The 72089-nt window shown below is 40.6% G+C and overlaps 1 long non-coding RNA gene across 3 annotated transcripts; it reads left to right on the top strand.

The window, feature by feature from the left end:
* Positions 1–11431: 11431 nt before the first annotated feature.
* Positions 11432–52003, top strand: LOC139364136 (uncharacterized). 3 transcript variants are annotated; one of them, XR_011625435.1, is made up of 4 exons: positions 11432–11642; positions 12699–12772; positions 18876–19068; positions 51710–52003. It is a non-coding gene; the product is annotated as an uncharacterized lncRNA (long non-coding RNA). The 3 variants fall into 3 exon arrangements; XR_011625436.1 differs by having other exon boundaries at positions 12679–12772; XR_011625434.1 differs by lacking the exon at positions 11432–11642 and having other exon boundaries at positions 11666–12772.
* The last annotated feature ends 20086 nt before the right edge of the window (positions 52004–72089 follow it).

The raw sequence follows: 72089 nt of genomic DNA, 5'->3' as shown, positions 1-72089 counted from the left end.
GTCATTCCTGAAATGCTGAATCTGAAAGGTTAATAGCTTACCAAGTAGCGTACACCCTAAAATACGTATTTAGACAAATGTAGCAGTACCAATAAAATCACAAGAAGAAGAAAACACTCAAAAATGGTTTTAAAAAATAACACTTTTCATACTATTCAGGGAGACTCCTGTTACAATTTTTCACTGAATAGATTTTGTATATAACATTAAAACTTGGCTTAATAAAAATCTACAATCCAGAGTGGATGTATTAAGATTTTAGAACTTCCAGCCATATATTAATAAAGTAACCTTAGATTCTCCACCTTTGACCACACATATAAATTCTAGATGTAATAAGACTATGCATCTTAAATGAAAACTAAACAGCAATAAAATATTTCCTAACGTGTCCACGTGAAATCAGAAATATTTACATTTGTCCATAAAATTATTAATAACGTTTAAGCATACTAAAGAAAGACTACAAATAGTTAAATATTTGTAATGTATTTGCAGTTAAGGACCCAATATAATGCTAATAAAATATCATGACCTAAAATTAATAATAAAAGCAACCTAATTTTTAAAATAATGTATTAAGTGACATGAGCAGGCACTTTTCCAGAAAAACACATAAATAACACAATAAACCCTATGTATCCTCCAAAATTAAAATAAGCTAATTAGAGAAGCCACTTTAGCTTGACTGAGGAGAAACGAATTACTAATACTCAGGCTTGAGAATTGCCTATGGAATTTATTACATACACTCTTTTTTTGAGACACTGTCTCACTCTTAGAGTGCCCAGGCTGGAGTGCAGTGGCATGATGTCGGCTCACTGCAACCTCCGCCTCCCGAGTTCAAGTGATTCCCCTGCCTCAGCCTCCCGAGTAGCGGGATTAGGGGTGCCTGCCACAATGCCCAGCTAATTTTTGTATCTTTAGTAGAGACGGGGTTTCACCATGTTTAGGCCAGGTTGGTCATGAACTCCCAACCTCAGGTGAGCCACCCACCGTGGCTTCCCAAAGTGCTAGGATTACAAGCATGAGCCACGTGCCTGGCCTGTTACATACACATTTTAATGTAGGATATGTAATTTCTATATCCTTTTTTACTCATTGATTTTATCATTACTGAAGTGTAAGGTTCATCAGAATGCTTTCTGCAGCATTTTCTGCAAAATTTAAAAATAAAAATATAGTAAATTTTTATGAATGGGCCATAGACAAATTGAAGGGTATATATATTTTGGAATACAAAGTGCTAACAAAAATACTGCAGTGGATATCTAATAATATGGAAAGAGCACTATGACATACTACAAATAAGAGCCAATTTGGAAAATAAAATGTGACTATCACCTATATAGCTATATATTATATATATAGCTACATCAATGTATTATATATGGAAACATATACATTGGTAGATATAGATCTGGTTAAATGCCATTGAAAATATGAAAAATCTAATATCTATATTTATAGCTGTATCTACATCTAAATCACTATCTCTATGTAGGTAGACATATATAAGTTCATTTGGATACACTGGTAGACGTACTGGAAAATACGAACACGTAAACACAGTTAAAAATGGTATGCAGTCAAATGGAAAAAAGGATATTGTGTATATATCTTTTAATGTTTAATTTGTAATGTTCTGTACTTCTGAATATTCACAGTAAACTCTACGAATTGTATAATTTAAAAGGCAGTATAATTTGCTCTTCATTGAAGTCCATCAACAGTGGTTCCCTGGAATCGTTTCTGTCCAGGACTCTGAACTCTGTCTTCACAATCACCACCAGGATGTGCTGCAGCTGCTGGGAGCCTGGGTTCTTAGAATTTTAGTTTGTTCTCATTCTTCCATTTTTGGATGACAGATGGCGCTACAACATGGGTTTCTGATCATTGCATAAATTTCTAACACTGACAACTCACATACGCATGAAGTGGATTTTAACGTAAAAAAAATGGAGTTGTTCTCAGGGTTCACACATTTCCTTCCAGGAAGAGAGATTAATGTAACTTTTGACAGGAAGAGTTTAAGGGCTTTAGCAACTGGGGAATGCAGGGCACTATCCCTGTGCTAAGAAAAAGCTGCAAAACTCAAATGTCTAAGAGCAGTTTCTGTTATAAGTCTAATTTTTCTGGACACAGGATCGCTCCCCAACTCAAAAGTGACAGGAACATTAATATAATAAACAGTGAGCCTGGAGGAAAATATAATTGTGGTATATCTCGGTTGGAGTATGCAGAAAATGGATAGAAGAGGTAGTGGAAGAGGTGCTGGAAATTTGTGGGTGAGAACAAAAACAAAGGTATACATTTAAACTGAAAGAGTTTAATAGGGAAGATAGTCATTTCCCTCAAAATGTTGGAGCACAAGCGAATTTCCCAAGATTGGCAATTTTTAAGCTATGAGCAGAATCTTCCATTAGCCACATTGTTTTAGGATATTTCTAGGGGCTTATGGGCTTACAGAAGACCCTGCGCCTCATGATTTTACTAATGCATTTGTCACTAACGCATTAGCACAAAAAGTGCTAGCGAAAAACGGATAATAGAAAAATACTATGAAGCTGAATGTAGCCCGTGAGTATATAAGCTCATATATTATAAATAAGATACTTCAAATCAGAAAAGTAAGAACTGAATAATTTATTTTTGAAGGAAAACAATGTTCCAGTAAGAAAGTGCTGGGAAAAAAACATGTCCAAGTCTACAGAAGTCAGCCTGAAGGAGTCAGAATTCCAAATAATTTATACAGATAATCCCCCCTTGAGGAGGTAGAACATATCTTATGATTTAAGTGTGGGCTGCTCATAGTGACTTCTTTCTAAAGACTATACCATGGAAATGGAGAAAAATAAATACTTTTACAGTGGAGAACCCTGAGAATCATTGTCCAAACCAGGTGTTGAAGTTCAACATCAACAGTGATAATTCATGTTGACAGTATGTACCATTGATAGGATGTTATAAAACTGGCAGTTTATCTTGATGAACCTTCTCCCTCAATATCCATAGCCCCAGTCTAATAATGAGAAAATCATAACACAGCTCCCAATTGATGGATGTTTTACAAAATATTTAACCAGAGTTCTAAGAAGTGTCAAAGTTATCAAAAACAAGGAAAGTCTAAAAAAGCCATCACAGTCTAGAGGAGCCTAAGGCAACATGACGAGTAAATGTGGTTTGGAATTCAGACTGAGATCCTGGAAGAGACAAAGTACAGATTAGAAGGTCACCAGGGAAACTTGAAAAGTATGCATTTTAGTTAATAATACACTAGTATTGGTTCACTCGCTGTAATACATGTACCATACCTATGTAAAATGTCACTAAGGGAAAAACTGGGTGTCAGATACTCCGGACTATCTTTAGGAGGAACTCAGAGTAGCTACATAGGAAATTTCTTTACTACTTTCCCATCTTTTCTGTAAATTTAGAACTGTGTTATAAGAACTTTAATTTAAAAAAATAGATAAAAGGTAGTAAGGGATTTAACTGAATGATCAAAATGAGAATCATGAGTCCAAACCAATATAAATCAGTGAATGAATGAATGAATGAGAAAGAAAAACTCTTCCAGACATAGGATACCAACTAAAAACTAAAGGATAAATGATAAAGGAATTAGAAAGTCATGAATTTATGCTAAAATAATAAGTTAAAGTGTGATTATGTATCTTCCCACAAATTACCTTTATTAATTACAAAATGGAAATGTTAATTATGGAGAAATCTATCCTACTCAAGTGATCAAACTTAATATCACCAATATTGGTAAAAATCAACATCATCTGCCTCTTGAAAAGATGCTCTAAGAAGGACACAGCATCTCTTCAATAACATTCTCGCTAAAAATGCATAACATAAATTTAATCATGGAACAACATTAGACAAATAGAAATTGAGAAATAATTCACAAAACAAGTGACAACAGGCCTCAAAAACCTAAAAGTCATGATTCTCAAATAAATGCTGAAGAATTATTCCAGAGAAAAGGTGCTGAAAGAAAGAGTTAAATGCAACACATTATCCTTGATTGTAAACTAATGGCTGTAAAGGACATAATTGGGACAAGTGACAAAACTTGAATATAGACTATGAATTAGATAATAGCATTGAATCAATCCTAAATTTCCAGAACCATGGTTATGTAAGAGGATGTCAGTGTTACTGGAAATGTACTCCAAAATATTTAGGATTAAAAGAATATTCTTTATCTAATTTATTAACAAACAATTTGTAAAAAGTGTGTGTGGAGGATAGTGGGTATGACATGTTTATGCAAACCCATATATCAATCCATGTCTATAAAGACAAGGATAAAAATAATAAATCAACTGAAGCAAAAATGAAGCATTTTAAACAAAATATAAATGAGGAATCTAGGAAAAGAAAGTATAGGAGTTCCTTGTCCTATTCTTGCAACATTTTTTAAGCTTACGATCACAGAAACAAAGTTACAATAAATAATTTTGGGGATAATTTACTATTAATCTATAAAAAATATGTATCACTATATTCATAAAAGTGAGTTTAATAATACTGTGCATAATGGCTATGATAACTACTACTGCAATTCTGGAATCAAATAATGAAAGTGTACTATCATGTATTAGAAATAAATGATTCAGTTTCCATACTTCTATTTATTCTATATACATTTAAATGTTCCACTTTACAAAATCATAAACATTTGAAAGGAATGTTAGAAAAATGTTGGAAATAATGCCAGTGTGAATGATAAGTTATGACTGTTACTAACTAGTATGGCTGACTAATTACAGTTATTCCTGATGAAATATTTGTGAAATTAAAGACTACTCCAAATAATTAGAATGTTTTGGAGTGTTCTGAGAACAAGATATATTCCTGAATTTCAACTGAAAGAAGTAAATGAACAAGTTGTTCTGTTATTTATCATTTCCTCTTTGTCTTCAATACCTCAATCATTAATAAAACTGCAAAAAAAAAGCCTTGAAGTATCATCATATTCTTCATGGCTTTCCCACTCTAAACATAGATATCTACCTCAGGTGCTTGATGCTGAGGCCTTCAGCTGGACCCATCCATCTACCAACTGCATCACCAGGATTCTAGCCAGGACGGGAATAGAGCCTGGCATGTCTTTTTAAGCCATAGAAATATATTGGAGATTATCATGTGCTTTCTGACTGCCATGAATCAAGAATAGATGCTGTGATTATTTTTCATGTGGTTGAAATATCTGTAGTGATTTTGAGTTAGAATTTAAAAAAATCCTTGTCCCACACAGAAAAGTCTATGCATAATGAACAATAATGGGTTGCTCTACAGACACTACCTATTTGCCACTAAGTATTCATGCCTTTCTGGGTGTGTTTTCCCCTCACTCTATCGAAATAAATCTTTCAAACATCACTGTGAACCTTCGTGCTGTTCAATCTGGTGGACACATCTCAGTGCTTGTCTCATTTGGCTGCTCATGTGCATCCACATATTTCTGAGCCTCCCCTTTAAGTAGCCTCCTTTCTGTTTCTGAGGCTCCATTTTCCATGTTATTCACTGAACTCTCTGACTTGTCTAACTCAGTTTTGTTTATTGATTCTTCCTCCTCTGTTCATAATTCTAAAATGTTGGAACACTCAGTATGTTAATACCCCTACACGAATCCATTTCCATGCATGCAAATGTGACAGCAATAATTCCACTCCTTGTATCCAGTCCACTGGGTTGTTCTCTCCCACACTGACTCTGGGCCTGACTCATTGCTTTGGTCAGTTCATTGCTTAGGAGCAATAGCAAATGTGACCCATCCATAGATGTAGAAAAAAAAATACTTACACGTTTGGGCTTGCCTTCTCCTGCTACTTTTGAACTCTGAAGTTATATGAAGCAGACTGGGCAAGCCTGCTTAAGGATAACAGACATAATGCCAAATCATCCCTATTGCCTAAGCTGCCACTAAGCCAGGGTTCACAGATGTGAGGCCATTCTAGACAATCCAGGGCCAGATGAGATGGCCCAGATCAGAAGAACCACTAAGACGACCCGCGGGATCATTAGAAATGTAACTGTTGTTTTAAATCACTGATTTGGGGAGATAAATTGATATGCACCACACAGCTATGTGACAAATACATGGATACCTAGAAGTGGGGCACCACTGTAAACAAACAAACAAAAAAAATATATATATATATAAACGCTCGTGGCACTGGCTCTGAGATGCAGCAGCTGGTATAAAGGGAAAGCACAGTGAGGAATCTGCCAGGAAAAACTGGGAAAAGGTGAGCAAACCTCCTGTGGGCTGGAAAATGGAAAACTGGTAAAACTATCACCAGTTGAAGGATCTCCCTATGATTTTGTGGACCTTGGCAAGATTATTTTCAGGTACAATGTTTCAAGCATCAATTGACTTTAGTTAATCATAAGCTAAAACAACAAGAAATGATGAGCTAAAGAAATAGTTGCTCAGGACACAGGCAAAATATAGAGGCAACACAGAGGAACCAGAATGTGCTGGGGGAGAAATAAAACTATTTCTCATGTACAATCTCAAGTAAGCACAGAGAATTTAAATAATAAATTATTAATACTTTAAGCCACTAAGTTTGGGGATGGGGAAAACTAACACATACATCATGGCTTTAAATATTCAGGCATGTGACTGACTCCCATGTTTTTTATCTCTAGTACACACTTCTACGCTTCGCACGTACAAATCTTACAGCTAACTTGAAACCCACTTGAATTTTTACAGATTTCTTTCATGCATCAAAAGTCAGAAATGGAACTCCGATTCTTCCCTCTTGAAAGCTACTCCCACTCCTCCATTCTGCATCTCAATAAATGGCATTGCCTTTAGAATAAGCATCTTAGGTCCAACACCTAGCTTATTCTCCATACTTCTGAATAACCCACTCCCTCCACCTACTCTCCTATTTCAAATTCTATCTACCTTGAAAAGAATAACAAATCTATGTGCTTTTCATCCCTAAAGTAATTCAAGCAACTATCATCTCTTGCCCAGGTGACTGTAAAAACCTACCAAATGGTGTAGCAGGAACACACTTGGGGATATGACTTTATTTGGTTCCACCTCGTGTCTTTCTCTTCATTTCCCCCATTCAAGGACACAGTCACATCTCTGCTCATTAAATTACTCGGGACTTCAGTAAGGTTACATCTGTAATGTCCAGTAAGGACATTAAGGTTCAGTAAGGTTACATCTGTAATGTCCTTGAGTCTTCCCAGTTTCTGTTTTCGGAACCCACATCTTAGATGAGGGAAAAGACGTGATAATAAGGCAAAATGCCACAGTTAGAGCACGGAGGAAAGAGCAGAACAGAATGAGCAGTTAGTCAGAGGCCTTCAAAAATGCATCGCCTCTTCCTAATCTCCCTCAGAATCCTCACTTTTGATACAGCCGTGATGGACACAGAAGAGAGACTCCATAACACGGCACTAGCACACAGGCTTCACACAGGCAACTGTCCCTCTCCTGCCACTGCTGCCTCTCAGAAAGCGCAGGAGTTCAGCCAGGCTGGGAGGGGAGACTCTTCAGAGGGAGATCCTGGAAATGAAAACTTTCTAGTTTTCTTTGGGTTGCTTCCACCACAAGCTCTCCTGCCCTCGTGTCAGCACCCCGCCCCAGTGTCTAGCTCAGTGTAGGCATCAAAATCACTCGCAGGGCTTGTTAGACATCGGCGGGTCCACCCCTTGAATTTCTGACTGACAGGGCAGGAGTGGACTAGGCACCTGGTTTCTAAAGTTCAATCAGCCCTGGCCACTAAGGATGGAGACCCGGGGGAAGAGAAGGCGGTGGGCGCAGGGCTCAGACGCAGTGGTGAGGCTTCCCTAGGAGGGCTCACCTCCAGCCTGTCAATCTGCCCACATTGCCTTCATGCAGCTGCTCTCTTTCCAAAATTAGGGTCTGTTATTTGACTCTAATGCTACTTTGGTGACCCGCACAGCGTACTTCCAAGTCCTAACAAACTTCCCAATTAGATGTTGTCAGAGAACAGAACTGGGCAATGCCTGTGTGGTTTGGTTGCTCCCTACAGGCGCAGTAACAAATCAGAAAAAGAACACTTGTGGCTTGAGAGCTCCAGGGGAGGGAGGAGCTGGAGGAGAGAATGACAGGCCAATACCCCCTCCTGATCCCCCCTCCCAGCCCTGGAGCTTTCTGGAAGTTGCCAAACTAGCGCAGCCGCAAAGTGGACTCTGCAATGCTGTAAGAATAGTGCGCAGGCGCCAGGAAGCCCCCTCCTCGAGCAAAGCTAGCCCCTGCAGTGTATCAAGAGTGCGCATGCGCCCAGAAACCCCTTCCCTCCTGAAGCCGACCCCTGCAGTGCGGTGGAGAGACTGCGCATGCGCCAGAAGGCCCCCCTGCCTCTGTGCTATTAGCCGATCTCCACCCATTTCCTCCCACCTCTCCTTCCAGGTGATTGACACTAGCTGAGGCCTGGTGGATGAAGGCCTGCAAAATGGTGGCCCTGTGCGACCAGTTTCCCTATGCAAATGTGGCTTGAACGTTCTGTATTGCTGCGACATCACCTAAGCACCTGTCCCCATCCTCAGATGGACAGATCTTAGAACAGGAAAGTGTGCTGATAGTAGGCCGAGGTCAGATCGGCTCAGATTTCTTGAATCAGGGCTTTCTTGGGTTGTGATTCTCTTTTCACTCTGAATTCTTCAAAGCTCCTTATTCTTCCTACTAGAGATGTCATCTTAGGGGCCTGCAACTGGCTTTGCCTTTTCTGTTTCCTAAGTCATGGGTTACCCGTGTTTCTTTTTCTTTAACCTTAGAGACAAGGTTGCTGTGTCACCCAGGCTGGAGTGCAGTAATGGGATCACAGCTCCCTCCCTGCAGCGTCAAACTCCCAGATTTGAGCCATCCTCCCACCTCATCCTCCTGAGTAGCTGGGACTACAGGCAGCTGAACTGCACTCAGCTAATTATTTTTGTTTGTGTGAAGAAGAGGCCCTCACTATTTTGCTCAGGCTGTTCTTGAACTCCTGGCCTCAAGCCATCCTTTTGCCTCAGCCTCCCAAAGAGCTGGGATTATAGGCCCACCCGGTCACTGTTACCAGTTCTTAAAATTTACACGCCTACAGCCACTGAGCACTGAGATTATTCTGGATTTTAACTTCTCACAGATACAAGAAGTCAAGACAGAAGCACAGGCGGAGGGCCTAGTTACTTTTGAAAGGAGTCCTATTGAAGGGGGAAGACTCAATTCGAAAGCAGAGTTTTGGAGCAAGAAAAGGAGAGGCAGAAAGCACGAGTGTCCCTGCTGGTCCCCTCCCCACTTCCGTGTCCTCGCTAAATCCTTACCCTGGTGTTCCCTAACTCTTCTCAGGCTAAGAACCACATTTCCCTAATCAGCTCCTGTTTAAACAGTCTGGTTTCAAACTGGCCACGTTATAAACCACACCTTCATCATCCTTTCTCAGAGACCCAGCTAAACAAGACTTCTCTGGAAAGCACAGATCTGGGATAACACAGCAAAGCTCCTATTTCTCACGCCAGTTCAATACTTCTTAAGGTATAGGGTTTCTCTCAGACTGTAGGGAGAGCTTCCCTAGATTGCTTCTTCACACCTCTATCAGGAACGCATAACCACACAGTTTCATCAGACTGAATGGCAGGAAGACGGAATCTGACGCAGGTGAAACCTGATCGGAGCCTCATCATCTCTCCCTGGAGCTTCAGAAAATGCCTACCTGCTTCCACCCCTGCCCCTCCCTCTAGCTGTATCATTCATACAGCTGAATGAGAATGAGACCATGCACAACCTCTCTGTTCACACCCTGCAATGGCCATGTATTCGGCTCAGAGCGGAAGCCAGATTCCTCAGCATGCCCTGCGCACTAAGAATGACCCTCCCAGGTCAGCTACACTCCGGCCATGCTGGCCTCCTTGCAGTCCCCTTGAAAAATGAGCTCTCTTGTAGGGCTTTTGCCCTCCCTAGGACACTCTACTCTGCATCTGTTGATTAACTCTTTCATTTCCTTCAAGTTTTTGCTCACAACTCAATTCAGCTGAATCCTGTTTTGGTCACCCTATTTACTGTAGAAACCTGAGGCATCAAGTGCTCTGTAGTCATCTTACCTTCATGCACTTTGTTCACCACTCTCATTGCCTTCTTACCTACGATATAATATACATAAAATATAAATGCATAGTAATATAAATTCTGATTGTAAACTCCATGAAATCAGGTCGCTTTATTTTGCACACTAATATATCCAAGCTCCTGGGACAGTGCTTCCTATGTAGGGGGTATTTGAGAAATATTTTTAAATATGTAAGTGAATACTTAGGTCTCAGGGTTAAGACACTTAATATGAAATGACAGTTTAGGAAGCGTGAGTTGGTTGGGAGAAAAAACAAAAGAAAAAAGTGGCCCAGCAAAATTCTTAGGCTCAGAAATAATCTTCCCAAACTCTTTTTGTGTGTGTGTGTGTGTGTGTGCACAAAGAGGGTAATGCCATCACAATGAAGACTTTGTAAAGAATGATGAAGTCTGTACAGGCACCAGAAAGACAACTCAAGAAGCCGGACGTGCAGGCTTGCTGCCGCTCTCCTCCTCCTGCCTCAGGAAGCCATCCTACACGATGTTCACCAAGCTTGCTTCCCTGGAACCAAAAGTGCACACATTTGGGCATGAACTTCTTTTCCCTAGAAGGCCTCGATTTCACAATTGGTGGCCTCCGTTTTAGTATTTTGGTCTCTACATGTCTGAATCACATAGCCTGTCCTCAGAAGTCCACTTCTGTCCCACAGCCAGGGAGGGCTTCGAGGGATTAGCTGCCTAGAATGAGCAACGGAGACTGGCAGGGGTTGTAGTTCCCTTTTTGAGATCCGGGCAAGGCTACCCGGGAGCCTTGGTTCTGTTCATCGGACCTGAGAAAAGCCTCTTCTGAGAGAGATACTTTTGACAGCTTGCAATACGTAAAATATGCCTACCCTTAGACCTAACCATGTTATTTTTCCATAAATCATATTTTAAAGAGGAGAGAATAAGAATGTCCCACTGCAACATTGTGATAGTGGAAAAATTAGCAATGATCTAATTATCTATAAATAGATGGCTGACAACAAAACACAGTGTGTGTGATACTGTATAACACAGAGGTGAGAAAAAGAATGCAGGATCTACAATGCTGATATTTTACAAAGTAAGAACAATTTTAAATTTCACTAATAATAATTAAAAAAAAAACCTGTTCTATAGTCACTTTTGATTACATTTGTAGAGGCATCAAACCCTTTGTGGATGCTGATCAATTTGTAAAAAGGATCACAAATTTTAAGTTAAATGAAGACGGGGAATTGACCATAGGACACTCATTAATAACTTTAAGCAACGCTGGATTATTTGACTATTTGCCATAATTACGAAAATCGTGGGTCAGTTTTAGATTCCTGTTCCACTGCTGTCCCTCACCATCCTGCCTTCAGACCCTCGGCTTCAGCCCTGCTGCACCTATGCTGAGCCCGGTCGGCCCGACCTCTCTGCCCAGCCGCTCCAATTCAGCACCCGTTTCCCCAGCAGCTCCCAGGGCGTTTCTGAAGCAGTTCACTTCTCGCCCAGGACTCCCAGTTCTGATCGCTAGATGGCGCTGTAACCTGATTGAAAGAAGACTGTCCTAACAAAGGTAACTCACGGGGAATGAAAATCGTTTTACAGCGGTCCATTCGGAGGTGTTTGGGGTTTACTCCTCTCCTTCAAGGAAGAGGTGTTTGCTCTTGTCAGATGTTTCTGTTGATGTTAGATGTTAGACGATTCCGTTGATGAGGAGGGCAGAGCTCCCTCCTGGGGTTGACCACAGCAAAGAACTCGGACGTTGAGGTGCTCACCCTTAACTCACCGTTTCCCCAGACGCAGAATCCCAACCAGTAATCACAGTCTTGGGGAAATAAAACTTTTCTTGGGGACCTGCCATGTTGGAATCTCCATATATAAGTCAGATGGGGCAGCCTAAGAAAGGTTTACTTAAATGAATGATATAAAATGGCTAAAATTTTGCATCAGAAGGCTTTAAATGACAAGAATGGTCAATTAGAAAAATATTCTCTCAAAATTTAATTATCCTGAATTTAGCTGTTGTTACATTATGAGAAAAAATCTACCAAAAGTGGTTTCATTGGAAGAACTTTTGACTGCTGGTACCTACAAAGATTCTGATTTACAGATTTTCTAGTTGATTACTTCTGCAAATTCTATAAATATGAGTAAGATTAGAAAAATTAGATTTGTGTTTCATCCAAGTGTACATCAAAAGTTATTCAAGCAATTTGGAATCTTCTAAATGGAATGAGGTTGAAACATTGAAAATATTGTGTTGCTGTATTTGGCTAACATTTGAAAAAATTATAGCTACATCCCTATCTTAAATCCTTTCTAAAGTAAGTCCCAGTGGTATAAAATCAGCAAAAGTGATTTTTTTGCTGTGAAAAACAGTGTGAAAACAGTGTGAAAAACAGTGAAAAGGAAAGCCATCTTGGTGGAGATAGCAGCATTTTTTATAACTAGATTACGTAAGGGACCTCTACGCATCAGAAAGAGAAAAAGTCATAAACCAGGGGAGATGGACAAATTATTTGAAAAACTACAGCAACATAGGAGAGGATTAAATACGTTCACTGGCAATTTGTATTTCCACGTTGTCGTTCTACAACAATGCACCCAAGCACACACTGCTGCCCTGCAGACACCAAGGACATCTGCCAGAGGTCGGGGTCACCAGGATGCTGACATTCTGGAAGTAAACAACGTTAATGGATGGTAAGTAAATCATTTTATTTTCCAAACATTTAATTGTTTTGTATGATTGTGAATGTATTTTTATGCTTTAAGACTTCCTTAGATAAAGCACTGTAGGAATATTGTAAATGACAGATATATGTAAAAAGTTTTGTTACCTTTATCTGCAGGGAGTTGGAGGCAGTCACAAGTTATAAACATTGCAACATTTGTGAAATAAATATTTTGAAACAATTAAAATGTTACAGACTTTTCAGGTCATATATCAGGAGTATAAGCAGAAAAACATGAGAAGTACATTCCCCCTATTTCACGTAAAAATGGAGATGCATATATTTTTCCATTACAGAACAGTTTTATGTTCACCCTCACCAAATAACTAGGATCACCTTATCATTAGTTCTCTTACATCTCTGTCCCACCCAAACATAGAAATGTCCACGCTAGGGCCTCGCTCCTATTCAGGCATCCAGCTGGACCTATCCATCCACAAACCCCTCTCTGGGCTCCTGGCCAGGGCAGGAATACAGCCTGGGATGGCATGTCTTTCAGAGTCACTGAAATATGTCAGAGGTTACCACATGCTCCCTCAGGACTGCTGGGGGTTAGGAATAGAGCACGGGAATGTTTATTTGTGGTTTGTTAAGTTTCTTACAGAAGTCTGAATTGAAAACAGCGTCCTCTGACCCTCCTCAGGAGAGAGCATGGTGTAAAGGGAGATAAAGTGTCTCTTCTTGTGGTCACAGAGCCTTCACTTTTGAGCCTGCTTTAACGGGGTTTCCATTCCTATCCCTCCAAAGACTCCTGCATAGTCCTCCGCTTTCCTTCATGTTGTGAAATCTAAGGGACATGCGCCACTGCTCATCTGAGTTGACCATACGGCAACCCTCAACTGCCAGCAGACCCTCTCCTGCCCACATCTCTGCATGCTCCTGGGCTTCAAGAAAACTCTAGCCAGGACTTTTCTGCCTCTTTTCCTGCACTCCTCAAGGCTCTGCTGTCCTTGAATGAAGTCATACTCCCCCTTTTGAGCTCATCATTCACTTCTTGTGAAATCCCAGCTTCATGTTTGTTCCTCACTGCAAACCTTCACCTGTTTGAGTCCTCCCTGCACCAAGGGCAGGGTCCCGGCAAGATTTGAAGGGGAGGGAGTGGTCGGGGGAGAGAGGACTTTCCTGCTCTGATCCCCTTGGCAACTCTTTTTTCTGGATGCCTGGTGTGAGCTTTGCTGAAGGGGTGAGGAGTCTGCAGGAGAGCGACTCTAAAAGCCACAGATTTCCTCAGCAGATGCAATTAGCACATCCTGGACTATAATAGACCAGAGTGTGGTGCCTGCAGCACAGGCCCTCCCTCCTCCCCTCACCCCAGGTCCACGTCCCAGCCAATGGGGGCCTCTGGTGGTCACAAAGGAATGGAGATGACCAGGTGCACATACCGAATTTTTTTTCCTGCTGTGCTGTTTATTCAGCCTTCCAGAATCTTCTTGTCACCCACCTTTAAATAACTCTCTTATGAAAAGAAGCAGCTGCCCTTCCTTTCCATGGTTATCTGGGTGCATTTTTTACCCTCTGTGAATCCAATATCTCTTCCAGGTTTGCACGATTAGGGTATTCACTTACTAGCTGGGGCGTGACTCCTCTTTGGCTACAACAGGCTGTCTCTCCCAGCGGCACATCAATATACTTTATGGCAGGACAGGGCATGATCTGGGGAGGGACCTCAAGGAGAGAACACAATGCGGGGAGCCTCCGGGCTGCTGGGGATGCCGTTTTTCTGGATCTGGGTGTTGGATACACAAGCGTGTTCACCTTGTGAAAATTCACTGTGTTTACCCATAGAGTATTCAATTTTATGTAATTTTCTTAAAAGAAAACCAACAAGCAAACGAATTAGCAAAAAATAATAAACCAAAATATGAAACAGAAACAAAAAATTACTTAGGGGCTTAAGCAGAGAAACAATCCAGCAAAAACACACACACAGATACACACACACAAACCCCCAACACACACAGACACCGCCCCCCACAACACACACACACCGATACCAACTACTGCCCTAGCTCCACATATAAGGCGGCAGCCCAGGAAAGGGTGCAAGTAAGAACCTCAGTTCCATCAAGAAAATGCATGCCTGCCTGCCCACGATCCCTCCGAGCCCAGAAAGCTTGCTTTGTACCCACTGCTGACCATGTGCCCTTCCTTCTCCTTGTCACCAGGTACAGGCATGGATGCTATTTCCTTTTTGTTGTTGTTGTTTTGAGACAGAGTCTTGCTCTGTCGTCCAGGCTGGAGTGAGTGGTGCGATCCTGGCTCAGTGCAAGCTCCACCTCCCGGGTTCACGCCATTCTCCTGCCTCAGCCTCCCGAGTAGCTGGGACTACAGGCGCCCGCCACCACGCCGGGGTAATTTTTTGTATTTTTAGTAGAGACGGGGTTTCACTGTGTTAGCCAGGATGATCTTGATCTCCTGACCTCGTGATCCACCCGCCTCGGCCTCCCAAAGTGCTGGGATTACAGGTGTGAACCACCACGCCCGGCCTGTGCCATTTTTTTTTTTTTTTTTGACAGGCTCAATGTAAAACATTCTGGTTTCTACCTGGTCACTTTACACAGTGTATGTTTTAAACATCTCATCAGAGACACCAGCTGGGTAAGGCTTTTAGAAATTGAAAGTCTTGTATGAAAATTGAGGCTAACGGCAGCAAAACTCACACTTCTGTACTCCAAACCTTCATACCTGAGGTCACACTTCGTCTTTCAGGTGGCCTGAGGCCAGTCTTTAAGCCCTTTGGTTACTACTTTTGAAATCAGCCTCCTAGTCATTCCCAAGGTCATATCCTCAGCCAGGGTTTGCTGTGTCTCTGTTTATTGTCTTTTCTCGAGTGTACATCACATTTTCCTGTTTCTTCATATGTTGCATCATTTTGGATGATTTCCTAGACAGTGTGAATGAAATTTTATAAACAATCTTGATTATGACGTGTTCTTCTGACTGTGATACGTTCTTACATATGTATGCATGCATACATTATATATATAAACAGGCAGCTAGCCTGGCTGAACAAAAACTGCAAACTTGGTCTCCCCTGCACTGGTGGAAACTGAAGTCTCTGTTCAGTCTCAGGTGAACTGCTTACAATCTTCCCTGTGTGCGTATTTCAGGCACAGTCAGAGTTGGGCAGCGTACATAAACAGGATTTAGGGCCCCCCAACCACGACTCTCTTCTTTCTGAGACTGCACTCTCCCCCCATTTTCTAGCTCATGTGACTGCCCCAAACTCTATCCTCTGGTTTTTCATGCCAGTGAAGCTGCAGGTTTTTCCATTGGAATTTAAGCTGTCCTTCATGGCAGGGACTTGGAACTTTCCCCAGGCTGAAAACCATAAAACAATGAGAAACTCACCCAGTCCCATTCCCCTATAACCAAGTGTCTGTCTGTTTCTGACTGTCCCTAATGACTTCAGAGAGTTGCTGTTACATAGTTTATCTTATATTTCTATTTAAAATTATGTATATTATTACCTTTAAGTAATATATATTTAAAACATTTTAAATATTTGTAATATTAATGTATTACATTATTGCTATATCAATTATATGCATATGAATATGAAATATACATCAATATGCTATTAATGTAGAATAGTTGTAACATTCACATTTACGCATTTATATGCTTATTTATTTAGTGGGTGTTACCTGCAGGGGGACTGCACCAACAGAACATACTTGGCCTGAAGCAGATCCCCGAGTTGGTTGACTTGAAGCACACATGGAGAAGCCCATGAACAGCTCCAAAGCTCCAAACATAATTAATTGTGAAGAGACAGTAAAGGAACATTTCTGTAAATGCATGTCAGGGCCTCCCTCCACATAGAAATGGCAGAAAATTGTGTTTTCACATACCACAAGCATTGATGTGGGGTATGGGGAGAAGGGTTGGTGGGGAGGTGCAAAGACTGATAAAACATAAATAGTCCCTTTCCATGCAGCCACCAAAAAAATGGACATAGGAGAAAGGAATACCCGGAAGAGGTCCATGAAGCAGGTGTGGGCCCAGGATAGAGTGCCCCCCCACGGAGGCCTGCCTGCTCACCCCACCCCATCACACCTCCTTGGTCATCCCTAGTGCTGAGAAATGAAACCTCAGAGGACTTTTCACCCTTGTCAAGAGCATGAAATACTGTTCTTTGTTTTAATAAACAAAACAAAACAAAACAAAACAAAACAGCTCATCCTCCAAATTCTATCCTAGCCTTTAGTCCCCTTCAGGGAGTTGGGGACCTGGATGAAGGAGAGCAGCAGACAGGAAACACAGCTGTTTTTCTTTTCTTTTCTTTTTTGTTTGTTTGTTTTGAGACACAGTCTCGCTCTGTCACCCAGACTGGAGTGCAGTGGCCGGATCTCGGCTCATTGCAAGCTCTGCCTCCCGGGTTCACACCATTCTCCTGCCTCAGCCTCCCGAGTAGCTGAGACTACAGGTGCTGCCACCTCACCCGGCTAGTGTTTTTTTGTTTTGTTTTTTGTTTTTTGTATTTTTTAGTAGAGACGGGGTTTCACCGTGTTAGCCAGGATGGTCTCGATCTCCTGACCTCATGATCCACCCGTCTCGGCCTCCCAAACTGCTGGGATTACAGGTTTGAGCCACCGCGCCCGGCCACAGCTCTGTTGCTCCCCTTCCCTTCCCTTCCCTTCCCTCCCCTCCCCTCCCCTCCCCTTCCCTTCCCTTTCTTTCTCTTTTTCTTTCTCTCTTTCTCTCTCTCTTTCCTTTCTTTCTTTATCTCCCTCTTTCTCTCTTTCTTTCTTTCCTTCTTTTTTCCCCTCTTAGAGATGCTGTTCTTTCCATTTAGCCTTCCTAAAGCATCTGGGCCCTCCAAATGCTGACCTCACTCCTCAGGAAAATTTAACATCAATTCTACTCGAGGCTTAAATTGTGGAAAACTTTTTTTGTTTGTTTCATTTAGTATAGATTTTCTTTCCACAGTGCCGTATGGGCTTGTTTCATCCCCCCTTTCATTAACCGCCCTTCATCACAATGCACAATGTGTTTTGCATTCCACTGGCACCTACCCTAAGGAGGCCATCAGTCACTGGGGCCCTCAGTAGCCAATTGGCACCAAAGGACTGGCAACAGAGTGGAAAGAATATGGCAGCTTGACATGAAGCCATGCTCAGTTTTTGATCCAAGAGTGATTAGACAGATGGAGTCTGAGGATCAGTGAACGGGGTGGGTTCTACGTCTTGATGGGCAAGAAGGTGGCCTCACAAAGGTCCCCAGAAGAGCAGTGAAACAGCAGAAGGCCTCACGCTGCACAAGCCTGTGTGCAGACTCTGGAGGCGCCCTGGGAACATACCAGACCCCCTCACGCCCTACATCACATAAAGCCACAGTGTAACGATTTCCCCAAAACGGCAACTCCAAATCTACTCCCATTGCTTATCCCAAATCCTGAATTAATATTTGAGGGTCTGGAGCGCACTCTCTAGTTAGCAATAATATCTGGGTTTAGAAGCCTGAAAAGAGAAATGTAGCCAGCAAGGTACACAGCTCATAGCAATATAATTCTACTTCCCTGCCTCCAAAGTCATCCTACAAAGCCTGAGAAACTTCAGGTGTCATCTCAATCAACACCTTATGGCATGAGTCGTAGATCACTCAGTATCTGCTTCAGGATCCCCCAAAGCCCATGTCCAACCCTAAAGCCCCAGAAGTTCATGTGGCCGGAGGTGCTGACGGTTGAGCAGGATGGTTTCCACAGAGTCCTGTTAATTCCTACAGTGACAGACCGTAACCCAGCAGAAAAGCAGCCGAGAGGGAGCACTGCTCATATTTCTCAGATCTGGGCAAAGCTTCCTAGGTTACATCTGTTTTCTTAATTCAGTCTTTATGAAGCCATTACTCACCTCCAAGGTCTTAACTCTTTGCCAAATTCCAAGCTCCTTTTCTTCCACTTCTCAAGCCATAAAATACGGGGGTTAACTTCAGACCCAAATCAAGGAAATCTTCTCCCCAGTAAAATAATAGTACCACATAATTAAATGTGTAAAAAGTAAAATAATTTGTGTGTAAAACGGGCCATATACATGAAACTATGCTAACTCGCATCTTGTACTTTTATACAGGAAATATGGTGAATTAGAAACGATCAATTTGTATGGAGGAATAAGCTGGAAGGAAGGGAATGGTAGTGGAAATCCTCCACACTTCTCAATTCATCTCTTTCCCAACTGCCTGATGCAGCTTCCATCAACAGAGAAGTGCTGGTGCTGAGAAGGCGCCCCTCCTGCTCCATGAAGATGCACTTGATCCAGAAAGGTCTGTTCCAACTTATCCACCACTCCTGTACTTGCTCCCCTCTTCCCAAATGCCCGACAACAGCTTTGGCCTCAGGGACACAAAGCTGCAGGCCTGAGTTGCACATTTCTGCTGAAAGTCCCCAAACCAAAAATTCTATGCATCCTATGGTCAATCATACTCTTATACTCAGCACAAGAAACCACCCCTGGTTCTGGACTGACAAGGCTTGTGGGGATCAGAGACTTACATCTAGAAATGCAATTAGAAGGGAGCACAAAATATGCATCCCATGCCTGAAGGTGCCAGGAAATCCAGGCACTGTCCTTTCCTTCATGCATTCCTGGTGAATCCAATTTGTTTCACCCATCATGGCCTGAGCTCAAATTCAACCTTGCACTTTTTATTTTATAGCATGGAATATCAATTAAATCTGAGATTACCATATTCCATTCTGGCACATCATACTTTTATATAGACATAGTGGCAGATAGGCAGAGCAAGGGAGTTAACTCTTTGTGGAGATATTTCTAAGCCAGCAAGTGTTTTTATTTTTATTTTTTCTAATTTCTGGTTAAGAAACCTTGGTATTTGTGTTTAGTTTCCATGTATATGCCATTAGCAAACTGTCTGAAAAAGAACTGAAGAAATGCAATGCTATTTACAAACACCTACCAATAATTAAAATACCTAGAAACATATTGAATGAAGGAGATAAAAGATCTTTACAATGAAAATTATAAAACATTTATAGGCCGGGCGCGGTGGCTCAAGCCTGTAATCCCAGCACTTTGGGAGGCCGAAACGGGTGGATCACGAGGTCAGGAGATCGAGACCATCCTGGCTAACACGGTGAAATCCCGTCTCTACTCAAAAATACAAAAAACTAGCCGGGCGAGGTGGCGGGCGCCTGTAGTCCCAGCTACTTGGGAGACTGAGGCAGGAGAATGGCGTGAACCCGGGAGGCGGAGCTTGCAGTGAGCTGAGATCCGGCCACTGCACTCCAGCCTGGGCCACAGAGCGAGACTCTGTCTCAAAAAAAAAAATAAATAAATAAAAAATAAAACGTTTATAGAAGAAGATGAAGAGGACACAAATAAATGAAAATATATTAAACTTTCTTGGTACCACAAGACTCTGGACAGCCAAAGCAATCTTGAGAAAAAAAAACGAAACAAAACAAAACAAAACAAAAACAGAGCTTGAGGCGCCATACTACCTGATTTCAAAATGTACTGCAAAGCTGTAATAGCCAAAACAGCACAGTATTGGCATAAAAACACATACACCAATGGAACAATATAGAAAGCCCAGAAATAAACCCACATATTATAGCAAACTGTTTCTGACAAGGTGCCAAGAAGACAATGGAGAAAAGATCTCTCTTCAACAAATAGTGTTAGGGAAAACTGGATATCCACATGCAAAATAATGAAATTTGATACCTATCTCTCACCATATGCAAAATTCACATCAAAACAGAGTAAAGTCTTCATGCAATACCTGACACTATGAAAATACAGAAGAAAACATAGAGGAAACACTCATAGAAGAAATCAAACATAGAGGAAAGACGTCAAGAGCATGAACAAAAGCAAAAATAAACAAACTGACTACATCAAACCAAAAAAGCTTCTGCACAGCAATGAGAACAATCAACAGAATGAAGACACAAGTTATGTAATGGGAGAAGATATCTGTAAACTGTGCATCTGACAAAGGGTTATCTAAAACTTGTAAGGAACTCAAATAATTCAAAAGCAAAAAATCAAAATATTTAGGTAACAAACGGGCAACAGACATAGATAGACATACAAATAACCAACAGGTATATGAAACAAATGTTCAAGATCACTAATCATCAGGGAAATGCAAATAAAAATCACAACGAGATATCACCTCACCCAAGTTAGGATGGCTGTTACCAAAATGACAAAAAATAACAAATGCTGGCAAGTGTGTGTAGAAAAAGGAACTGTTACGCACTGTTGGGGGTAGTGTAAATTTGTATAGCCATTACAGAAAACACTACGGAGTCTTCTCCAAAACAATTACAAATACATCTACCCAGAAGATCCCACTACTGGGTATATACCCAGGAAAACATGTCAAAGGGACATCTGCATTCTCATGTTTATCGCAGCATGATTCACAATAGCCAGAATAAGGAACCAACCTGTGTCCACAAAGAGATGAACAGACAAATAAAATAAGGTCTGTCTACACAGTGGAATACTATTCAGCCATAAAAAATCCTGCCATTTGAGACAAGAATGGAACTGAAGGACATTATACTAAGTAAAATAAGCTAGACACAGAATGACAAATATTGCATGATCTCATCTCTATGTCAAATTTTAAAAATGATCTTATAGAAGTTGAGAATATAATAGTGATTATCAGAGACTGGGGAGAATAGGAGGGAGAAAGAAATGAGACAAGGTTGGTCAATGGGAAAATTGTTATGGTTCAATAGGAGGACTAAGTTCTGGTACTATATTTCATGGGAGGGTGACGACAGCCAACAATAATGCATTGTATATTTCAAATAGCTGGAAGAGAGGATTTTTAATGTTCTCACAATACAGAAATGATAAATGTCAAGGTGACGGATATACGAATTACCATTGATAATTACACAATGTATACATGTATCTGAACATAACATTGTACCTCATAAATGTACAATTACTATATGTTGATAAAAATTCAGTTTAATTTAGAAAGAAACCTAGGCACAGAGGGTGGGCATATTCATCAACTTCTTTTAAAATCATTAACCTTATTGTTATAACTAACATACAACAAAGTTCATCCATTTTAAGTGTACAGTTTAATGAGTCTTAAAAATTGATTTCATCTGTATGACCACAATAACAATCAAGATGTAGAAATTTTGATCACCCCCCCTCCAAAATTTCATCCTTCCCTTTGCATTCAATTCCCAAGTCCCAGCCCTAGGCAAGCAAATGATACGATTTTTGTTACAAAAGATCAGTTTCAGAAATTTATCTAAACTGATATTACAGTATGATGTCTCACTTCTTTTACTTAGCAAATATTTTTGAGGTTCATTCATGTTGTGTGTTTCAGTAGTTTGTTCCTTATTATAGCTTAGAAGTGTTCCATTTTATGGATATAACATGATTAGTTACCCATTCAATTGCTGATAGAAATTTTGGTTGTTTTCTGTTTGGGGATATAACTTATTCATATGGTAACTATATGTTTACCTCTATAATAAATTTCCAAACTGTGTGCTTTAAAAAGTTGTATAATTTGATGATCCTAACAGCAGTATATGATAATTTCATTTGTTTCACATTAGTGCCAACAATTAGTATTGCCAACCTCTTAAATTTTAGCCATTCTACTGGCTGCGTAATACCGTGGCATTGTGGTTTTTTTAATTTGCATTTCTCTGATGACGACTCATGCTGAGCATTTTTGTGGAGTGTATTGGCCATTCATTTATCTTCTAGTGTCTGGTTAAGTATTTTTTTCATGTTTTATTGAATTGCTTGCCTTATATCTTAAAGATTTTTTTCCATATGGTAGATACAATTAACTTGCCAGATATATGTATTATAAATACTTTCTCACAGTTTGTGGCTTGTCATTTTATTTCCTTAAAAACATCTTTCAAATAACACAATTTTTGGATCAAGTTCAGATTATTAAGTTTTCATTTATGGTTCAAAGTATGTCTCACCTAAAATCATGAACATTTTTAATACCTGGGTGTTGAAATAATCTGTACAACAAACCCTCATGACACAAGTCTACCTATGTAACATACCTGTGCTTGTACCTCTGGACTTAAAAGTTAAAAATAAATAAATAATAAATAAATAATGTAGAAAATGAATAAATGTATTTTGTTGTTAAAATATTTTCTCCTAGATGGGTTATAACTTTAGCTTTCATGTTTAGCACTACGGTCTATGTCGAGTTAATTTTGTGTTTGATGTGAGATAAAGATCACGGTTAGTTTTTCACCAAATGGATAATCAATTGTTGTAGTGCTTGTTAAAAAAGACTATCTGTTCCTGATTGAACTACCTTGGAAATGTTGTCAGAAAACAATTGACCCATATACGTATGAGTCTATTTCTGCACTCTCCATACTGTTCCATGAAGCTGCATGTTTACCATTAGACCAATAACGCACTGTTGTGATCAATGTAGCTTCACAGTAACTTAAATCGGCCATTGTGAATACTTCAGTTTTGATCCTCGATTTCAAAATTGTTTTGGTCATTCTAGGTCTTTTGCATTTCCAAATTAATTTTTGAATTAGATCATCATTTTATTTAAAAATCATCTGTTATTTTGATGAGTTTGCACATTATACATCTAACTTGTCATCTTAACAATATTGAGCCCATATGACCAGGACCATGCTATATATTTCCATTTGTTTGGATCTTCTTTAAATTCGCATGGTGACTGTTTTCACTGCAGAGGTCTTGAAAATATTTTGTTAAATATATCCTGGTTTTATGTTTGTTGTTTGCTATAAGTGGTAATATTTTATTTTTTCTTTTCAAATTGTTTGCTAGTGGTAGAGATACAATGAATTTCTGTGTTTCGACTCTGTGCCCTGCAATCCTGTCAAATCCACTGCTTACTTTTACTGTATGTTTTGTAGACTCAGAATTTTAAAATATATATTAACGTCATTTATAAATAAAGAGTTATTTAAAGTGTTTACACTATACATTCTAAATTCTGATCCACTAATCCCATCACATCTGAGTCTATTTCAGTTGACAGATTTTTCTCCTAGTTATGGATCACATTTTCCTGCTTTTCACATGTTTAGTGATTTTTGAGTGAATGCTGAATATTGTGAATATTCAGTTTGTGAATATTGTGAATGTTTCAGTTTTGATTATATGGACTCTGTTGGGCTTTGTTCACACAGAAAATTAAGAAACTTGCCAATCAGCTCAATCATTTTGAGGCTAATTTTGAGGCATTATTAAGGCAGGCCTGGTGTTACTTTACTGATAGTTTGACTCCATTCCTAATGAGTCATTCTTTCTGGATTTCCCCTGAATGTCTTGGTTGTTCTTCTTTTTTTCAGACGGAGTTTCACTCTAGTTGCCCAGACTGGAGTGCAATGGTGTGATCTCGGCTCACTGCAATCTCTGCCTCCCGGATTCAAGCTTTTCTCCTGCCTCAGCCTCCTGAGTAGCTGGGATTACAGGCATGCACCACCATGCCTGGCTAACTTTTTGTATATTTAGTAGAGATGGGGTTTTTCCATCTTGGTCAGGCTGGTCTCGATCTGCCCGCCTCGGCATCCCAAAGTGCTGGGATTACAGGCGTAAGCCACCGCGCCCGGCCCGTCTGCCTGATCTGTGATGGGACGTTCTTCGGATCTGCACAACGTTTAGAACACACTCAGCTCACAGCTCTGTGGTTGCTTTTGCCCAGTCTCCCGGTGTGTTCTCCCACATATGCCTGGCTTGGTAGCAGACTCAATGGGAATTGAGGCAGATTTCTGGAGCTTTTTATTTCTGCATATTTTTCTTTCCTTTGTTACTATGTCCCATAAATCCCAGGCATCTCAACTCCCTCAGCCCTGACCTTTGTTTCCTCATATTAGAACAGTTCTACTGTTTCTTAGTATCCCACTTCGTCCATTATAGTTGAAAGGGGCTTCAGGGACAAAAGTGGAGCAATTGTTTATTTCTTTTCTCTCAAAGATGCAGTTCTATGATGCCTCCTGTTAATGTTTAAACACGATTGTTTCACACATTTCTCCCAGTTTATGACAGGAGGAAAAGTCCAGTCTAAGCTCTTCTTAGTGGTAAGAAACAAAAGTTCTACCACCCTTTTAATTCACCTCTTCAATATACCTGAGCTAAAATTAAGAGCACCTGACGTTTGCTAGAAACATGGCACAGAATCTGAGAAGACCCCTTAAAGCTCAGAGGGTGATACCATTTCTTGCTGTTCCACACTATACGCACCATACCATGACTTTTACCAATTCCAAAACAAATCTCCAGTTCACCCTAATTTTAATATTCTGTATTCTCCTGCTGTATCATTTAGCATGTTCCAAGCAGTCTGCTTTGAATTTAGCAGAATGTTAGAGTTCTACAATAAATAATAGGAATAGCAGAGAGAAAAATTCATACTTCTTATGCTCTGGGTAGTGATAAACTTAGATACTGTTTCCCTCAGTATTTCCAAAGTATGTTGAAAGTGCTCAGTAAGCTCAGGTAGATCTGCAGTCCTCTATTTAAAGATAACATAATGGATCAACAAAATGTGGCATATTTATACAATGGAATATTATTGGGCCATACAAAGGAATGAAGCACTGACATAGGGTGCAACTCTGATAAGCCTTGGAAATATCGCGCTAAGTGAAAGAAGCCCGCAACAAAAGACCACATATTATATTATTCCGTTCATATGGACTGTCCAAAATAAGCAGACTATAGGCCTATAAAGTATATTGGTGATTGCTGGCCAGATGCAGTGGCTCACACCTGTAATCCCAGCACTCTGGGAGGCCAAGGTGGGTGGAAAATCTGATCTCAGGGGTTCAAGACCAGCCTGGGCAACATGGTGAACCCCTGTCTCTACCAAAAATACACATACACTCACACACACACACACACACAAATTAGCCGGGTGTGGTCATGTGCATCTGTGATCCCAGCTACTCAGGAGACTGAGGTGGGAGGATTGCTTGAGCCTTGGAGAGCTGAGATGATGCCACTGCATTCCAACCTGGGTGACAGAGTGACACCCCGTCTGAAACAAAAAAAGCATATTAGACGTTAGTGAGTGTTGATGGTGATAGCTAAAGCAAATGATAATTCATGTAATTAAAATGTTCTGTAATTACCTGTGATGATGTTTGCACATATCTGCAGCTATTATAAAACCAATGGAATTGTACACTTAACTTTTTATCTGCATAAATTTAAGGAGTGCAAGCGAATTTTGTTACATGGATATGTTGCACAGTGCCGAAGTCTGAGATTTTATTGTAACCATCACCTGAATAATATGCACTATGTCCATTAAGTAATTTCTCATTCCTGGCATCCCTACACCCTCCCATACATTTGAGTGTCCAGTGTTTCTTATCCCACAACCTATGGCCATGTGTGCACATTATTTAGCTCCCACTTACAAACTGCAGTTACAACATGTTGCATTTGAGTTTCTGTTTAAGACTTGTTTTACTTAAGCTAATGGCCTCCAGCTCCATTCATGTTGCTGCAAAAGATGTGATTTTACTATTTTCTATGGTTGAAAAGTATTCCATCATGTATACGTGTGTGTGTGTGTATTCCACATTTTATTTATCAGTTTATCAGCTGATGGACATCTAAATGATTCCACATCCTTGCTGCTGTGAAGAGTGCTATAATAAACATCTGGGTGCAAGTATCTTTTTTACCTAATGACTTCTTTTCCTTTGGGTAGATACCAGCAGTAGGATTGCTGGACTGTATGGTAGTTCTACTTTTAGTTATTTGAGAAATCTCCATACTGTTTTCCACATAGGTTGCAGTAATTTACATCCCCACCAACAGTGAGGATATAAGTGTTCCTTTTTCTCTGCATCCTTTGCTAACATCTGTTATTTTTCACTTTTTAGCAATAACCATTGTGACTGGTGTAAAATGGTATCTCAGTTTGGTTTTAATTTACAATTCTCAGAAACAGCATTAGAAACAATTCAGCATCATTTTTATTATGATTATTATTTTTATTATAGTAAAAATCCTCAACAAATTATACATAGAAGCAACATACCTCAAAATAAAGAACATGTATGATAAACTTATAGCCAAAATCATACCGAATGGGGAAAAATTGAAAACAATGCCCCTAAGAACTGTAACAAGACAAGGATTCCACTTTTATCACTCCTATCCAGTGTAGTACTGAAAGTCCTGGTCAGAACAATCAGGCAAGAAAAAGAAAAAACAAAGGCACCCAGACTGGAAAACAGGAAGCTGAATTATCTCTATATGCTGGCAATATGATCTTATGTATAGAAAACTGCAAAGACAAAGCTGGAGGCATCATGCTACCTGACTTCAAACTATGTTATAAGTCTACAGTAACCAAAACAGCATGGTACTGGTACCAAAACAGACATATGGACCTGTGGAACAGCACAGAGACCTCAGAAATAAGGCCACGCATCTATAACCATCTGATTTTCGACAAACCTGACAAAACTAAGCAATGGGGAAAGGATTCCCTATTTAATAAATGGTGTTCGGAAAACTGGCTAACCATATGCAGAAAACTGAAACGGGATCCCTTCCTTACACCTTGTAAAAAAATTAACTCAAGGCAGACTAACGATTTAAATGTAAAACCCAAAACCATAAAAACCCTAGAAGAAAATTTAGGCAATACCATTCAGGACATAGGCATGGGCAAAGATTTTATGATGAAATCACCAAAAGCAATTGCAACAAAAGCTGAAATTGACAAATGAGATCTAATTAAAGAGCTTCTGCGCAGAAAAAAAATCATCAGAACTACCAGGCGACCTACAGAATGGGAGAAAATTTTTTACAATCTACCTATCTGACAAAGGTCTAATATGCAGAATTTACAAGAAACTTTAAATTAAATATTAGAAGGAGACCTAGAGAAAACTTTTCTGGACATTGCTCTCTGCAAAGAATTCATGACTAAGACCTCAAAAAGCACAAGCAGCAAAAGCAAAAATAGACAAATGGGACTTATTAAACTAAAATACTTTTCCATAGAAAAAGAAATAAGCAATAAAGGGAACAGACAACCTGCAGAATGAGAGAAAATATTTGCAAAATATGCATCTAACAAGACACTGCTATTCAGAACTTACAAGAAACACAAAGAACTCAACAACAACAACAACAAAAGTAAACTCATAAAAAGTAAGCAAAGGGCATGAACAGTTTCCTTTGTGAATTTGTTTTTTAATTTTAGATTCAAGGGGTACATATACCCGTTTGTTACATGGGTATTACATGTGTAATGATGGGGGTTGGGCTTCTGTGTGTGTATCACCCAAATATTGAACATTGTAATAAATAATTTACCAATCCTCACCCCCACTCCCAATTTCTCCTCTTTTGGAGTCCCTTTTAGTGTATTATTTCCATCTTTATGTCCATATGTACCCATTGTTTTGCTCCCACTTACAAGTGAGATAATGTGCCATACTTGATTTTCTGCTTTTGAGTTAGCTCGCTTAGGATAATAGCTGCTGGTTGATCCATGTAGCTCCAAAGGAGATTACTGCATTCATTTTTAATGGCTGCACAGTATTTCATGGTGTACATTTAACACGTTTTCTTTATCCAGTCTGGCAGTGACGGGCACTTAGGTTGGTTCCGTGACTTTGCTATTTTAAATGGTGCCATGATAAACATACTAGTGCGGGTGTCCGTTTTATAGAATGATTATTTTCCTTTGGATATATACCCAGCAGTGGGATTGCTCAAAAGAATACAGACACTCAAAGGAAGAAGGGGTCAAAGAAAATAAAAAGACATACAAATGGCCGACAATCATAGGAACTATACACTTTATATTAAGGAATTACATGTTTTTTTGTTTGTTTTTGTTTTAGAAAAAAAAGCTGAGCATGGTGACTCACGCCTGTAATCCCAATACTTTGGGAGGCCAAGGTGGGTCCATCACCTGAGGTCAGAAGTTCGAGACCAGCCTGGCCAACATGGTGAAACCCTGTCTCTACTAAAAATACAAAAATTAGCTAGGCATGGTGGCGGGTGTCTGTAATCCCAGCTACTCGGGGGAGGCAGAGGTTGCAGTGAGCTGAGACTGTCCCACTGCACTCCAGCTTGGGCAACAGAGCGAGACTCTGTCTCAACAAAACAAACAAACAACAAAAAAAGAAAAAGAATAAAAGAACATAATGATCCATCAAGATACAATGCCAGAGCCCAGAACCCAATCTTCAACTCCACAGATACACAGATATGACATGAACAAAGGTAAATTGGTGGATTAAGCATATTAAGCATGCAATTTTAAAAGACTTTTGCTTGGGGCGTGTGTGTGTGTGTGTGTGTGTGTGTGTGTGTGTGTGTGTGTTACAGAAAAATAGCACTTTCTTTTTTTTTTTTTTTTTTTTTTTGAGACGGAGTCTCGCTCTGTCGCCCAGGCTGGATGGAGTGCAGTGGCCGGATCTCAGCTCACTGCAAGCTCCGCCTCCCGGGTTTACGCCATTCTCCTGCCTCAGCCTCCCGAGTAGCTGGGACTACAGGAGCCCACCACCTCGCCCGGCTAGTTTTTTGTATTTTTTAGTAGAGACGGGGTTTCACTGTGTTAGCCAGGATGGTCTCGATCTCCTGACCTCGTGATCCGCCCGTCTCGGCCTCCCAAAGTGCTGGGATTACAGGCTTGAGCCACCGCGCCCGGCCAAAAAATAGCACTTTCGAAGCAAGTGTTTTCCATGGCAGTGTGTATGTGATATTTGGGGTAAATATGCCAAGAACAAATATAGAAGGTGGAGGTATACACGAGCTTGTTGGAAAGGACCTCTGATCCTACCCAGTGATCTTAGAGGGTAAAACGTGAGTAAAGACTCCTGAAAAAAAAAAAAGAGAGAGAAGAAAGGACATTCTGGCAGGGCGTGAGTCTCCTCATTCAGTTCACTCATGCTTGTCCCCCTCCTCAGCCCACGTAAAAATGTTGTATAACTTTGTATAACAATGGGATAGTCCCAGATATTTCACTGGAATCTATGACTTCTTGAGCATTGTTCCTGTCACCATAGTTTCTGAGTTTGTCTTTTCTGCAGTTTCACAGAAGTGGAATCACAGAGTAAACATCCTGATTCTTGCTCCATTCCCTGAGCACAGCGCTTGAATAGTCATCTGTGCTATGGCATGTGTCAGCAGCAGCTCCTTCCTACTGCCCAGCAGCACTTGGTTGTGTGAATACACGCCATATGTTTATCTATTCACAGCATTTATATTTATATTCACAGGTGAACAGCATTCGGTTGTATCTGGATTGCAGCTATGAGGAATAAAATGGTTCTGAATATTTGTGAACAAGTATTTTTGCAGACATATTTTCATTTGTATTAGATCAATAACTAGATTATTGATTCTTATTGTAATTGCATGTTTATAAGAAACCGACAAATATTTTTCAAAAAGATTGTATCCATTGGTTAAGATACAGTCCTTAACTCTCTATTTTTTTTTTTTTTTTTTTTTGAGATGGAGTCTCGCTCTGTCACCCAAGCTGGAGTGCAGTGGCGCGATCTCGGCTCACTGCAAGCACCACCTCCTGGATTCACGCTGTTCTCCTGCCTCAGCCTCCCGAGTAGCTGGGACTACAGGCGCTTGCCACCACGCCCGGCTAATTTTTTGTATTTTTAGTAGAGACGGGGTTTCACCATGTTAGCCAGGATGGTCTCGATCTCCTGACCTTGTGATCCACCCGTCTTGGCCTCCCAAAGTGCTGGGAGGCCGAGGCAGGCAGATCATAAGGTCAGGAGTTCAAGACCAGTCTGGCCAACATAGTGAAAACCTGTCTCTACTAAAATACAAAACATTAGCTGGGCATGGTGGTATGTGCCTGGAATCCCAGCTACTCAGGAGGCTGAGGCAGGAGAATCACGTGAACCTGGGAGGCGGAGGCTGCAGTGAGCTGAGATTGCGCTATTGCACTCCCACCCAGGTGACAGCATGAGACTTTGTCTCAAGAAAAAAAAAAAAAGGAAAAGAAAAGAAAGATAGATAGATGATTGATAGACAGACAGATAGATAGACAGCCATCCATCCATTAGGCTCACATATCAGTGTCTCTGTTGCCAGCCCCGCCACTGCTAATATCATACATTTTCGCTTTCATGTAATTGTAGCATGCTAATTCTGTAGTGATTTCTGCATTAGACTAGACTAGGTTATACTGTGGTAACAAACTTAACCCAAAGGGTCTGTGGCTTAACACCACATTAGTTCATTTCTTTCTCACATTACACATCCTACACATATTGGTAGGGGTTTCTATGCTATACGGTTTCCCAGGGACCCAGACTGCTAAACTTATGACCTTCATGGTAAACTTTTTGTTGTTTTTATCCCCCCCTCAACATTATTCTACTAGAACCTTTGGTCAGCATGTAGTCTATCATTTTAAACAAATTCTGTCTAATATTATTTCAAACCATGGGGATAGTTGAGCAGTGAAAGTGAATGTACATATGGCCTAGAGTCATCATTTTTAGAAATTATAACAAAAAAGTCAGAGAATGAGGTCAACAAGCTCAGAAGGCTTCATGCCAAGAGACAGAAAGTTCTGGCTGGGCACAGTGGCTCACGCTTGTAATCCCAGCACTTTGGGAGACCAAGGCGGGCGGATCATGAAGTCAGGAGATTGAGACTACCCTGGCTAACATGGTAAAACCCTATCTCTATTAAAAATACAAAAAATTAGCCGGATGTGGTGGCGGGCACCTGTAGTCCCAACTACTCGGGAGGCTGAGGCAAGAGAATGGCGTGAACCCAGGAGGTGGAGCTTGCGGTGAGCTGAGATCGTGCACTGCACTCCAGCCTGGGGGACACAGCAAGACTCTGTTTCAAAAAAAAAAAAAAAAAAAAGAGAGATAGAAAGTTCTTCCAACAGTGTGATGACAAGAGGTTACGATCACAAAAGTCACGCAGTGCACCCATCGCAGAATACAGGCCACAAGGAAAACTGGCTGAGCATGGATGACCATTTTGATCTGCTCACAAAAAGGCTGATGGAAACTACAGCATTCTCAAAACAAACAAGTTTTAAAACATCAAACATGCTTATGTCAATTCGACCAAACAATAAAGCAAACTCCCCAGCTCTTGTCTCTACCTTCCACAAGAAATGTCCTATAGAGAATCCATAATCACGAGGTACAGTGAACACCACCAAAATAAACGTTATTATATTAACTGTAGCATTCTAAACCTGCTCCCTTCTTCCTAATTCTTATTTAAATAATTTATGCAGAACTCAACTTTTAACAAAGGTGCCAAGAATACACATTGGGGAAAGGACCATTTCTTCAATAAATGGTTCTGGGAAAATCAACAGCCACAGGCCGAATAAGCAAACTAGACCCCTGCCTTTCACTACATGCAAAAATCAACTCAAAATGGGCTAAAGACTTAAATGTATGACCCGAAACTATGAAACTACTGGATAAAAACACAGAGGAAAAAAACTACATAACATTGGTTTGGGCGATGATTTTTTTTATTTGACCCCAAAAAACCCAGGCATCAAAAGCAAAAAGAGACAAATGGGATTACATCAAACTAAAAAGCTTCTGCTCAGCAAAGGAAACAATCAACAGAATGAAAAGACAACCAACAGATAGGTAGAAAATGTCTGCAAACTATACATACGATGTCAAGGGGTCACTATCCAAAATATTTAAGGAACTCAACTCAATAGCAAGCCCAAACAAATAAAAAACCTGCTTAAAAGCGGACAAACAACATGAATAGACATTTCTCAAAAGAAGACATACAAATAGCAGACATGTATATTAAAATGCTCAATATCAATAATAATCAGGGAAATGCAAATCAAAACCACAATGAGATATCACCTCAACCCAGTTAGAATGGCTATTAACAAAATGACAAAAAAAAATAACAAATGCTGGTATGTGTAGAAAAAAAAGAACTCTTACACACTGTTGGTGGTAATGTAAATTAGAACAGCCATTATGGAAAACACTATGAAGGTTCCTCCAAAAATAAAAATTGAACTACCCTATGATCCAGCAATCTCATTACAGGGTATATATATCCAAAGGAAATGAAATCAGTATGTCTAAGAAGCATCAGAATTCTCATATTTATTGCAGCACTATCTACAATAACCAAGAAATGGAATCGACCTAAGTGTTCATCAGTGGACAAATGGATAAAGAAATGTGGTACATATACACAGTGGGATAATATTCAGCAGTAAAAAAGATGAAATCCTGCCATTTGTGACAAGGATGAACCTAGAGGAAACTATGTTAAGTGAACTAATATTCACACAGAAAGACAAATACTTCATGATCTCACTCATATCTGGAATCTAGTTGATCTCATAGAAGTGAGGTTAGAATGGTGATTACAGAGGCTGGGAGGCTAGCGGAAGGGGAGAATGGAGACAGGAGGCTCAGAGGAGGGGAGAATGGGGAGATACTGGTCAAAGGGTACATAATTACAGTTAGATGGAAGGAATACATTTCAAGACATCTATTCAACAGCAAGGTGACTATAGTTAACGATAGTATGCTTTAAAAAAGTAAAGAAAGTGGATGTTATGTGCTTTGACCACAAAGTAAGAGAGGTAAGAGAGGTAATGCATTTGTTAATTGGCCATATTTGACCATTCCACAAGATATATATGCTTAAAAGAAGAATGTTGTACACAATAAAAATCACAGAATATGATATGTCAATTAAAAATGCACACTCATAGGCAATATATTAAATTGTGAAATAGCAGGGTTTCCCCTCCCTTTACTATTTCCACTAAGGGAAATTTAGTTCTTTTGAAACTTGTGATGGTCGTAAAAAAAAAAATGGGCCACAAATGCTTTGACACTACTTCTGTCTAGAGGTGGAGGTGGAGGTGGAGTCCATGCCCCTCTTCTTGAAACCAGGTGGACTTATGACTGCTCCACAGGATGACTGGGATGCTGAGTGGCATCCGAATCAAGGTCACAAAAGGTATTCTGCTCTGCCTTGCTCACAAGGACACTCACTCTATAAATCTAAGCCACCATGTGCAACATTCCACCTGAATTCCACTCTGTGAGGAATCCCAAACCACATGAATAGGGAAGGACTCCTGGCGACAGTTTGAATCTTTGAATCATCCCTGCTCAGGCACAAGACATACAAGAGAATGGAATTCTAGATGATTTCAGCCCCCAACTATGTGACTTACTCTCAACCACTGGTGTCTTCCCAGTTGAAGCTCCAGACATCATGAAGCACAGAAAAGTTTTTATATGGGTTCATATCCACGGAATCCATGAGCATAACAAGGTGGTTGCTCTTTTGGGATAGCTTGTTACACAGCAATCAATAACTGGAACACACCTCATAACTGAGAGCTTCATGTGGCCAAGGTGTCATGGAGTTGAGTGGGATATTTTACGCATTAAAGTTCTCTTTGCAAATGGCCCAGGAAGAGAAGAAAAAATGTTTTAATGGTGATGTGGTTTGGCTGTGTCTCCACCCAAATTTCATCTTGAAGTGTAGTTCCCACAATCCCATACGTGGGAGGGACACGGCAGGAGGTAATTGAATCAAGGGGGTGCATTTTTCCTGTGCTGTTCTTGCAATAGTGAATAAGTCTCATGAGATCTGATTGTTTTATAAAGGGCAGTTTCCCTGCACAAACTCTTTTGCCTGCCACCATGTAAGACATGCCTTTGCTCCTCCTTCGCTTTCTGCCATGATTGTGAGCCCTCCCTAGCCATGTGGAACTGTGAGTCCACTAAACCTCTTTCTGTTTATACATTGCCAAGTCTTGGGTACTTCTTCACAGCAGTATGAAAATGGACTAATACAAATGTGATCTACTGCAGAGGGAGAATTACTCAGTTTTCTCAGGTCAGAGAAGCTCTTCTTAAGATGCAACTTTTCCTTATTATGGGTTGTAGTGTGCTTATATTTTCTAGGCTCTTGACTCACTTCTTGAAAAACTCAGGCTTCCTATTTACCTTACTTCTTAAATAACAGAAAATTAGATTTCTATTTCCTCATTTAATTTAAATTGGCCCAATAAAACTGAAGCCCACTAGTTATTTGGTGGTGGATGGAGGATGGAGCAATGTTTACATTGACCACTAAAGGACTGATCAAGTAATGACTTACAAAGCTTAGATGGAGAACATAGGCAGAAAGATGCTGTTATGGGAAAACCTTCCCTTACTCTATAAACTTAGCCACCATAACCCACCTACCCCCAAATTCCTTAAGTGTTCTTCGTCACAGAGACAGAGACCCTAGAAAGATCCCTGCAGTGCTTAGGGAACACTGCCCAGACTTTGCAAAGGCCTTCCAAACAGAAAGGGGGGTCTGAGGTCTACCAATCTCTGCACTCCCTCTTCACTTGACTGCTACCAGATTTGTTGCAGTGTGGGAGGGTGGAATGCAGAAATACAAGCCTGGATAAAAATTTCCTCCTAAATTATTCTTGCTTGGAACATCCCATAGTGTTGAACAGCCTTGGTCCCCATCTTCGCCTCCAAAAATCTTTGAAAGAAGAAAGAATCCATCAGGTAGTGAAGCACAGATTTACATAATCAGGCAAATTGTAGTTGTTATATTTATCGTGATTCACATTTCCTTACATCTTCTCACCTCCATAGGTCTTTAATCATTCTCTTGAAATTTTAGCTGCAACTAATTGCCCACATTATCCTTTATGCTGTATCTACACCATGGACACTATCTACACTATTATTTCAATTATTTGGGGGGTATATATCCATCTTTGGGGAGATGTCTATTCAGGTCCTTTGTCCATTTTCAATGTGTTTTGTTCATGTGCTTATTCACATGGCTGTTCAATTCAATGGCTGCTCACATAACTCTCATTTCAGATAATTTTTCAGCAAACCCTCACAGGTATGGCTATTCTTAGAATAAAATAACAACAGAAACAAAACACTTTGAAAATGGACAAAGGACCCAAATATAGTATAAAAGGACCCAAAGATGATGTTAAAATGGTCAACAAGTACATGGAAAAGATGCTCAACATCACTAATTATTAGGGAAATGCAAATGAAAGCCATACTGAGACATCATCTAATACCAATTACTGAAAATAACAAGTGTTGGTAAGGATGTAGAGAAATTGGAAATTTTGTACATTGTTGGTGAGAATGTAAAATGGGGAAGGCACTCTAAACATCGGTCTAGTGATTCTTCAAAATATTAAAACTGGAATTCTCATATGATCCAGGAATTCCACTTCTGGATATATACCCCCAAATAATTGAAATAATGGTGTCAGTGTTATATTTGTATAGTCATGATCACAGCAGCATTCTCCACAATAGCCAAAAGGTGGGAGTAACCCAAATCTCCATTGATGAATTAACAGGTCAATGAAAGTATTCAGCTGTATAATGGAAGAAAATACTGACACATGCTACAACATGGATGAGTTCTAAAGACATGTTACTATGTGAAATAAGCCCATCACAAAAAGATAAATATCGTATGATTTCACTTATACAAGGTGCCTGAAATAGATTCATAGATATAAAAGTAGGATGCTGGAGGCGAGGTGCTATGGCTCAAGTCTACAATCCCAGCACTTTGGGAGGCCAAGGCAGGAGTATCACTTGAGCCCAGGAGTTGGAGACCAGATTGGGCAATACAGTGAGACTTCACATCTACTAAAAAAATAATAAATAAATTATTTGGGTGTGGTAGTGTGTGCCTGTAGGGTAGGCTGAGGTAGGAGGATCACTGAAGCCCAGGAGATCGAGGCAGCAGTAAGCTATGACCAGGCCACTGCACTCTAGCCTGGGTGACAGAGTGAGATCCTGCCTCAAAAAAAAAAAAAAAAAAAAAAAAAAAAAAAAAAGAAGAAGAAGAAGAAGAAGAAGAAGAAGAAGAAGTAGAATGGCAGTTGCCAGGGGCTGGACCAAGGGATTAGAGTTATTGTTTAAAGGATACAGAGTTTCAGTTTTGCCAGATGAAAAGAGTTCTGGAGATGGATGGCAGTAATGGTTGCATAATAAATTGTGAAATTAAAAATGGTTACGATGGTAAATTTCAGGTTATGAATATTTTACCACAATCTAAAAAAAAAAACAACTGTGGGCACAACATGGGCAAAGAAATAAAGCTAGGAATAAACATGATGTATCATGGGAACGGTAAGGAGACTAACTTCTCAAAACATGTGAATGTGCTTCAGAACAAGGGGAGATACTGTAGACAGGTAAAGAAAAGCCACAGAAAAAGAGGCTGTATTTCACATATGTAAGGTAAGAAATTAGATAAGAACCAGTGTTGGTGAGAGTGTGGAGAAATTGGAATTCTTGTACATTGGTGGGCTGTAAAATTGTGCAGCCATTTTGGAAAACTTCTTTCAATATTTAACTTCATTTTGGAAAACAGTTTTCTGTATATATACACAAGAAGTTAAATATTGAATTACCATCTGACTCAGCAATTCCACTCTTATATATAGACCCAAGAGAAATGAAAACATAACCACATCTAAATTTGTATATAAATTTTCACAGCTGGCCGGGCACAGTGGCTCATGCCTGCAATCCCAGCACTTTGGGAGGCCAAGGCAGGTGGATCACGAGGTCAGGAGATCGAGACCATCCCGGCTAACATGGCGAAACCCCGTCTCTACTAAAAATACAAAAAATTAGCCAGGTGTGGTGGCGGCGCCTGTAGTCCCAGCTACTCGGGAGGCTGAGGCGGAAGAATGGCCTGAACCCGGGAGGCGGAGCTTGCAGTGAGCTGAGATCGCACCACTGCACTCCAGCCTGGGGGACAGAGAGAGACTCCATCTCAAAAAAAAATTTTTTTTTCACAGCTATATTATATATTTATGATAGTCAAAAGGTGGAAAAAACTTAGATGTCAAGAAATTGGATGAACAAATAAGTAGAATGTGGTATATACACGAAAACATACATATTATTTCACTATAAAAAGAATGAAGACTGGGTGCAGTGGTTGACGCCTGTAATCCCATCACTTTAGGAGACCGAGGTGTGAGGTGCCTGAGCCCAGGAGTTCAAGACCAGCCTGGCCAGCATAGTGAAACATTGTCTCTACCAAAATAATGTTTTTTAATTAGCTGGACATGATGGCATACACCTGTACAGACTACAGGTGTGTGGAGGCTCAGTTACTGAGGAGGCTGCGGTGGAAAAAACCACTTAAGCCCAAGAGGTAGAGGATGCAGTGAGCTGGGCAACAGAGTGAGACCCTGTATCAAAAAGGGGGGGGAAAAAGTATTGACATGTTATACACCATGGATGAACCTGAAAAAAACATATTTTTTTTTTTTTTTTTTTGGTGAGATGGAGGATTCTTGCTCTATCACCCAGGCTAGAGTGCAGGGGCACCATCTCGGCTCACTGCAACCTCCACCTCCCAGGTTCAAGCGATTCTTCTGCCTCAGCCTCCCAAGTAACTGGGATTACAGGCACCCGCCACCAGCCCTGGCTAATTTTTGTATTTTTAGTAGAGACAGGGTTTCACCACCTTGGCCATGCTGATCTGGAACTCATGACCTCATGATCCACCTGCCTTGGCCTCCCAAAGTGCTGGGATGACAGGCATGAGCCACCACGCCTGGCCTAAAACACATTTTTGAGTGGAAGACGACACTCACAAGAGATCGGATATTTTATGATTCCATTTATATGAAATGTTCTGAATAGGCAAATCCATAAAGAGGAAAAAGTAGACTTATTGCTTAGGGCTAGGAAGGATGGGGGATTAGGGAATAATATTAAAGGGTAGGGGGTTTCTTTTTATTCTAAATGTTCTAAATTTGTTTTAAATTTGATTCTGACTTGATTGTTGTGATTATTGCACACTGCTGTGTATATACTCAAAATCTCTAGGTTTAAATGGCTAATTATATGCTATGTGAATTTAAATGGTTAATTGTATGATGTGAAAATTTAAATAGTTAATTGTATGATACGTAAATTTAAGTGGTTAATTGTATAGCATGTGAATTTAAATGGTTAATTGTATGGCTTGTGGATTTAAATGGTTAATTGCATGCTATGTGAATTATATGTCAATAAAGCTATTACAAAATTAAAAAAGGAGAGAGAAAGGGCCATAGGCTTAGACAGATGGAGGGGCAGGCAGAGGGAGAAGGCCCCGTGACAGCCTTCTGCAGCCTGCAGGCACAAAGAGGACTTGTTTGGGGTTTCCCCCCCAAAATACGTGCAGGCTTCATGCAGACTTTTCCAAGCCCAGCCATACACGTGTTCCTCTTCTTCTCCAAACCCCTGTCATGCTATCTTCTACCAACTACTACTTGTTACCGAACTTATTCTCAGTAGCAAAAATTAGACTTGAAAGTGAGTTTTCACCAGAGACACTGATTTCTTTGATGACCATTGCATGTTGAAAGTTAATCCTGTATCATGATAAATCACGTAACATGCCTTTAGCAGCTTGCCTCAGCCCTTAGCATAAAGAGGCTTCTGGCAAACACCAGCCTAATCCTTGAGAGTGAGGCTGTCCAGGTGCAACTCAGACCTCAGGGCCCATAATAGCACTTCATGGGCTCCAGCTGTCCTATTCATGAGCCATCCTCGGGTATCATTGCTTGCCAGTGCCCATCTCCATTTCAGGGTACACGTGAGGTCATTTACTATTAAGTGTGTATGCTCATGCCACTGTCACATCTACAGGGGAAACCAGTGCCCCTCAACCAAAAGGGAAATGTGGAAGGAGAAAGAAGTGGACATGGTACATGGTTTTATGTCAGGCTATGCGCTGTTCATTCCCAAAGCAACCAAGAGAAACCAGGCTAGGAGGAAGCATGAGTTCAGCGGGAGGGTGAGGAGGAAAGCCAGGAGGGTCAGTTACCTTATGAGTCCACTGGAGGGGATGCATACCATGAGGTCACGAAGGTCCACAAAGCCTTTCCCAGGGTGTCAGCCCACTCCAACGACTGTTTCCACTTTTGTTCTCAGAAAGGAAATGTACGTGAATTGGACGCTACGTTTCCCCAGAAAGTTCAGTTTCAACACTTACAAAACAGGTGCTCAATAACATGCATGTTACTAGCATTTGCCTGAGTTCCACCACAGCAATATTCCTGGGGACAGAGGCTCAGACCATGAAAGTCACTACAAACATACCTGAGAATGGATCAAACAGCCTCTAAGGCTTCGTGGAGTGTGTTTGTTCCTTTAAGCTCTCAACTCACCCTTTGCCAAGTTCCAATCTGCTTTTAATTTTATATCTATAAACAGATGATCAAGTCTGATGTTTCCTACAACCTTGTCCAACAACCTAGTATTCCAACCCAAGTCACAGTGGCAAAAAGCTAGACAGCAGTGGAAGATAAATGAAGGTGGATTTAAATGAGTCTGTGTGTATGCAGAGAAAAAAAAGATGACAAAAATCTTGAGCTCAGAAGTAGTTTTGTTATTGTCAAAGAAAGAAGTTATCAAGGTGAAAGTCTAGAATGAATTCAGTCCTGAACCAGAGTTGTAGATATTAGCATAAATATGTTTATGTTTTAACCTATATACCTACATAAATTTAGACATAGAAAGATACAGATATAAATACAGATATATAGGCTTACATAAGTACACACATATGTTTCCTAGATTTCTTTGCTGAGAGGGCCAAGAAACACTACAGTATCAACAAGCACATCTAGTTTTGAAATACCATTCTCTAATTAAAAACAAACAAAAACAAAAGACAGAGCTACTTGGACAAATATTTCATTCTAGGGCTAAGGCAGAAAAAAATGCAAGATACTGCTGAAGCATCTTGCAGTGTCTGTAAGTAAGCAAGTACTAAACCAACAAAAACAAAACAGCAAGCAAACCTCAATGAGTCCATAGTGATATAAATAAGCAACTGAATAATCAAATAAATAAAGAAATGAGACACATAATAGATGTCCCAGAAATAAACCCACATATATACAGTCCAAATCTTCAACAAGGGTCCCAAGAATACACAACTGGGAAAATATATAGTCTCTTCAACAAATGGTGTTGAGAAAATGTAGTATCTACATGCAAAAAAATAAAAAATAAAATTGGATTCTTATTTTACACTATATACAAAATCAACTCAGAACAGAATAAATATTTGGACATAAGACCTGAAACTATAAAACACTTAGAAGTAAAAGGAAGGGGAAAGCTTCATGACATTGATCTAGACAAAGATTTCTAAAATATGACACTATAAGCACAGAAAACAAAAGCAAAAATAACGTGAGACTACATCAAACTAAACTTCTGCACAGCGAAGTAAACAGGATGAAAAGACAATCTATGGAAGAGGACACAATATTTGCAAACCATATATTGAATAAGGGACTGATGTCCAAATATACAACATATTCCTACAACTTAAGAGAAAAAAGAATTTCCCAATCCCAAATAATCTGATTTTTAAATGGCAAGGGATTTGAATATACATTTCTCCAAAGAATACATGCAAATGGCCAACAGGTAAATAAAAAGTTGCACCGCATTATAAATCATCAATTAACTGTACATCAAAACCACAATGAGACATCACCTTGTACCTGTTACAATGGCTAGCATCAAAAAAAGGCAAAAAATAAGGAGAAATCACAACCTTCATACACTGTTGATGGGAATGAAAAACAATGTAACCACTATGGAAAACAGTATGCAGGTACCTCAAATAATTAAAAATACAAGTACCATATAATCCAGCAATCCTACTTCTGGGTATACATACATAAAATGGAATATTGCTCAGCCTTATAAAAGAAAGAAATTGTATTATTAATGACAACATGGATACAAACCCTGAGGACACTATGTAAAGTTACATGAGATAATAACAGAAGGATCAATTCTGCATGATTGCACTTGTATGAGGTATCTAAAATGATCAAACTCATAGAATCAGAGAGTATGACTGAGAGTGATTGCGCGGGGTAGGTGAGGGGAAAATGGGGAGTTCCTATTCAATGGGTATAAAGTTTCAGTTATGCAAGATCAGTAAGTTCCAGATATCTACTGTTCAACACTGAGCCTACAGGTAACAATATTGTGCAATGAAAAATTGTTAAGAGAGGCCAGGTTTGGTAGCTCACAGCAGTAATTACAGCACCTTGGGAGCCCGAGGCAGCCAGATCACTTGAGATCAGGAGTTCAAGACCAGCCTGGCCAACATGGTGAAACCCCATCTCTATTAAAAATACAATAATTAGCTGGGCATTGTGGCGGGCACCTGCAATCCCAGCTACTGGGGAGGCTGAGACAGAAGAATTGCTTGAACCCGAGAGGCAGAGACTGCAGTGAGCCAAGATTGTGTCGTTGTACTCCAATCTGGGCGACAAGAGTGAAACTTCGTCTCAAAGGAAAAAAAAAATGTTAAGAGTGTAGATCTCAAGTTAAATGTGGATATGACAATAAATAAATAGATAAGCAGGAGCAAATCTTTTTTAGAAAAGAATTCCAAATAATAAAAAAGAAAAGGAATTAGGAAATTACCATGATAACACCATAACACAAATCACCAAAGACCAGATTCATTGATGAATGTTGAAATTAGTTGGCAATGCATTAGGGATAAACAAGGTATTTATAAGACTAGAAATATCTTCCCCCAAATGTCATCTATTGTGGTGGTTTTAACATATTCTTGGTAAATTACTTGATAGTCTTTCTTCCAGAAAATGAAGTCTAATTCCTCCCTTCCATTTGTGTATAGGATGGGTTTGCTTCTAATATGTAGAGGATGGACAAATAAAGCATTAGCTTTGCAGAGAAAAAATCTGGCAGTCACCATCTTAACCAAGTGATCAAGTTCAACAGCAGCAGTGAAAATCATGTTGACACCATATATTCTTGATATAATGCAATGAGAAAGACACTCCACTTCTATGATTTTCCCAAATTCTATATCCCACACCTCTGCTTTCAGCTCCAACATGCAAATAGCTTGAAAACTGTCACTCGTATTCTTGTAACAGTAAAAAGTTGGAGGAACTGAAAATAAATGACTTTTATTGGACCCACCAGGGAACTGGGGTCATAGCACAAGTATGCACCCCAAAATATGGAGAGACAGGCAGGTCCAAAGAGATATAGCTACTGAGATCTTGTGGTCAGGAGCGGAAGGTGATGGAGCCCGAAATGGGTAGGAACACTTAATAATAATTTTTACAATAGCTGGAAGCTGAGTATGGACTGGCATGACAGTGGAGAATCCTGGGACCACAGTCTTGGAAGGGACTTTCACTTTCATGGACTTTCCTTCCAATGCTCAGATCCTTCTTTACAAAAAGTCATTTGGGGGTGGGAGTACCTTGCCAGGGACAATTTAGAAACCTCATCCTAGCTGACAGGGGAAATTTTTCCTTATCACAGTATTCCTCACCCTCTCTGTGTCACCTAAGAAGGAAAAGCCCATAGTAAATAGAAGAAAGGTATTAAAAAGTATGGATTCAGAACTTTGCAGGGAGTGAACAGCATGGGGAGCCCGCAGGGCAACAGAGTTGCACCACTGGGAGGGCAGTAAAGTTACCAACCTCCCATGAATAAAGCCAGAACATAAGGGAGTACTGGGAACAATCATATGCCAACAGCTTAGATGACCCAGATGAAATAGACAAATTCCCAGAAAGACAAAAAATACTTAACTGGATGAAAAAGAAACAAAAATCCTGAACAGAGCTATGACAAGTAAAGAAACTGAAATAATAAATGACAAACTTACCATAAATAAAGTCCCAGGCCAAGATAACTGCACTAATGAATTACACAAACCTTTAAAATATTAATACTAATCCTTCAGAAATTCTTAAACAAGCAAGCAAGCAAATAAACACATAAACCAACAAAACAGAAGATAAGATCACACTTTCCAACTTAATCTTTGAGGACAATGTACCCTGATACCACAACTAGAAGTCATTAAAGAAATAAAATGTATAGGCCAATATACCTTTCGCATATAGAAGCATAAACCTTAGATAAAATACTAGCCAACCAAACCTAGGCAACATGCACAGAGGATTATACACCATGACCAAAGGGATTTATCACAGGAATGCAAGTTGGGTTCAATGCACAAAAACAGTGTGACACATTATATTAACATGAAGGAAGAAAACTACATGATCATCTAAAAAATGCAAAAAAGCATTTACAAAATCCAAAACCAATTTTTGATTAAAAAAAAAGACACCAATAAATTAGAAATAGAGGTGGGAGGATAGTTTGGGCCTGGGAGGTCGAGGCTACAGTGAGCAGAGATCATATCACTGCACTCCAGCCTGGATGACAGAGTAAGACTCCATCTCAAAACAAAACAAAACAAAACATAAGAAAACAAAAAGCAACAAACGAAAGTAATTAGAAAGAGACGTAAACTTTCTCATCCCAAAATAGGCATCCAGAAAAAAAATGCACATGGTATCATGAAAGGCTCAATACTTACCCCAGGATGTCCACTCTTGCCACTTCTATTCAACATTGTACTGGAAGTTGCAGCCAGGGCAATTGGGCTAGAAAAACAAATAAAAGTCACTGAGAAGGGGAAGGAAGAAGTCAAAGAATCTCTGTCTGCCAATGAGGTGGTATGTGTACAAAATCCTAAAAAATCCCCTAAAATATTATTAGAACTAAAAATGAATCCAGAAACTTTTCAGTATACAAACTCAGCATACTAAAAACAATTATATTTTCATATACTAGCAATTAACAATCTGATAATAAAACAACAAAAACAATTTCATTTAAAATGGCATGAAGAGAGGGCAGAGTAAGACGGCAGAATAGATCTCCCATGATAATTTTCTTGCAGAGACATCAATTTGAACAAGTACCCACACATAAAAATACTGTTACAAAAGCTAAGGAAAACAGATGAAAGATCATAGTACATGGTTATAGCATGATACTAAGAAAAGATGCATTGAATAGAATAGGAAAGAAAGTTTTATATTACCCAAATCACCCCTTCCCCAACAACAGTCAGCACAGTACAGAAAGGGATACCATTCACTTTGGGTAAAGAGAGGGAAGCAACTGTAGGACGTTATCTTGGATCCCAGTACTGAGTCAGCCACAGTAAAAATCAGCGCACAGCAGACTCCCATGGTCCTGTCTCCAGGCTGGTACCCACAAATGGAGCCTCTAGATCTACCCTGGGGCCAGACAGAAATCTGTAGCCCCTGCAACATGGACTCAAGTTCCAAACCATTTCACCACTGACTGATCATAGTGAAACTGGGCTCCAAATAGTCCATGGAAACAGGCAGACCTCAGAAGCCATAGGCCCCAAGCACACCCCAGTTCTGTGCTAGCTCAGTGGCTATGGGCATTAGGTGCACCTCAATACTGCACTAGCCTCAATGGTCATGGGATTCCTGCTCAGTGCTGCACCAGAGTCAGAAGCCATGGGATTCCAGCTTGTGGCATCCTGGGCTTAAGGCGCCCCCTAGCACTGCAATGGCTGCAGCAGTCATGGGTTTAGGCACTACACCAAATGATGTGTCCACAACCTCTGGACTGGCTTACTGTTGAAGAATGTTACCAGGCAAAGCCAGACTGCAAAGACCTATATATATGTTGCCCACAAAAAACTCACATCCCTGTAATGACACACATAGCCTGAAAGTGAGGGGTTGAAAGAAAGATATTCCAAATAGTAAACCAAAGAAAACAGGGGCAGTTATATTTATACAAGAAAAAAATAGACTTGAAGTCAAAACTTTAAAAAAAACAAAGAAGGTCATTATGTAATGGTAAGTGATTCAATTCAGCAAAAAAATAACCTGTGTTTGTGAATCAGAAGAATTAATGTTGTTAAAATGTCCATACTACTGAAAACAATCAATCTACAAATTCAATGTAATCCTTATCAAAATACCACATTCTTAACAGAAATAAAAGAAAGTTCCCACATTCATATGGAGCCGTGAAAAACTCCAAAACCCCAAAGAAATATTAAGCAAAAAGGACAAAGATGGATAAATCTGTAGTGACTTTCAAATATACTACAAAGCTATAGTAACCAAAACAGCATGATACTGACATAAAAACAGGCCGGACACAGTGGCTTACACCTGTAATCCCAGCACTTTGGGAGGCCGAGGTGGGAGGATCACCTGAGGTTGGGAGTTCGAGACCAGCCTGACCAACATGGTGAAACCCCATTTCTACTGAAAGATACAAAATTGGCTGGGTGTGGTGGCGCATGCTGGCAATTCCAGCTACTCTGGAGGCTGAGGCAAGAGAATCGCTTGAACCCGGGAGGCAGAGGTTGCAGTGAGCTGAGATTGCACTATTGCACTCCAGCCTTGGCAACAAGAGAGAAACTGTCTCAAAAGAGAAAAAAAAAATAACAACAACAACAACAAGAAACAGTCACATACATCAAGGAAACAGAATATATAGACCATACATAAATCCATGCATTTATAAACAAGTGATTTTTAACAAAGGTGCATGAACACACATTGGGGAAAGTATGGGCACTTCAATAAATGATGTTGGAAAAGCTGAATCTCAGTAGAATAAATAAATTAAAACCTTATATCTCACTATATGTAAATATAAATTCAAAGTGGATGAAAGACTTAAATGTATGACCTGAAACTATGAAACTACTAGAATAAAAATATAAAGAAAAACTTCTATGACAAGGGTGAGAGTTAATTTTTTTTCAAAAACCCAGGCAACAAAAGCAAAAATGCATAAATGAGACTACATCAAATCAAGAAGCTTTTGCACAGCAAATGAAACAATCAACAGAGTGAAGAGATGGCTCTCAGACTGGGAGAAAATATTTGCACACAATATGTCTTAGAATATCCAAAATATATAAAGAATTCAAAACAATCGAAATAAAGAAAAAATAATAAAAATGGACAAAATATCTGAGTAGGTATTTCTCAAAATAAGACATACAAATGACAAACATGTATATGAAAAAAATGCTCAACGTTCCTAATCCTCAAAAAATGCAAATCAAAATCACAATAAGACATCACCTCACCCCCATTAGAACGACTATTATCAAAAAAGACAAAAGATAACAAGTGTTAGTGAGTATATAAACAAAAGGAACTCTGCTATACTGTTGTTGGGATTATAAATTAGTACAACCACTATGGAATACAGTGTACAGGTTCTTTAAAAAATTAGAAATAGAACAATCATTTGACCCAGCAATCTTACTACTGGTTTACAGGCATACCACATTTTATTATGCTTCAATTTATTGCAATTTGCAGATACTGTGATTTTTACAAATTGAAGGTTTGTAACAACCCTGTGATGAGCAAGTCTAAAGGCATCATTTTCCCACCAGTATGTGCTCATCATTCCACCAGTAATGGCATCATTTTTCCACCATTTTTGTCTCTGTATTACATTTTGGTAATAAAATATTTTAAATTTTATCATTATTATTAATGTTACAGTGATCTGTGCTCAGTGATCTTTGATGTTACTATTGTATTGTGGTCCTTGAATGGAACCCATATAAGACAGTGAATTTAGCCAGGTGTGGTGACTCATGCCTGTACTCCCAGCACTTCGGGAGGCCAAGGAGGGTGGATTGCTTGGGCTCAGGAGTTCGAGACCAGCCTGTGCAACAAAGCAAAACCCCATCGCCACCAAAAATACAAAATATTAGCCAGGCATGGTGGCCCATGTCTGTATAGTCCCAGTTACTTGGGAGGTTGAGGTGGAAGAATTGCTTGAGCTCAGGAGGCGGAGGTTGCAGTGAGCCAAGATCACACCACTGCACTCCAGCCTGGGTGACAGAAAGAAATCCCATCTCAAAACAAACAAACAACAGACAGTGAACTCAGTCTATAAATCTTGTGTGTGTTCTCTACTGAATGACCTTTTCCCTGTCTCTCTTCTTCCCCTTGGGCCCTTATTCCCGGAGATACAACAATATTACAATTTGGTCAATTAATAACCCCATAACTGTCTCTAAATATTCAAGTGAAAGGAAGAGTTGCACATTTCTCATTTTAAATGAAAAATGAGTACCTTTTCATAGACCTGTTTGCCATTTGCATATCTTCTTTTGACAAATATCTATTTAGATATTTTGCCCATTCATAAATCAGATTATTAGATTTTTTTCCTATAGAGTTTTTTGTGGTCCTAATATATTCCGGAGCACTTGTCAGATGAATAGTTTGCACAAATTAATTGCTTTTCAGATAGATCATTTGCAAACATGTTTTTCCATTTGTGGGTTGTCTCCTCACTTTGTTGATTGGTTCCTTGGCTGTGCAGAAGATTTTTAACTTGGAATCATCTCATTTGTTCATTTTTGCTTTGCTTGACTGTGCTTGGTCAAAAAATCTTTAGGCAGTCCAATGTCCTAAAGTTTCCACAATGTAGTTTCATAGTTTGAGGTCTTAAATTTAAGTCTTTAATACATTTTTATTTAACTTTTGCATATGGTGAGAGCTATGGCTCTAGTTTCATTCTTCTGCATATGGATTTCCAGTTTTCCCAGCACCATTTATTGAAGAGACTGACCTTTCTCTAATGTATGTTCTTGGCCCAAAAGAAAGGAAATCAGTATATTGAAGAGGTACCTGTACCCCCATGTTTATTGCAGCACTATGCACAATGGCGAAAATTTGAAAACAACTTAAGTGTTCATCAGCAGATGAATGCATAAAGCAAATGTGGTACCTACACACAATGGAATGCTAATCAGCTATCAAAAGCGATGAGAGCCTGTCATTTGCAACAACATGGTTACAACTGGAGATCATTATGTTAAGTGAAAAAGTCATGCACAAATGTAGAGAGACCACCTGAAACTACTGCTAAGAAAAAAAAGATGAAATGCTCCTGATTATTGTAAATACAAAATTGCACGCAGGATTGTGTAAAGACAATGCCAGGCTGGGCTGCCAGAATGAGCCAATAGTGCCAGTTCAATCGTCATCAAGATTCCTATCCCAGAAAAGCAGATGTTCATAGCTCTGTGAATGGAATGTGACCCTTGTGGAGAGCCTATAAATGAATGCATGAGGGGCGCCTCTTCATATGGTTAAGACAGGGTTATAAACACCCTTATCTTGCCATGGCTCTTCTAGGTCTCTTTAGGGTTAAGGCATACTCCTTTCCGAGAATGTTTGGTCTAACCAATTGTCTAGCTTCACGTCCTGTTTCTACTGATGGTTTGCAAACAGCTTTTGCTGCAACTGTTACTGTTGAATAGTATCTTGCTAATCATGGGTTATGGATAGATTGTGTTTCTGTTTTAAGGCTCTGTTAGAAATTGCTGATGCACACACTAGATTATAAACTCTTATCTCTGTATACTGTACTTCTGCATACCGATGTTATGTTAAAGAATTACTTCATCCCCATGTGACCATCTCATCTCATAATCAAACGACCCTAAATCCCTCACTAACCTACCCCCGCCCTCACTAAACTTAATAATAAATGCTGGTATATCCAGTGCATTGGTGGCACCGTGGGACCAGAAGGCAGAGACTCCCCTGGACCCAGCTTCCACTATCTTGTATGTGTCTATTATTTCTTGACCTGCCAATCCACTTGGGAACAAAGAAAGAGCACCATTGCATTGCAGGATGTTGGCAAGATCCTGAAATACACAGAAAGACAAATTTTGTATGTTCTCACTTATTTGTGGGAGCTAAAAATGAAAGCAATTGAGCTCATGAAGATAGAGAGTAGAATGATGGTTACCTGAGGCTGGGAGAGGTAGATGGAGGGTTGTGGGGAGCTTGGGTTGGTTAACGGGGACAAAAAATAGAAGGAATGAATGAGATCTAGTATTTGGCAGCATAGCAAAGTGACTACAGTCAATACTAATTTAATTATATATTTAATAATAACAAAAATGTAACTGGATTGTTTGTGTTTTTGTTTTTGTTTTTGTTTCTGAGACAGAGTCTCACTGTGTTGCCAGGCTGGAGTGCAGTGGTATGATCTCAGCTCACTGCAACCTCCGCCTCCAGGGTTCAAGCGATCCTCCTGTCTCAGCCTCCCAAGTAGCTGGAACTACAGCTGCACACCACCACACCCAGCTAATTTTTTGTACTTTTAGTAGAGACGGGTTTTCACCATGCTGGCCAGGATGGTCTCAATCTCTTGACCTCATGATCCGCCCGCATTGGCCTCCCAAAGTGTTAGGATTACAGGAATATACCTAACAAAATAATCCTAAGATGTGTACACAGAAAACTTCAAAACATTATTGAAAAAATTAAAGAAGATCTAATTAAATAGAAAAAATATTCTATGCTCATTGATCAGGAGGCTTAATACAATTAAGATGGCAATATTTTCCAAATGGACCCATAATTCAATGCAATCCTTATCAAATTCCAGCTGCTTTTCTTTGCAGTAATTGACAAGCTGATTTTTAAATTCATATGGAAATATAAGGGATCAGAACAGCCAAAACAATCTAGAAAAAAAAGTTGCAGTACTCAACTCACACTTCTGGATTCTGAAACTTACTTGAAAATAATGGTGATCAACACATTATGGCACTTGTATAGGGATAAGCATATAGATCAGTGAATAAAATTTAGCATCTAAAAATTAACCCTAACATTGATGGTAAATTGATTTCACAAGGTAGTCAAGACAATTCAGTGTGGATTTTTGTGTGTGTGTGTCAAAAATAATGCTGGGACAAGTGAATACCCTGGTGCAAGTTGGAGTCCTCCCTCATGTCATACACATAACATGGCTAAATATTGTTTACTTCCATTTATATGACAATCTGAAAAAGGAAAAATCTATGGAGATAGTAAACACATTAGTGGTTACCAGTGGCTGGAGTGAGAAAAAGATTGAATAGATGATGTGTCGATTTCTTTAGGGCAGTGAAAATATTCTCTATAATACTGTAATTGTGGATACATGATACTATTTTTTAAATACAGCAGAATGTTGTATCACAGTGAGTAAATATTTATGCAAATTAAAAAAATACTTAGGTTAGGGGATCATAGGGTGTAACACAAACAAAATACTATAACCACACTACAAATATATGAAATAACCTCACTGAAGAGAGTGAGAGGGAAGAAAGGAGGCTGACCTGAGTAACATAATTTTGTAAGTGGAAATTCCAAGTTTAAAGGCTAAAAGATGTGTATGTAAGCACTATACCTTTCTTGATAGAGTTGTGTCTCATGGGGGTGTTGATGAACAATTCTGAAACCAATATCCATGTATTTTGGGATAAAATAATTAAGTAAATGCAGCCAACTGTTTATGGTTAGAGGGGGAGGTTACATACAAGCAGTAGGAATGGACACAGTGATTTGCACAATACTGGATTAGATCATGTGGTGTTAGAGGCATTGGTAGGAATTCATGTGGCTATCCAGTTTTCCCAGCACCATTTAGTAAACAGGGTGTCCTTTCCCCAGTTTATATTTTTGTGTGCTTTACTGAATATCAGTTGGTTGTAAGCATTTGGCTTTATTTCTTGGTTTTCTATTCTGTTCCATTGGTCTGTGTCTACTTTTATAACAATACCATGCTGTTTTGGTAACTATAGCTTTAAAGAATAATTTGAAGTTCAGCTTTCTTTGTCTTTCATCTTGGATAAGTATGTCAAGATTAATCCATAGTTTTAGTCTAATCATGAGAAACCATCAGACAAATCCATATTGTGGGACACTGCAAAACAACCGGCCAGTACTCTTCAAAAGGGTCAAAGTCATGAAAACTAAGTAAAGATTGTAGACTGGAGAATAGCTGATATAGAAGGTAAACGATTCCCATCTCTTGGGATGACACAACCTTGAATACTAATTCCTCATGAATGTGGTCAGAAACTGAGTTGACTGTAAACAAGAGAATACTGCAAAGGTGATGAGATGACACTTAGGTGATCATGTTACATAAGATTGTGATTTTTCTGTCTTGCAGAAAACTCTGTCCCTCAATGGCTTTGATGGAGCCTTCTGGCGTGTGGGAGAAGCCAACACCTGGAGGAACTAAATGCAGGCTTTGACCAGCAGCCTGCAATGAACTGAGTTCAAACAGCAATAATGTGAGCTAAGAAATAACTTCTTCACCAGCTGAAATTTTAGTTGAGACCTCAGCCTTGGCTATCATCTATGTCTCAATTCTTGACCCAGAGAACTATGAGATAATACTTTATGCATTTTTAGGCCAGTAAATTTGTGGTAATTTATAAGGCAGTAATAAATAAGTAATGCACTTAAGAACTAAATGTCATGTGCTATCCTGGATTGGATCCTCGAACAGACAAATGACATTAGTGGAAAACCTGGTAAAATATAAAGAAAGTCTTTAATTCGGTTAATAGTTATTTTTACCCTGTCAGTTTCTCAGCTTTCATAAATATGCTATGGCTATGTCAGATACTAACATTACAGGAAGCTGAAGCTGAAGAGCATATGAAACTCGCTGAATTCTCTCTTTGCATCTTTCTATAAATCTAACATTATAAAAATGAAAATACTATTTTAAGGGTATTACTGTGATAGGAAAGAACATGCAAACAAAGACAAAAATGAACACAAACACAAACTTGGGCATGAATAGGCACACAGAAAGAATGCAAAGCTGCTTCCTTTATCTAGTCAGCATTCCAAATCCAGGGGCACCTGCTTCAGGTAGACGTCATCAAGCTCCAGGGCTCTCCTACTCTTTCTTCTTCCCCATCACACTCTTCATTACCCAGTCGCCTGGGTGAGCGTCAGTAACCAGTTCTTTAAAGATAGATGCCTGTGCCTCACATATCCCAGAAAGACCCATTTCAGACAACGTCTAGTCCTGTATCTGCGGTATCCCAACAAAGACTCTTTGGAAGACCTGACTCTGGACAGTAGAAGTGAAGATGGAGAAATGCAAGTCATAGGGAAAATAAATCATATTTAGGCACTTAAGAGATTTTTTTTCTTGTTAAGATTTTCCTTCCTTAAGGTTTAAAAATACAACTGTACCTTCAAGCCTTTGAAAAATCCTGTGACAATTAAGCTCTTTTCATTTCAGAGACTCCATGAGGAATTATTTGGGACCATGTATCTGTAAACACCCACAGCATGGAATTACATGAACCAGCACTAAGCCCTGAAACCACAAAAAAAGATAGTCTTGGTAGCAGGCGGCTGTCTTGGTGTAGAAAAAGAAAAGTGTTTGTAATCATGTTCATTTAAGCCAGTCCCTGCCTACCCATTTCTGAAAATGAAGCTTTAGACACAAGGTCTTTATCAGGTTTAGGAGAGTGAGTGATTCAGATTGTGTTGTGCACAGGTAAAGAAATCCTGGTGAAATAAACAAAAGAACAACATGGTACAGCATATTCTCAAACCTCCATGCACTGGTCTAAGAGATGGACATAGGATGAATGGTGACTCTGCAATAGTGCTAGCTAAACAGAAAATCACACAGCAAGGAGGGATGCCCACCCACTCACCACACAGCTCCCTCTTCCCAGACCACAGCACTCTGCTGGGGAGCACCAGGGATGTTTCGGGCAACCATCCTACAAAGCCTACAAAGTCAGGGGGCTGCATGGCCACAACACATGGACATCTACAAAGCCAAGACTCTTGCTTTTATGATCTGTCATCATAGGTTATATTCTCCATACCAGATTTATAACTTCAGTGGGAAAATGAGCTCCTGTAGTGTTTAGACCTACAGTGAGAGATGCACCTGACCTGGATCACAGTTCTCATTTCTGAGCAGTTATTTAGTCGCTGTTATTGTGGGCATTTGTAATTCAAGAAACCTCACTCCTCTCCAAGCTCGTATTTCACTCCTTGAGACAGGCAGGCACACTTAAATGTTTCATCTTAAAACATGGAAGGTTACTCAGATTATTTAATTTTAACTGTAGTTTCTATAATGCCAAGTAACTTGTCAAATCCCCTTTTCCTATTTATTTCAATGCATATGCTACAATCCATCATAATGTACACTGTGAATATTATCCCTTGACACACTTTTCACCAAAAAGAGGCATAGTGGAATGCCATAAACAGGCTGCAAGTAGAACTGGACAAGAAAGGACCCATCACCATTTGGCAAATAAGGGTCAATGAGCTCTGGTCAATGTGTGCTCAGGATGAAGACAGAACAGGTGATAGACACAAGACTGTGCTAACATTGATGTCACAGGACACAGTGCTGAGCACCAAGTCCCAAACACTACTCTCTGATAGCCTGAATATATATTTTCCCACAACCTACTGCAGTACCTCTGACCTGATTTTACAGATGCTGGCCTGAGCACCCAAATTCTAAGAAATCTGTCATCACAAACATCCCAAAGTCTTAGACCACGTCATGTAGTAAGGCCCCACTACCCTGTCTGCACACTGGAGCCTGAAGAGAGAATGGTGTTCCAGTGGATTCATGGGTCATAAATTTGAGATCAGGACATACTGCAAACTTGGTTGAGCCTTCCTGAAGCCTGAAACTCTAGGTGCAATTTCAGTCAATATCCTAAATTATGAACTATATGAATTTCTTCTTCTGTAAGTATATTCATCAGTGAACAGCTAAGCCCATTCCAATCTCCAAGTGCCCGGAAGTAGAATCTGTCAGTATTGCAAGTGGGCAGAGCAAAGCGTTCTATGGAGACCAAAATGCATCTACTTTTGTAGTAACTGATCATAACATGATTTGTATGACAACCATCCACATGATTATAAGGGTGAAAGAACAATAAGAAAATATATACAATTGTTATGGATTTAAGAATTGATTTTGGAATGCAGCTTATAGGGAACATTGATCATATTTGTAAGATCAGAGCAGAAATTTGCAAAATATAACTTTCTCTAAGTCTTTAGAAAGCTATCACCCCAGTGCGTACTTTCAAGTAACTCTTTGCCATTCCTATCTCCCTATTCCATGGACTTCTTGAATCATAGTTTATAAAAGGAACTCTCCACACATAAATTATGATATTTGGTAGCACACTAATAACTCAACTGTCTCTAATAGCTAGTTAGAAATGATATTTAAGCATGTTTCCTCAATGATAGAGCAGAATACAGCAAATGAGCCGCAATGGCCGTACACTGAGCATGAGCAGGTGCAGAGAAAGTAGTGCATTCCACTGATGTTACTGCATACATCCCACCTATCTCAAACACAGATTCATGTGAAAATTAGCAGTGTCACACACTATTGGTGGGAAGACAGTCATAATGTGATTGTCTTTGCATGCACACATACACAAACGTGGTCTGAAAAGCTTCTATGAATACCTTCGGGTGAGATCATGAAAAACAACCTGCAGAGAGTCTGACAGTAGATTGGAAAAACACATTCACAGAAGAGTAGCATAGGACTTGCTCAAGAAATGTGGCATTGCCAAATCTTCTAATTGGCATAGATGATGAAACTGTGGGGAAAGTTACAGACAAGATGAGTTGAAAAGTGATTCAGACAGAAGAGTTTGATCTGAAAGATATAAATTTTAGAAAATACTTTGGTAATGTAATTTGCTTATATTTTCCATCTCATGTAATCATAAAAGTGATTTATGACAAATGCTCACATTAATGTAAGTTGCAGAAGGTTTTCTTATTAATATAAGATAAAAATTCTAAGTTTTATTCTGTCATGGTAACAGAATACAGTGATGCATCTAATACTTGAAGCATATAATACATCTTGCAATTACTTAGATAATGCTGTCAATATCAGCACTAACTTAGTGGTTAACTCAGACCTGGTACCAGTCTACACGCCCTATGTATTATTATTTCATTAAATCTTCACAGCAATTCAAGAGGTAGCTACTATTATCTCTCCTATGGGCTAGCTCTGAATCGAAGCAGAAAGCCCTACAGCAAAGGAATAGAAGAATTTGAGCTTGACTCAATCTGTCTCCATTTCCTTGCTCACATCAACTATGTTAGACTGTATTTTATATTATACAAAAATTACTTTCTAGGTTTGGTTTAAGTAATCTTACCCTACATCACGGTCAGGAAATTATTTTCTAAATTACATTCTGAATATTCTATTGACTTGTTTTTATCTTTAGGTCTATGATCAACCTGAAATTGGTTTTATGTGTAATATGAAGTCAAAGACCATATTCTACCCACCCTCCTATGGAAATACAAAATTTCTAGAATATTTATTGCAAAATCCATCTTCATTTCATTGATCTTTCTTATAAATATTTGCTTATATATACATGTATATATTTTTGAGCTTTCTTCTCTTTTTTTTACTGGCTTATTTTTCTATCTTTGTGCAAATACCACACTGAGTTAGAAAGATTCTTCATTTAAGACAAGAATTTTCTCTCCATAGCTTTCTCTTAACCACTGTGATGTTCTATCACAAAGAAAGTGAAGAGTGAAAACCGCGTGCTTTGTACCTACACTAATATTCTCAGCTGCACCTTGAATAAAAAGAGGGTTAGAACCAGTGAAGTTCCATTTAGTACCCACTTCTGGTCACTTGGAGAAGACCCATCTCAGCACAGGATATGGACTATTTCTTTTCACAATCTCTTCTCCCTCTTCCCCTACACACAAACACCCTTCATGCATTCACATACAAATACTGACACACCCATTAACATAAGCACATATACATTGACAAACGTTCATAGAAACACACACTGGCCACACATTCAGAAGAAACACACACCAACATACAGATTCTGAAACAAACATTGACAGAAACACAAAAACTGACACACCATCAACTTAAACATACACCAGCATACTGACACTGAGACACTTTGATACAAACACACAAACTGAAACACACAAACACCAACACACATTTAAACATAGACGTAGTATTATGAGTATCAGTTTGCTTCAGAAAATTAAAATGAGACATTCCTCCTCCTTCTCCTCCTCCCCCATCATCCTCCTCCTCCTTCATTTTTGAGACAGAGTCTTGTTCAACTGCCCAGGCTAGAGGGCAGTGGTGCAATCTCGGCTCACTGCAGCCTTAACTTCCCAGTCTCAAGCAATCCTCCCACCTCAGCCTCCCAAGTAGCTGGGACTACAGGTTGGCATCACCACGCCTGACCTTTTTTTTTTTTTTTTTTTTTTTTTTTTGTAGAGATGGTGTCTCACTATGTTGCCCAGGCTGGTCTTGAACTCTTGGACTCAAGCCATCCTCCCACCTCAGCCTCCCAAAATGCTGGGATTACACATGTGAGCCACAATGCTGCCACAATGCCTGGCCCATTCCCTCTTTCTTTCTTTTTCTTTTTCTTTTTTTTTTTTTGAGACAAGAGTTTTGCTCTGTCACCCAGGCTGGAGTGCAGTGGTGAGATCTCGGCTCACTGCAAGCTCTGCCTCCCAGGTTCACGCCATTCTCCTGCCTCAGCCTCTCGAGTAGCTGGGACTACAGGCGCCCGCCACCACGCCCAGCTAATTTTTTTTGTATTTTTAGTAAAGACGGGGTTTCACTGTGTTAGCCAGGATGGTCTGGATCTCCTGACCTCATGATCCACCCGCCTTGGCCTCCCAAAGTGCTGGGATTACAGGTGTGAGCCACCCCGCCCAGCCCTCATTCCCTCTTTTATTAGGCAAAACCTAGGAGTTCTCTTTCTTGCCTAGGCCCCTTTCCTGATCCTGGCAGGCAGGACTTTCCTGGAAGAAAGAGTCTTGCATAGCTCAGATTTCTGAGATCCTGGTGATGTGAAATGCCATTTTTCATCTTCACTGACATTGTTACCATCTCCTCACTTTTGCAGGGTGAAACTGCACATCTGAAATTATGGAATATCATGGTGTGGACCCCACAGACTGTTTCATTCCTCATTGGTCTTCGTGTGTGGATAGTGCAGAAGATGAGGAGGAAGGGGCAAGTGATATGGAAGTATTTAGTCAAAGCATCCACGTAGGAACCATGAGCTAAGACAGAGGGAGGAACAGGAAGAGAAAAGTCAGTCCAGTCTTGTGGAGGGAGCCCAGCTTGGGTGTGGCACCAAGAATTCCTCCTAGGGCCAGGAAAGGTGCACACCATTCCTCCCTCCTTCCTCTGCTGCCTGCTGCTGGGCTCTATTTTCATGAGCAACACTTGCACATACAGACCTGAAAACCGGTTTTCATCAAAGACACCAATTTCAAAGCCTCTGAGGTGTCTGTGCAGGCTCTGGTGTGGACAAAGCTCAATTGTGCAGTGTTGCTTCAGGTGCCTGTCCTCTGCCCATCACTGGAAAAGGATTTAGGAAACTGCAGCCTGAAATGAAGAATGGCGTTCCCGGGGCACTCATCCCCACAAACCTGTGTGAGGATTCCACAGTCCAGTGTTGCTGGGTGCACATGGAAGGACAGTCTCGGGTCCAAGCTCATGTGCATTTAAGTTGGGCCACATGTTGTTCAGATTCCACAGATGTAAGATAGAAAATAGTGTCCAGAAAGTCACAAGCATAGGGGAGGGGAAGAGGCCAGAAAAGGAAAGGCAACTAGAAGTTCCTTATTTTTGATACCCTCCCAGACTTGTCTCTATGCAATGGAAATTAGGGTGCAGGTGAGGAACCCCCTACCACATGCCAACAGAAGTACTCATACTCCATGAAGGCCCCTCCAAGTACCAAAGTCAGAAGTGGGTCCCCTTTCCTGCCTTTCACTTAGCTTTCAGCAGCTGTGTCCTAGAAAGAGGTTCTACACTATTAAGAGCCCAGATATTTCATATTTACAGAAAATTCAATTATACGTGGTTTGGATATGGTATGGTCAAATCTCATGCCTATCCAAGTGTGTTAACCCTGAGTCTTGTCCTTTTAGCGACTGGAGGTGCAGACTGAGGGCACCACCCCAGACCCCAATTACGTCTTTCAGCAAAGAGGGCTACCTGAGTTACTGTTGGTGTCCACTGTGTAAGGCCATCTTCCCAAGAGCATAGGAACTTGAACTTCATCTTTTTCTCAGATTCCTTTTTTATTCCGTTTCTTAATTCACCAAGGTTCAGATTTGTCTTTTTCTCCTCCATATCACAACCAGGAACCCTTATATTCCATAATGAAATATGTATTTCATTACATTGAAGAGGACATTCACTTCAAATGCACCATTATTTTATGTAATACAAAGAAAAAACAAAAGCGTAGCTAACTACATAATGACAGTATTCCAAGATGCCATTGGTTTAAAGATGTTAAAGTATGGGAAATATGCATATTAAAAAGAATAAATATTTTTGAGTAAGGCCAGGATTTGGTGAAGGAGAAATTAGAAATACATTTATGTGAGTTATGCTAATAAAGGAGTTAAAATTGCTGATTAGAAAACATACGGGATGAAGGAATTTTTGAGGATAAAATGGCCAATCACTTTCTTGAGACCCAGCCAACCTTTTCTATCTTCTGGAGAGCTGCCATTTTGCAAAGAAATGTGTGCAGGCCCCAGGAACACGCCTCTTAGCCAAGAGAGAGACAGGGTGGGAGTGAGCTGTTGGTTGCTTTTCAATTCTGGACCAGAAACCACTGAGCAAAAAATGGAGAATGAAGGTAACCAAGTGTGAAGGGCCTGCATGTCCACAAATCAGAGCATCCTTTGAGCTACATTGGCAGCCTGCGCCCAATAGGTGGGATTCCATGTCAATCCATGTGACCCGTGTTTCCACAGTGATGGGCCATAGGATCCCTGAGCTCATTTGGAGCTATTCAGGCTAGTGAGGAGAAGGAACAGGTGGACATCAGTCTTTCCTGGCCTCTCTCACCAAATCGCTGGTCCCTGCCCTCAATTGCTAATGAGCATCAGGAACAGCACAGAGACTGTTGGGCTTGTTTTTCTCCCGCCAATTCCCTGGAGGCCGTCATCAGGTCTACTGGGGAGAAATTTTTAAAAAAACAAAAACAAACAGAACAACCACCACCACAAAACCATCCGTGAGCTTTTACGCCACATTTCTGAAAAACACCGAAATTCCAAACCGAAGTCATTAAATGCCCCAATCACATTCAAACTGCCATCACCCTGTCCTGACACCCAACCTGATGGGTCTGAAAACTGGAGGCCTGTCATGAGGATGAGACAAAGAGGAGCACAGCGTTAAGTACTGAGAACAAAGCAGTGTTCCTCATCTCATTGCTGCCTCCTTTCTATTCCTCATCCAACGTCACTCTGTACATAAAGGTAGAGGCTGGTGTCAGCACTTCCTAGAGCACCTGGTTGGTGGAGAGGAACAGATCACACGGAGCCACACATCTCTGCCTCAGTGCCCAGAACGTCACACGTCAGCACCGTGGGCTCAGAGGGGACACTGTGCAGGTGAGCACTGAAGGGAAACTGACATGCCCACTCCTCCCAAGCTCCTAAGTCACGAGCTTTCCCCTTTTCTGTGAGAAACGATGAGGTTGTAGAAGACTTCATGAAGAGTCACAAGAGCCCCCATGAGCACCACACAGACACCAGCGACAGCCTGTCAGCAGAAAGGACTGCAGACTCTTTTCCATGCCCCACCTCCCTCCACCTGCCTCATACCAACTCCCCTCCATGGGAAAACATAAGAGGATGATGAGTCTTTAACAGATTTCCCTGGCAGGGTTCATTCCACAGCATGACTTCAGCCCCACAGCGGCCCCTATGCCAAGGGGGATTTTATGGAGAGCAGAGCCTGGACATGAAGACCCAGGCCCACAGGACGTCTCAACTTTCAGAAATCAGGCTCCTCAGGCACAGTTGTTCTCTTCAGAAATCCTCTGGTCTCTCCTCTGTCCTCTGAAGCCTTCACCACACATCTGCTGAAGCTGTTTCATTCTCACATACAAAGTCATGTATTTTTAGGGTCTCTTTGTTAACCTGCATCTTAGAGGAACCTCCAGAACCCTTCTCTAGTAGTTCCAAGATACATGTGGAGGGGATGCAGATGGGCAGAAAAGGGAAACTTCTGGGAAGTTATCTTGGTAACTGTTTTTACAATAGAAGGTCAAAACAGATCATGACAAACCCTGTGCTCAGACAAAAGGAGGAGCAGGTATGGAGAGAAAATTAAGCCTACCACACCCAACATCCCTCCCTTGTGTAGAGAGCCAAGGTCAGAGTGCAGACATGAAGGAGGCATCACAGAGAACAAAGAAAAACATCTTCCCAGGGTCTGTGCCAGCCCAGAGAGCCACAGGGGTGCCCTGGAGCCACCCACAATGCCCCACGCTGGATGTCCCCAACTCTGATCAGCAGTATGTGATATACAGAGACATGTGGACACAAGCCACATCCTAAGACTCCAACACAAAATAATTCCGGCTCTGGTTTTGAACACTCTTCTCTGTACTACCTCAACATCCACATCATCTTGTCCAAACTCTGTCGCCAAAAATTGCTTTAAGGAAAATCAGCCTGGAATAAGGAATGAGGCTGGATGGGTCAGAAGAGCTTCTGGCAAGGAACAGATGAACTGTTCACACAGCCATCTGGAAACTGCCTCACCACTCACCCACATCGGCTCCCTTGCAACTTCCCATCTCAACATGTGTCTATCAGAATCCGGTTTTTCACTCTCCATATACTTTCTTTTTTATGTTTATTTTTAAATTAATAGATAAAAATTGATGCATTTATTATGCACAACACAATGTATGCTTTTTTCCCTCTTTTTCTTTAAGATTCCAAGGGTACATGTGAAGGTTTTTATGATGGTATCTGAGGCCTGGAGTAACTGAACCTGTCGCACAGGGAGTGAGCATAGTGGATAGTTTTTCAACTCTTGCCTCCCTCTCTCCTTCCCCTACTTGTATTCCTCTGTGTTTGTTGTTCCCATCTTTACGTCCATGTATAACCAGTGTTGAGCTCTCACAAGTGAGACTGTGGCATTTGTTGTTCTGTTTCTGCGTTAGTTTGTGTAGAATAGTGACTTCCAGTTGCATTGATGTTACTGCCAAGAATATGATTTCATTTTTTATGGCTGTGTAGTATTCCCTGGCATATGTAGACCACATTTTCTTCATCCAATCTACTGTAGATGGGCACCTGGGTTGATTCCATGTCTCTGATATTGTGCAACATGACGTTTTGAAGTATACATACATTGTTGAATGGCCAAATCTATCTAGCTAATTAATGTGCATTTTCACTCATACATTCTTCACTTTGTAGTGAGAACACTTAGCATCTACTCTCTTAGCAATTTTTAAGAATACAGTATACTGTCGTTAACAGTAGTCACCAGGCTGCACTCAGATTTCTTGAACTGATTCCTCCTATCTAACTGTAATTTTACATCTTTAGACGAACATATCTACCCTCCCAACCACCCCAGCCCCTGGTAACCTCCATTCTACCTTCTACTTCTAGATCACTTTCAATATGAGGCCCTCACAAGCCTACTGAGAACAATGCTGGATGAGTATCCGTGGGCAGAGGAGCAGCAATTGGGCACAGGGTCCATCCCCACCTGTTTTCTCTCCATAGTGAGGGGAAAGAAACTGAAGGCAGGAGCTCGAGGAGGAGAGGCAGAGCAGCGCCCTCCCCACTCCCTTCCGACCATTTAGCCCCTGACTGTACAGCTGGAAAGACGGGTGCAAAGTAGCCTCTCCAAAACACTGGAGCAAGACCTCAGCCAGCACAAATGACTAGTTCTTGCTTTCCCCTTTCAACTGCCTGCCTCTGCCTCTTTTCTCAGAAAATGAGTCTGTAGAATTATGAGATTCATTTGTACAAAAAGCCCAATTTCAAAGGATCTGGACATTCTGTAAATCACAAATATGCCTTGGTACCTCCTACGTCTCACAAATGAAGCTTCTGGGGTTCAGAGACCCAGAATACTCAGACATGAAAAGGAATTGATTAATGTCATTTGCAGTGACCTGGATGAGACTGAAAGCTTTTAAGTGAAGTTACCAGGAATGTAAAACCAAACATTGTATGTTCTCACTCATAAGTGGGAGCTAAGCTATGAGGATGCAAAGGCCTAAGATTGGCACAACAGACTTTGGGAACCCAAACCGGAAAATGCTGGGAAGGGGGTTGAGGGATAAAGACTACAAATAGGGTGCAGTGTATACTGTTCGGGTGATGGGTGCACCAAAATCCCACAAATCACCACTGAAATACTTACCATGTAACCAAACACAATCTGTTTTCCCCATTTTTTGAGATGGAGTTTCACTCTTGTTGCCTGGGCTGAGGTGCAATGGCATGATCTCGGCTCACCACAACCTCTGCCTCCAGGGTTCAAGCAATTCTCCTGCCTCAGCCTCCTGAGTAGCTGAGATTACAGACATGTGCCACCATACCTGGCTAATTTTGTATTTTCAGTAGAGACGGGGTTTCTCCATGTTGGTCGTGCTAGTCTCGAACTCCTGACCCCAGGTGATCCACCCACCTCAGCCTCCCAAAGCGCTGGGATAACAGGCATGAACCATCACGCTCAGCCAAAAAAAAAATTTTTTTAAAGGAATGCACACAGCCTGGGCACCAGGTAGTGGCCAAGAAGTGAAGGATTTCAGTCAAGTTTCTGTGCTGTATCATTCAGTGTGGGGGAAATATACTGGCTGCACCAAGTCTCAACTCTTCATTTTTTCACCAGTGTCTTGAACTGCTATCAGAAATTTCCCCATTCCCTACCAGGGACTTAGATATCTGTCCCATGAGCCAAGCTCCAACAGATATACAGAGAGAGTTGCAGTAGTTGTCTGCTGCTGTGTCACATAAATGTTTAGATGTCAGTGCTTTCATAAAGAAAAGGCTCTTTGACACATAGATGCTGTAATGTGAGCATAATGGGTCTTTCTCAGCAAATATTCAGGTACTACCCTTGCCCAGGCTACCTTCCAATGAGGAGGCCATGATATGAACTCTGACCAATGAGAAACGTGTGTCACTTCCAGGTGTAATCAGTCAAGGGCTGTGTGCTGACTGCAACTCCCTCTCCCTTGCTGTCATGGCCTTGGAGGCCTAAAATCCCAGAAGACATGGCTAAAACATATGGGGGGTGTGCCTGACCAATATCAATCCTTGTATGATTAGTAAATTAAATTTTATTCTGATAAGTCCATCTGATATGGAGACTTCTTTATTACTACAGTAGCCCCTATCCTATCTTGGGTTGCAAAATGGTTTAAGAATTCAGTAGGTTCTGGGCACTTCCATGGATACTAAATATAGTGAGGCTGTGAAATCATAGTACTGTATATGAAACGGCCTGCTGTCTACATTGATAAAGAGAGCTGAATGGCCAGGCAAGGAGAGAACGGCAAAGAAAAAACAAAAAGCAAACCTATCTGGCTTCTCTCTATCTCCCCAGCCTCTTCACATCTGCTCTGAGCACAGGCACAGGAACCCTAGGGACTCACTGGGGGCAAGAGTCAGCTTTGCACTCACAACGGAGAACGCCTCTTCTCCCCATTAAATAAGAGCCCCTCTCCAGTAAGCCTTAGAGAGCTCTGCTTTTCATTTGCTGCTTCTTCAAGTTTGGATCCACCCATAGCCTAGTTCAACGCATAGACCATGCATCAGAACCACTAGGTGACCTTGGGAATGTGGATTGCTGGGTCTCTTCCTTGGATTTTCCCATTCAGCTGGTCAGGGTTGGGGTCCAATAACCTGTTTTAAATCCAGGGTTAGCTACTGTTCAAATCCCATTCTTTTTTCCATCTAGGTTTTCACTAGTTCTTTGATGATCAAAGAAGGGACACCATTCCTTCTAGGCTTCCCCAGAGCCTCTGGGAAGCACAGTCACTAGGGCAGAGGTGACAGTTACAGGAAGGGATGACAAGTGCTGGAGCCTGACATGGTTTGATTCTGTGTCCCCGCCCAAGTCTCATGTCGAATTTTAGTCCTCAGTGTGGGATGGGAGGCCTGGAGGAGGTGACTGCATCAAGGGGGCGGTTTCTTATGAACCGTTCAGCACCACTGCCCTTGGTATTGTCATTGCGATAGTGAGCGAGTTCTCAGGAGATCTGGTTGTTGAAAGTATGTGGCCCCTCCTGCTTTGCTGTCCTGCTCCTGCTCTACAATGTAAGACGTGCCTGCTTTCCCTTTACCGTCCGCCATGATTGGAAGCTTCCTGAGGCCTCCCCAGAAGCAGAAGCTGCCATGCTTCCTGTACAGCCTGCAGAACCATGAGCCAATGAAGCCTCTTTGCTTTATAAATTACCCAGTCTCACGTATTTCTTTCTAACAGCATGAGAATGGACTAATACAGAGCCACACGGAGATGTGGCCAAGGAGCTACTCCATACAGAAGGGCAAAGCAGCACAGAATGAGATCAGGGGCTGTGTTTACAAGGGGAGGAGGTTTCTCTGAGCAGCATGCCACCGTGTTCCACATGCACCAAGCTCCAAATAAGGTGATCACGTGCCATTAGACTTCTAGAGGAAGGAGGAGTGTCCTATTATCTGGCATACTCCTGAGCCACTTGTTGCCATTGTATAGTGTTGCTGGCCTGGTCAACAACAATTCTCAGAAAACAGCATCTCAAGTATGCACACATGCCTGCAACTGACACGGGAAGCCATATCACAAGATCATATTCCCACCCTGTGGCAAGAAAGGGATTCTGGGGATTAGAAACCTGAAAGGAGGAATGTAGCTGATCACACACACGGCTCATATTTCTGCATCCAGGATTGTCAGTACTCTCTACTCAGACTTCACAAAGCCCCCTTTGTCCTGCACCAACTCATGAAATTCCCAGCACAGGTTCATCACAATAATTAAACAGGAATCCTGAAAACCATTCAGGTTTGTTCTCCAGCAGACATCTGCCACATGGATTCCACAGCTCATTCCAAACCATGACACCTCACACTCAGATGTAGCCAGGGCTGCTGAGGGTAGAGCAGCAGCACATTTCATGCTGGAAAAAAGTATTCCTGCCATGGAAGACAGTGTGGCGCTGTTGATGGCTGCTCTCAACCCAAGGGCACAGAAAAATACACTGCAGGGAGATGCACATAGAACACTGTTTTCCAATGGACATGAGGGAATAGCAACACAACAGAGATGACACATTGCCCGTTATTTCTCAGAACTGGGCAAAAGTTCCTAACATTCAGCTTCCTCTGTTTAAATATCTAGAAAACCAGCACCTACCCCAAAGCTCAGTTCATTCCAATTCCAGACTCCTATTTATCCCAAGTCATTGTTTTTAATTATTTCAATTAACAAATAATGATTGTAAATATTTGTGGACTAAAATGTGATGTTTGATATTTATTTACCATTGTGTAATGATTAAATCAAGTTAATTAACATATTCATCACCTCACATATTTATAATTTTTGTGGTGAGGAAAATTTTTTATTTTTTATTTATTTAGTTTTATTTATTTATTTATTTTTTAGTATTATTATACTTTAAGTTCTAGGGTACATGTGCATAACGTGCAGGTTTGTTACATATGTATACTTGTGCCATGTTGGTATGCTGCATCCATCAACTCGTCAGCACCCATCAACTCGTCATTTACATCAGATATAACTCCCAATGCAATCCCTCCCCCCTCCCCCCTCCCCATGATAGGCCCCGGTGAAAATTGAAAAGAGTAAAGAGAAATGAACTCTATTGAAATTATTCAATTAACTCTATTAACAATTTCAAGATATATAATACATTAACTATGGTCACCATGCTGTGCAATAAATATTAAAATATTTAATGAATATTTATGTTTAATAAATATTTTGATATACATTAAAATTTTATTTCTCCTGTAAAATAAAATGTAGTAACCTTTGACCAATAGCTCCACATTCCCCTTCTCTCACCCTCACCCCGCTCCTGGTAACCACCATACTACTCTATTTCTGTGATTTTGGCTTTTTTTTACAAAGGTATTACATATAAATGAGATAATGGAATATTCGTCTCTCTCGGTGGCTTATTTCCCTTAATATAGTATCTTCTAGGTTCATCTATGTTGTTGAGAATAACAGAATTTTCTTCTTTTTCAAGGTTGACTAATATTCCATTGTGTTTATGTATCACATTTTCTTAATTCATTCCTGTGATAGTGGACATATAAGGTGACTTCATACCTTGGCTCTTGTGAATAATGCTGCAATGAGCACGGGAGTGCAGACATCACTTCAACATACTGATTTCATTTCCTTTAAACATATACCCATTAGTAGGATTGCGGGATCACATGGTTGCTCTGTTTTTAACGTTTTGAGAAACCTCCATGTTGTTTTCTATAAATGGCTGTACCAATTTACATTCCCATCAAGAGTGTGCAAAGGTTCCCTTTCTCCACCCCTTTGACTACTCTTATCTTTCATTCTTTGGTAACAGTTATCCTAACAGATACAAAGTGATATTTCATTGTGGTTCTGATTTGCACTTCACTGATGATCAGTTATACAGAACATTGTTTTCATATACCTGTTGGCCATTTCTATGTCTAATTTTTGAGATACGTCTTTTCATGTCCTTGGTCCATTTTTCAATTGGGTTACTTTTTTTCATGCAATCAAGTGGAGCTCCTCGTGTATTGTGGATATTAATCTCTTATCAAATGTATGGTTTGCAAATCGTTTTCTCACTCTGTATGTTGTCTCCTTACTCTGTTAATTGTTTTGCAGAAGTTTTAGTTTGATGCAATATCATTTGTCTATTTTTTTTTTTTTTTTTTTTTTTGAGATGGAGTCTCGCTCTGTTACCCAGGCTGGAGTGTGGTGGCACAATCTCAGCTCACTGCAACCTCCGCCTCCCAGGTTCAAGTGATTATCCTGCTCAGCCTTCCCAGTAGCTGGGATTACAGGCGTGTGCCACCACACCCAGCCAATTTTTGTATTTTTAGTAGAGATGGGGTTTCACCATATTGGTCAGGCTGGTCTTGAACTCCTGACCTCATGACCTGCCTGCCTCAGCCTCCCAAAGTGCTAGGATTACAGGCGTGAGCCACCATGCCTGGCCCTATTTTCACTTTTGTTGCCTGTGCTTTTGAAGTCAAAGCCAAAAACATCATTGCCAAGACCGATATCACAGAGCTGTTTCCCCTGTTTTCTTATAGCATTTATACAGTTTGGAGCTTACATTTAAGTCTTTAATCCTTTTTTTCTTTTTTCTTTTTTTTTGAGACGGAGTCTTACTCTGTCACACAGGCTGGAGTGGGCGCGATCTTGGCTCACTGATCTCCACCTCCCGGGTTTAAGCAATTCTAGTGCCTCAGCCCTCTGAGTAGCTGGGATTACAGGCATGCACCACCACACTTGGCTTTTTTATTTTATTTTATTTTTAGCAGAGACAGGGTTTCACCATGATGTTGGTCAGGCTGGCCATGAACTCCTGGCCTTAAGTGATCCACTGCCTTAGCCTCTCAAAGCGCTAGGAGGTGTGAGCCACTGTGCCCAGCATAATCCATTTTTAATTAAATTTTGTATATGTTGTGAGATAGGGGTCTAATCTCATTCTTCTTTACGTGTATATCCACTTTCCCAACACCATTTATTAAAAAGACTTTCCTTTTCCCACTGTGCCTTCTTCATACCTTTGTCAGAAACCAACTGACCATAATAAGCATGTGGGTCCATTTCTAAGCCATTTTGTTCCATTGGTTGATGTTTCTGTTTTTTGGCCAGTGCCATGCTGTTTTGATTACCAAAGCTTTGTACATATATTTTGAAATCCGGTTGTGTGATGTCTCCAGCCTTGTTCTTTTTTTTTTTTTTTTTTTTTTTGAGACGGAGTCTCGCTCTGTCGCCCAGGCTGGAGTGCAGTGGCGCAATCTCGGCTCACTGCAAGCTCCGCCTCCCGGGTTCACGCCATTCTCCTGCCTCAGCCTCCCGAGTAGCTGGGACTACAGGCGCCCACAACCGCGCCCGGCTAATTTTTTGTATTTTTAGTAGAGACGGGGTTTCACCGTGGTCTCGATCTCCTGACCTTGTGATCCACCCGCTTCGGCCTCCCAAAGTGCTGGGATTACAGGCATGAGCCACCGCGCCCAGCCTGTTCTTTTTGCTCAACGTTGCTTTGGGTATTTGAAGTCATCTGTGGTTCCATACAAATTTTAGATATTTTGTCTATTTTTGTGAAAAATAACATTGGAATTTTGATATGGATTGCACTGAATGTGTAAATTCTTTTGGAGAGTATGGTCATTCTATTTCTTAAGCCATGGACTCTTAGGGTCACCTTTGTCTAAACGAGGAGCCCCTCTAGCTTTCAGAAATCACAGAAGCCTGTCCAGTTGTGGATGCCACCACCAAATGGTGAATACAATACCATGGGACCACTGACAGAGACAGGCAGGTCAAACAATGGCAAAGAAGAGTCTCTCCTGCTCTCCCACACCTGCAACCCCCATGTGCTCCTTGAACTACAGAAGTGGCAGAGATGCTGTGATGATCCTCATATGCCAGGAGACTCCCAGAAAATTCCTCTCAATATTGTGGGCTGCCTTCCAAGGTACCCTATCTACCTTTCCCCACCCTCTTGGTCAAACCCTTTGAGGATGCCTGGCGCCAGTTTCATCCTCAGCATTTGAGAAGCAGCGGAAGCTCAGAGGTACCCCTCGTGCAAAGCTGTGCCGCTCTTGGTGAAGCCTTTCCTCAGTACAGACTCTCCCCACCCCAGCTCATGGGGTCACCTTGACCTGTTCTCAGGAACCCAAATGTGCAGCGATGAGCCACAGATTGTTTCTACCTAGGGCCTCCACTTAGCAATTCTGGGACGTGCTGACCTGGAGTGGGCTGCCTCAGCACACACTGTCCTCGGAAGGACGGCATGCTGCTCCCAGCCCCAGCCTTGTAAACACTTAAGTGTTCCTAGCCTGGCCTGAGGAAGGAGGCTGATGGCAACTCTATTCTCACCAACCCCTTAAAGACGTCCTGCCACCCCCACCGCTGCCTCATCGCACACCTCCGGGCAGCCCCTAGTTAATCACACGCCCTCGCACAGACACCTTCCGCAGAGATCTCGTCCCACTGCAGGGGCCCAGCAGGTACGTGGGGACCAGGCTTTCAGCGAGCAAAGTGCGTACATCTGAGCAGAGTCACGTTTTTGCTGGTTTCCATGGTGACAGAAAGCAGAAAACAGGCAATCAAGGATAATAAGCCCCGTGGGCAGCCGGAATCGGTGAGAGCAAATTAAGCCCCCATTTTTCTTCTTCTCACTTCCCCGCCTCCACAGCCTCTCGGGAATATAAACAAGCGTCAAGCTCCAGCAAAGGGGGGCCCTTTAGGGCTCCATGGCAACTGCCTCATTCTCCTTCCTCCCTCCATCCTGCCTTCCCCCCTTAGCCTGGATACACCACCTCTCTGCATAAAGCCTCCGTTTCAAACAATCTGGTGACAATGTGGCCACTTCACCGCAACCAATCCCAAGCCTGCCCAGAAGAGGCTTTGTGGGTCAGTGACCTGGACAGGGAGGAGTGGAGCGGGGATGGAGCGGAGGCTGCACAGCCAGAACAGAACAATGCTGCTGTTTTCATGCTATGTCCCCTTCTCTATATTTATTATGAAAAGTTTCAAACCCACAGAAAAGTTGAAAGGATTGTAGACCTCTATAATATCTTCACCTAACTTCACCCATTGTTAACAGTCTGACATTAGCAGTCTATCTGCCCCTCCATCCATCCACCGCCACCTACCTATCATCTGTCTTCACTTATTTACTTTGCTACTACATAACTATAATGCTATCACATCTGAGAACATTAAGATCAATTCAGCATTTAACAAGCAGCCTGTATTTAAATTTTCCCTATGGGCCCCAAGACGTCCTTTAGAGCTTATTTTATGTTTTGGATCCAGAAGCCAAACAAGGTTTATGCATTTTATTTGGCTATTTTGTCTCTTTAGTGTCTTTTAATCTATAGGGATCATCCTCACCTCTGCCCAACCCACAGAGTTCTGTTTCAAAACTGACGTTGTTTTCCAAGAGTTCAGGACAGTCCTGTAGGATGCTTCACATCTTGGATTTCTTCTTCAGGATTACATTCTGGTTCAACATGTATGGTTATACATACGTGTTGTTGTTTGGGTCCTTTTTCCGTCATATCAGGAGACATGTAATGCTAGGTTTCCATATTCCATCAGTGCTGCTGGATTTGATACCATCCCACAGTACAGGTCTATTTTCCCCTATGGGATGGATAAGTTATCTGTAGGGTGGTGTTTCGAGACCATGTGAATATTCTGGTACCAAAGGACTTTTCACCAGATGGTTGTACCTTCAACCAATGACCCAACCTGAATCAGTTATTACATTGGGGTTGGAAAATAATACTTTTCTACTTTTAACACTGATTCTACAGTTATTACATCGCAATAGAAAAAAATCCCCCCTCACTAATTCTAGGTGTCTCTGTGTCTATCTACCCATCTATCTATCTAGCCATCCATCGATCTATTTGTCTATATCGTATTCAGGTAAAATTAACACACTGCATATGTTTAAATGGTACAGTTTGATGAGTATTCACGTATGTATACACCCATGAAATCATCACCACAAACAGAGTAACAGTTGTTTCAATACCTGCCCCCATTTCCCTTTGTGATCCCACCTGAAATCTCACCAACAGGCAACCACTTACATACTTTTGTTCACTGTAAATTGTTATTCATTTTTTGTAAGCTTATGTACATAGAATAAAATAGTATTTTTTTGGTCTTTTTTTTTTACTCAGCATAATGTTTTTGAGATTCATCTATAATGTATGTATCAACAGTTTGTTCCGTTTTTATTGCTAAGTAGTATTCCATTACCTCTTTTTAAATTTTTAAACTTGAAATAATTTTAGACCCACAGAGAAACAGTAAACTGAGTAAAGAGAGCTCCTATAGACTCTTCCTCCATCTTCCCCTATTGTTAACATCTTAACCATGGAATATTTATCAAAAACAACACAATAAAATTGGTACAAAATCTTAAAGTAGAGTCTTTATTCAGACTTCATGAGATTTCCACTAATGTCCTATTTTCTGTTCCAGTAGCCAAATCTGTATACCATGCTGCATTTAGTCACCTTTATCCCTTTGACAATGTATCAGTCTTTCTTTGCTTTTCATGACACTGACACTTCTGAAAATTACTGGTCAGGTATTTTATAGAATGCTCCTAAACTTGGGTCTTTCTGATATTCTTTCATTAAACAAAGATGATGGATTTGAGAAAATATCAAGAGGTAAAGTTTGCTTCACCTCACACAGAATTAGGGGTTATGTGATATCCACATAACGTGTCACTGGTGATGTTAACCTTGACCACTTGGTTAAGATTATGTCTGCCAGGCTTCTCCACTGTTGAGTGTCTATTTTTCTCTTTTCATGCTTCAAAAACCAAGTTACTAAGCCCGTATTCAAATGGAAGGGCACCAGCCATGTAAGAGAAGGGGACTGTAGAAGATTGCAGCCTCCAACTGTTTGACTCACTCTCAGCAAGTGATGTCTTCCC

The sequence above is a fragment of the Macaca nemestrina genome, chromosome 7 (assembly GCF_043159975.1).
Source record: "Macaca nemestrina isolate mMacNem1 chromosome 7, mMacNem.hap1, whole genome shotgun sequence".
Lineage (NCBI taxonomy): Eukaryota > Metazoa > Chordata > Mammalia > Primates > Cercopithecidae > Macaca > Macaca nemestrina.
The sequence above is the reverse complement of the archived record's forward strand: the minus strand, read 5'-3'. Positions and strand labels throughout refer to the sequence as shown.